Source organism: Saccopteryx leptura, chromosome 5 (genome assembly GCF_036850995.1).
Source record: "Saccopteryx leptura isolate mSacLep1 chromosome 5, mSacLep1_pri_phased_curated, whole genome shotgun sequence".
In the NCBI taxonomy this organism is placed as follows: domain Eukaryota; kingdom Metazoa; phylum Chordata; class Mammalia; order Chiroptera; family Emballonuridae; genus Saccopteryx; species Saccopteryx leptura.
Window position 1 is genome coordinate 137,602,745 of NC_089507.1, and position 72,089 is coordinate 137,674,833.

At 40.1% G+C, this 72,089-nt stretch overlaps 1 protein-coding gene across 1 annotated transcript; it reads left to right on the forward strand.

The window, feature by feature from the left end:
• Positions 1–7,597: 7,597 nt before the first annotated feature.
• On the forward strand, positions 7,598–26,617 carry PHYH (phytanoyl-CoA 2-hydroxylase). Its single transcript, XM_066385138.1, has 9 exons — positions 7,598–7,772; positions 10,360–10,418; positions 12,517–12,627; positions 13,260–13,428; positions 16,331–16,412; positions 17,974–18,155; positions 19,986–20,135; positions 23,630–23,761; positions 26,299–26,617. Exons 1-9 carry the CDS (start codon positions 7,635–7,637, stop codon positions 26,350–26,352), a joined length of 1,077 nt encoding a protein of 358 aa, XP_066241235.1. The 5' UTR covers positions 7,598–7,634; the 3' UTR covers positions 26,353–26,617.
• Positions 26,618–72,089: the final 45,472 nt, after the last annotated feature.

Genomic DNA, 72,089 nt, shown 5'->3' on the forward strand with positions numbered 1-72,089 from the left:
ATTAAGTGATAAAAATAGAGAAGCACACATGCGCCAAATAAACATGTGCTTATGTGTCAAAATTTGTGATAGAAATGGACAGAACTTTCCGGTAGACCTTATATATATGTATATTTCAACTATATATCAATTGAGAAAAATACCTGAAAATTTAAAAGTGGTTTCTTCTTAGACAGCACGAGCATGAGTGAATTTGTTTTTTTAAAATTCTTTCTAGTCTGATCTGTGGTGGCGCAGTGGATAAAGCATTGACCTAAAATGCTGAGGTCTTCAGTTCAAAACCTCAGGCTTGCCTGGTCAAGGCTCATATTGGAATTGATGCTTCCTGCTCCTCCTCCCTTCTCATTCTCTCTATATAAAAATAAATAAATAAAATCTTAAAATTCTTTCTCTATTTCCTTTTTTGCCTGACCAGGCGGTGGCACAGTGGATAGAGCATTGGACTGGGATGCAGAGAACCCAGGTTCGAGACCCCGAGGTCGCCAGCTTGAGCGTGGGTTCATCTGGTTTGAGCAAAAAGCCCACCAGCTTGAACCCAAGGTCGCTGGCTCCAGCAAGGGGTTACTGAGTCTGCTGAAGGCCCGCGGTCAAGGCACATATGAGAAAGCAATCAATGAACAACTAAGGTGTTGCAACGCGCAATGAAAAACTAATGATTGATGCTTCTCATCTCTCTCTGTTCCTGTCTGTCCCTGTCTATCCCTCTCTCTGACTCACTCTCTGTCTCTGTAAAAAATAAATAAAAATTAAAAAATTTTTAAATTCTTTCTCTATTTCCTTTTTTAAAAATTGTTTTATTTTAGTTTATTGTGTTGACATGGTTTCAAGTGTCCCACTTAATATAACATCCTCTTCACACTGTATCATGCTCCCCATGCCCCGTGCAAAGTGTCGTACAACCCCCACGTCCCCCTTTGTTTCTCCTCCCCTACCGCCATCCTCAACCCCCTTTCCCTCTGGCTAGTGTTACCCTGTTGTCTGTATGTATGTGTTATGTATATATGATTTTGGCTATTTTTTTTCACCTTCTTTGGTCCCGTCTCCTCTTCCCCCTTCCCTCTGACAGCTGTCCATCTGTTCCCTTGGATACTGCCTCTGTTTCTATTTTGTTTCTCAGATTATTGTGTTCATTAGATTCCACATATAGGTGAGATCATAAGGTATTTCTCTTTCTATGCCTGGCTTACTTCACTTAGCATAATCATCTCCAGGTCCATCCATGCTGTTGCAAAACGTAAGATTTCCTTCTTTTTTACAGCTGTATAACGTTCCGTTGTGTAAATATACCACAGCTTTTTTATGTAGTCGTCCACTGGTGGACACTTGGGTTGTTTCCAGATTTTGGCTATTGCAAATGACTCTGCAATGAACATGGGGGTGCGTATCTTTTTTTAAATTAGTGATTTGGGATTCTTAGGATATATTCTTAGAAGTGGTATAGCTGGGTCATAAGGCAGTTCCATTTTTAAATTTTTAATGAAATGCCATACTGTTTTCCACAGTGGCTGCACAATTCTGCATTTCCACCAGCAGTGCAGGAGGGTTTCTCTTTTCTCCACATACTCGCCAGCACTTATTGTGTGTTGTTTGTTAATGAGCACCATTCTGACAGGTGTGAGGTGGTATCTCGTGGTTTTAATTTTCATTTCTCTGGTGATTAGTGACGGTTGATCATTTTTTCATATGCCTATTGGCCATCTCTATGTCGTCTTTGGAGAAGAGTCTATTCAGGTCTTTTGCCCATTGTTTAATTGGCTGTTTTGCCTTCTTAGTGTTAAGTTTTATAAGTTCTTTATAAATCTCAGTTATTAACCCCTTATCAGACACCTCTGTCTCCTGCCTCTGGCCAGAGACACTGCCTGTGAAGAAACTCCTTGTGCAGATTAAACCCATGCCAGGTGCTTACTGCCTTTCTCTCTGGCTAGATGCCAGCACTCTGTCCCCCCGAATGGTTACCTACAACCCTTTCTGTTTTCCTTGTGCTTTGTAGACAGCCCTGCACTAATTAGGTCCTCAAGAAGTGTCTAAGGTTTGTTGGTTGATTTCATGTTGTGCTAGATAACTTACTTACCCAAGTTCTCTTGACATTTCTCATTCAAGACAGTTTCATGAGTGATCATTTACCCTGTCATCCTCTCTCAGATTCATGCATACCTATCTGTTAGTGTCTGGCTCAGACTGAAAGATTACAAATCTCTTTGCACCATATATCATCTTAGTTCTTCACACTTGTTTTAATTAAGGCTGATATCACATATGGGCTTGGAAAAAATAAGCTTACATCTCTTCATCTGGAAATGATTTTTAGAAAGTTTATCTTATAGCTACAACATACAGCTTAATTATGTGTCCTTATACTGATTTTTCTTAAATGATTTTCCTAAGAGACTATGATCTTTAGGGGACAGATTCTGAGATTATAATTTGGATTTAAAGAAATGGTATTGAGTAGAGTGAGAGTGTGTGTGTGTGTGTGTGATATTTTTTTCTTGTTCTTTTTCACCCCCAAATGCCAGAGATGGGTGGTTCTCAGCAGGATGTGTTGCAAATGGGGTCAGTGATATGTCAAAGTCACCTGGAGAGAATTTTCACTGGGGTTAGGTCTCACCCAAGTAATGCAGGATGAGTTCATCAGGAGATCCTTAACTTAATCATATCTACCAAGACCCTTTTTCCAAACAAGGTCACATTCACCTTGTCCAGGGGTTAGGAAGTGGAGATATATATATATATTTTAGGGGAGGGCACGATCTTTAGGAGGAAGATAAAAAAATTTCGTTTTGAGATGTCTGTTAGAAGTTCTAGTGACAATGTGAGGTAGGCAGCTGGATGCACAGTCTGGAGTTTACTGGATACTACAGGACAGATAGAGATTAGGGGATCATCAGTTTACAGAAAGAAATTAAAGACATGAGACTGAAGGAGATTACTAGGCAAGTAGTGTCTATAGAAAGAGATGTAAGGACTGAATTAGGAGCCCAGCTAGTGAGGAAGAACCAGCAAATGAGGCCCAGAGGCAGGGAGTGAAGTCCTTCAGTGCTTCACCGGCTCCACTAAGCTGTGAGGGGAGAATCGGCCAAGGTGAGCACTTGTGAACCTGATGAGAGCAGTTTCAGTGAAATGAAATAATGAGTGTAAAATATTGACCGACTTCCAAAAAAAGGACAGCAGGAAAAAAAATGGAGACAGTGGATTTATACAATTTTTTTTCAAGTTTTGCTGCTAAAGGATGGGGAAATGTATGAGTGATAATGAGAAGAAGTGGGATCAGTAGGGGGCTTTTTATAATATAGCAGAAATAACGGTATGCTTGTATGTTGATTGGGGAGGGAATATCCAACAGAGGGAAAGAAGAATCGCTGGAACAAGGTTTTAGAACAGTCCAGACAGGGGATGAGAGTTAATGCACAAGGGAAGGACTGGCTTCCTTAGGAGTGCTGAACAATCTGATAGCTGAAGAGAAAGCCGAGCATGGGCAGAATTGTAGGAAGATGGTATGTATGCTTGCTTCCATTCGGTGCATGAATGAATTAACTGAACTTTTTTTTTTTTCAACAACAGAAAACAGAGAGAAACAGAGAGGGGGACAAATAGGGATAGACAGGTAGGAAGGGAGAGAGATGAGAAGCATCATTTCTTTGTTGCATCATTTCCTCAGTTGTTCATTGATTGCTTTCTCATATGTGCCTTGACAGGGGCAGGGGGCTCCAGCAAAGCAAGTGACCCCTTGCTCAAGTGCGACCTTGGGTCAAGCCAGCGACCATGGGGTCATGTCTATGATCCCATGCTCAAGCCAATGGCCCAGAGCTCAAGCCGGTGACCTCAGGGTTTTCAATCTGGATCCTCTGCATCCCAGTCCAATGCTCTATCCACTGTGCCACCGCCTGGTCAGGTCGAATTAACTGAACTTTAAAATGTGCTACCAATTTACCTGACCAACAGTCATATCTATTCTTCTCAGAAGGGAATGAATGGCATTTGGGGAAGAGGTAGGGGGAGAGTGTGGAATGGTATTTTTGAATCTGGAATTGATTACAAGTTCTCATTCATATGATGCCATTTTCTTAAGTGTGACCAACACTTGGACAATTCCTTCCACATTTTCCTTAGGTCATACTCCTTTTTCTTACCTGCTCAGATATGGCTATTAAAAAATCATTTTCTTTAACTTTTTACACATTTGGGGAAAACTATTTCTTAAATGATTTTGAAAATTGTGTTTCAATGTTTGTCTTCAAGCTTTCACTATTTAGGTAAGCTAAGCACAATACTTGAAGGAAGGAGGTAAATCTGAAATAATATTCAAAATTCCAACTTAAATAAGAAATGAATAAAAACAAACTCTGAAGGAGAAATTATCATTCTTGTGATAATGTTTATTTTTCATTAATGTTCTGTTTCAATAGTAACTAAAAAATATTTTTAACACTATTACTAAAGATGCCTACTTACGGAATTTCCAAATAACCCAAATTGCTATTTAAAAAACTAGTAAAATCCGGCCTGACCTGTGGTGGCGCAGTGGATAAAGTGTCAACGTGGAGCACTGAGTTCACCAGTTCAAAACCCTGGGCTTGCCTGGTCAAGGCGCATATGTGAGTTGATGCTTCCTGTTCCTCCCCCAACTTCTCTCTCTCTTCTCTCTCTCTCTCTCATTCTCTCTCTCTAAAAAAAAATGAATAAATTTTAAAAAATCTAAAAAGACAACAACAAAAAACCCCCTAGCAAAATCCATCAAATTACTTCTTTACTTAAGGAAAAATTACAGTTTTAAGTCCCTATGGAACCTTAAATGAGAAATCTTAAACCCAAGATCCTTCCAATTTAAAAAATGCCGGTAACAGTTGGAAGTGTGTGAGGATTTCCTTCATCTCTTGTGATAATTATAAACTTAAATATGTCCTTTGTATAAATAAATGCCTTGTGGTAGGGAGGGCAGGGATTTTCACACACTAGTAAAAAGGGGGGGTATTTTAAAGGAGCATTAAAATTACAGTTTAGATAGCTTCATCTCACTCATATGTCTCATTGGTCAAGAAGACCAAAACTTTCAGGGCCTCTGAGGGTAAAAATCTCAACCTTTAAATAACTCAGCTAGGTGTGAATTGAATTTCCACTTTTAGCTTTATTTCTCTCCATCCAGTAGTTCCAACTTTTCATCAGGTGAGGGCAGCAAGGAGACACCTATTTGTCTGGTCTCAGTATCTTTAGGATTTTTCTCAGAGGCAGAAAGATGCAGATTCTGTTTCCTGTACTTGCCAAAGGTACTTCATTTTAATCTAGGATAAACCTAAGTGTTTTTCCTTATCCAATCGGCAAATTCAAGGTCAGGATCAGTTTGGGGGTATGAGGTTAAGAGCTAATGAGAGAAGGCCCAGGGCACTTCTGTTAACCTAAAGGAGTCTGGGAGTCTGGGTAAGGAGGAATCACGGAAAAGGAATAAAAAAATCCAGACGGGAAGGCCAAAGGGCAGGACTTGTTCTAATGCAGACTTTCTCCTTTCTGCCTTGGAGAAACAGGCAGTAGCTAATAATTCTGAGTCCTGGACTGCTTCTCTCCTTGACTGTGGCAGTTTTATCACACTGTATAATATCATCATTTAACAAACAATTACATGTTTATGAGGAAGGACATTTTTAAAGTAACTCTTTAAGCTAAATAAACAATGAAAAAATGAGAGAAAAGAGAAATAATGAGATACTGAGTCCATCATTTGTAGATATTGCAGGAAAAGAGATCTTACAGAGAGAATTTTTAGTTCTTACAGCTATTACGGAAGACAGTACGAAGGTTCCTCAAAATATTAAAAGTAGAACTGAGAGGGGAGAAACCAGAAGAATGCAGGAGAAGGAGAAGAAGCATGCAGGAATGACTGACTCAGCTAGTTAAAGATTATCCGCGTCCTATAGATCTCTAACTGATCTCCTGGAAACTTTTACAATACAGTACTCACAAGAAAAACAGGATCTGTAAATAAATAGGACCAGAGGTCCGGAAACCCTTTCCCCTTGCTGCCCCGCTGGAACTCCCCCGCCCCACCTTGAGTCATGAGGTGCATGTCGGGCCAAGGACAAAGGAGTCACGTGCCCCTTGCATGGACACTGTAAAAGGTATATAAGATGTAAAAACAGAGGCGGATTTAACGGTGGGCGCCCCGACTTCTGAAGGGCCCTGCAAAACCTCCAGTTTACACTTTTTTCTAATGTAAAGGGCCCAATATTTTCTTCTGCACCTGGGGCCTCAATCGATCTTAAATCGCCTCTGTGTAAAATGATCTAACTTCGGGGAGCTTGTGCTTTAGTGCTACTAGCGTCACATGCTCTGCTGGCTACTAATACATTCTTCCTCTATTAAGTTGTCTGGGCATCTATTATCCTCTGTTTGTATGTCATTTCCTGAAACAGAACTACTATATGATCCAGCAATCCCACTTCTGGGTATTTATCCAAAAAAATTGAAATAAGAACCTCCAAGAGATATCTGCACTCCCAAGTTCATTATGACATTATTACAATAGCCAAAATATGGAAATAACCTTACCATCTATTGACAGATTAATGAGTCAAGAAAATGTGGTATATACATACAATGGAATATTATTTGGTTTTAATAAAGAGGGAAATCCTGCAACTGCGACAACATGGATGGTCCTTGAGGACCTTATGCTAAGTGAGAAAAACTAGTCATAGAAATACTGCCCAGTACCACTTATATGTGGAATCTAAGAGTCAAACTCATGGAAGCGGAGAGTGGAATGCTGGTTGCCAGGGACTGTGGAGGAGGGGAAAATAGTGAGGCGTTGGTCCAAAGGTACAAAGTTTCAGTTATGCAAGATAAATAGTTTTGGAGATCTACAATACAGCTTAGTGCTTATAGCTAACAGTGCTGCATTATATACCAAAAATTTGCTAAAAGAGTAGATTTTATGTGTTTTTACCATAAACTGAAAAAAATGATAAAGCCTGTGAGGGGAAAACTTAGAGAGTATGACCTTGATGGTAGTGATAGTTTCAGCTGTGCATAGATACTTATCACCAAATCATGGAATTGTAAAAACAGAACAAAACTAGTTCTTTAGGAAATTTAATTTTTTTATTGAGTGATTTCAGAGAGAGAGAAGAGAGAGAGAGAAACATCGATTTGTCCCACTTATTTGTGCATTCACAGGTTGATTCCTGTATATGCCCTGACTGGAGATCAAACCTGCGGCTTTGGCTATCAGGACAATGCTCTGAGTTACCCAGTCAGGGTTATAGGACATTTAAAAATATACTAGATTCTGTGGACCATACATTTCAGAGAGTCATTTATTTCACGTGCTTCTTTTTTAAGGGCCAAACTGTTTCTAATATTGCGGACTGGACTCCTAAATTAAATCCCTCTTGAACAGCACATGCTACTTGTAGAGCTGAACATTTAAATTTTTTTCTTCTAGCAGCTTAGTGGAAGGAAGGGTCGTGTGGAATAAAATATCCGAAACTATGCAGTTAAGAAGTGTGGGGCACGTTCCGTTCAATCTTACTGGGTGACCTTCACGCATTAGCCCCGGAAGGACGTCGGCACCGGAGGGCGTCTCCGCGCGTTGCCGTGGCCCCGCCCGCTCGGGCCGGAGGCGGGGCGGCCTGAGGAGTCAAATGGCGTCGAGGTTCGGGCGCCCAGTGGACCCTCCACCTGGTTTCCCCGGCACCACCACCACCATGGATAAGGCGCAAACTGCCGCTCGCCTGCGCGTCATGCTGGCCCACCTCTGTCCCCCTTCCGTCGAGGCCGTCGTATCCTTTGGTCTGCACGGGACAGTTTTCGGGCTGGGAGAGTGGGGATCTCCAGGGTCGATCGCGCAGCCGCCGACCTTTCCGTTCTTGGCGCCGCGGACCCCGTGACACTCACGGCCCTTCCGGGCGCCCGGCGCGAGGGGCTAGGGGAGAAGGGCGCATCCCCAGGCGCTGGTGCTGGCCGCACTGGGCGATGCGGCATCCTGCCTCCTTTGTTACCGAACTGGCCTGCCCTCGGAGGCCTGGTCAGTTTCTGGACTGGGCTGTGCGTGACCTCTGCGGCTGCGGGGAGAACTAGAAACGTCACAGCGCAGCCGCCCCGAGAGCGGGAGCGCAGGGCGGCCTGGAGGAGCCAGGGGAGGGCAGCAGGGGAGTGGGCTCTGCCGGGGACGCGCCCGCAGCTCTGCGAGAAACTCAGGGCTGCGACACCAATGAGTTTACAATTGTCTCCCGGAAAAGAACTTGGTGCCCGGGTCTGCCTCCGGATTCGGCATCAGAAGTTAATTCTGGAGGGATTGAGTGCGTTGCGATGTTGGGTCCAGAGAGCTGTCGATACAGCACATGACCCGTAAATCAAATTGTTCTATTTGATTTGTTCTTGCTGCCTAGATTAAGTGTTCTCTTTCAGGACACACTTCTGGAAGCTCCCGACAAAATTCTGGCTAGGATTGCTCCTTAAACGACGTGATATTAGCCTCTGTCCGGCTGTGTATACTATACACTGTATAGAATCATAAAATCTCTCATAAAATGATTATACTGGCCTTTCTTTTACTTTCACTACTGCTCTCCCGGCCCTGTTCCAAGCAGCGATGTATCAGAACCATAGACTGATGGAGGGAATCCAGGAGATCACATAATCTCATTTTATACATGAGAAAACGGGCTAGGAAGAGGATAAAACTCTGGACCAAGGTCATTTAATTAAAGTAGCAGTTGTAAAAGTGTGCTCCCTAGACCATCCACATCACGTGGGAACTTGTTAGAAATGCAGATTTTCAAGCTCATCTTAGACCTAGAGAATCAAAATACCTGGGGATTGGTCCTCTTGCTGTTTCTGACACATGCTCAATTGAGAGAACCACTACTGTATTGTGCTAGATATAACTGAAACTGCAATTAAGGTTCCTCTCCAGTCTGTTACTGCTTTTAAAATTTGATATTCTGATCCTGCTGGTTCTTGTTATAAGTGTCAAAGTAAGAGCTTAATATTTTCATCTGTATTTACTTTTTTTTTTTTTTTTTTTTGCGCTGGAATGCTGACATTTGAACTGTCCTGGCAATCACATTTTTCTGAGAATAGGTGGCAAAGGTCACTCATTAACTTCTCTGCCACATGGAAAACAGACAGTAGCTGGTAATTCTGACTTCTGGCCTGCTTTTCTTTTTTTGGACTGTAACATTGTTCCCAGTTATATAAAGATAACAATGTTTAGTATGACCGGTGGTGGTGCAGTGGATTGAGCGGCTGCCCAGGACACCAAGATCGCTGGTTCAAAACCCTCAGGTCACAAGCTAGAGCACTAGCTTGTGGGTTTGAGCCCCAGGGCTTTCCAGCTTGAGCGCAGGGTCTCCGGCTTGAACGTGGGCTCACTGACATGATCCCAAGTCGCTGGCTTGAGCCCAAGTTTGCTGGCTTGGCTGGAGTCTCCCCCAACTCCCTTTTGTCAAGGCATGTATGAGAAACAATAAACAACTAAAGTGACGCAACTACAAGTTGATGCTTTTCATCTCTGTCTTCCCCTTCTTTCCTGTCGCTCTAAAAAATAATATGTTTACAAGAGGTGACATTCTGCAAATAAATCTTTAAAGGTACGAAGAAAATGATATTTGACTGTGTGAATCATATTTTCCTTGGAGTCATTGTTTATTTTATAGATTCTTTTAAAGTGTGTGTTTTTTAAATTTTCTTTTTATTTATTGACTTGAAGGGAGAGAGAGAAAGAGAGAGAGGGAAACATTTGTGTTCCACTTATTTATGCAGTCCTTTGTTGATTCTCATATGTGCCCTGACTAGGGATCAAACATTCAACTTTGTATCTGGACGTTGCTCTATCCAACTGAGCTACCTGGCCAGGGCTTATTTTATAGGATTTTTTAAAATGACCTGCCAAACTGCTTCTAATATTTTGAACTGGACTCCAACTAAATTAAATAACTCTTCTGAATCTCCTTCTAGAATTGAACCTTTCAATTTTTATTTGTTCATTAGTTTAGTGGAAGGAATAGTCATGTGGAATAAAATAGATAGAAGCTATAAAGTCAAGAATGTGAATCAAGTCTTGGCTCAGCCATGTTCTATTGGGTGACCTTGAACCAGTTACTGAGTCCTCCAAGCCTAGGTTTCCTGCTCTGAGTGGCAGGACCAATGAATTACAAAGCTCTTGGGCTTCCAGGCACCTCCTCAGGCAACTGTGGAAATGATTTTACCAGCCTGTATAACTGTCAGAGGCTATGTATGTAACCAGTTTGCTTGATATCCCTTTAGGACTAGTCTTCTCTTGTGAGAGCTAATCCAGGCTCTAAAAAAGGATATTTCTACAAAAGTTAACTCTTACATTTTTATTTGCCTTAATTCACCTCCTAGATAGCTCACCCCACTTCAGAGGCTATTTCTCCTGCCAGTTTCCTTTCTCAACAATTCCAGTAAGTATATCTAATTTTAATTTTTTTAAATTATTATTAAGTGAGAGACAAGGAGGCAGAGAGACAGACTTCCACATGCACCCCAACCAGGATCCACTTGGCAAATCCCCTACCAGGCAATGCTCTGCCCATCTGGGGCCCCTGCTCCGTTGCTCAACAACTGAGCTATTTTAGCACCTAAGGCAAAGGCCATGGAACCATCCTCAGCAACTGAGGTCAACTTGCTTGAACCAGTCGAGCCATGGCTGTAAGAGGAGGAGAGAGAGAGAGAAGAGGGAGGGGTGGAGAAGCAGATGGTTGCTTCTCCTGTGCCCCCTGACCGGGAATCAAACCTGAGACTTCCACATGCTGAGACAATGCTCTACCACTGAGCCAACTGGCCAGGGCTCTGATTTGAATTTTTAACCATACAATGTATATAAAGGCTTTTCTAGTGGTAACTAGGTTATAAAACACAATATATCGTGTTTCCTGGTAAGATTTCATTATGCAAAGCCTCCATTTCCAGGATTTGTTCTAATTAGAATAATTGTGGAAGTTTTTGAATAGTTAACTTTAATTTTCTATTTGTATTTTAAAATTCAGAAAGAAGGGAAAATGTCAGAAAGGGTGAAATCTGGTTTTTAAAATTTAGGCATGGTATATCTCATTTAAACTCACCTGTCATATGGTCTTAGCATATATCAGCTGTCATCCTTGGTTTGTTTGTTTGTTTGTTTATTTATTTATTGTATTTTTCTGAAGCTAGAAACAGGGAGGCAGTCAGACAGACTCCTGCATGTGCCCGACCGGGGATCCACCCGGCACACCCACCAGGGGGCGATGCTCTGCCCATTCGGGGCGTCGCTCTGTTGCAACCAGAGCCACTCTAGCACCTGGGGCAGAGGCCATGGAGCCATCCTCAGCGCCCGGGCCATCTTTTGCTCCAATGGAGCCTCAGCTGCGGGAGGGGAAGAGAGAGACAGAGAGGAAGGAGAGGAGGAGGGGTGGAGAAGCAGATGGGCGCCTCTCCTGTGTGCCCTGGCCAGGAATCAAACCCGAGACTTCCACACACCAGGCCGACGCTCTACCACTGAGCCAACCGGCCAGGGCCATCCTAGGTTTATTTTAAATTACCTTTGAAGAGGAAGTCATTTCAACTCCATGAAATATTCTCACACAGCCACAATTCCAACTAGAGGAATGGACTGGGTGACTTGAGTTTGTGTGTATGATGTACTCTTGTTTGGATTTTGTTACTTTGATTTCTTTGGAGAATGCATGAACTAGACAATTAAAAATATAAAGTCTATTGCCTGACCAGGCAGTGGCGCAGTGGATAGAGTGTCAGACTGGGATGCGAAGGACCCAGTTTCGAGACCCCAAGGTCATGAGCTTGAGCGCGGGCTTATCTGGTTTGAGCAAAGCTCACCAGCTTGAGCCCAAGGTCGCTGGCTTGAGCAAAGGATTACTCAGTCTGCTGTAGCCCCACGGTCAAGGCACATATGAGAAAGCAATCAATGAACAACTAAGGTGTCGCAACGAAAAACTGATGATTGATGCTTCTCATCTCTCTCCGTTCCTGTCTGTCCCTGTCTATCCCTCTCTCTGATTCTCTGTGTCTCTGTAAAAATATAAAGTCTATTGAATCTGTTGCTGATTTGAAAAACCATGACTGTTCATTACAAAACAAAATTTAAAATCAGAGAAATAAAAGGAATCATTAAAAAGATATATTTTCATTACCTAGTGACACTTACTGTTAAATTGTTTTTTTTCTTTGCAGCCTTTTTTTATAGTGTCTTAGTTTGTGAACTATAATCATATTTTATTATAATAAGTTTTGTCCCTATTATTATATGCTGTTCATTTTTAATGTCTGAGTCATATCCCATTGAGTGGAGATGATATAATTAATTAATTATTCCTCCAGTTCTCGGTGACAGTAGTTAATGCTTTGGATTTAAAGCTTTAAATATTTTTTTTCTGATTATTTCCTTAAAGTCTTCAAAATAGAAATGTTGGATGGAAGAGAATCACCATTTCTTAGGTTCTTGATACATCTTCTTAGGTTTTATCTGTAAATTAGACTTACTTGAGATTTTTTTTTCTCCTTTAGGTATACTCGGGACAATAACGTTCTAAGCCTAGAACAGAGAAAATTTTATGAAGAAAATGGGTTTCTTGTCATTAAAAATTTGGTATCTGATGCTGATATTGACCGCTTCAGGTATGGTAACTATTTGTTATTGTTTTATGTATGTGATGGGAATATGGCAAGATAGCTTGTACACGTTTAGACATCCTTCAGTGACATGATTTCTTAGGAAGTGGTCAGGAACAGGGGCTCTGGAGCCAGGCTGGCCAGCTTTCATTTTAGCTCCACCATTTTACGTTGTGTGTCCTGGCGCAGTTTATTTAATTTTTCCATGCCTCTGTTCCCACATCTGTAAAATTGGAATAATAATAGTACTTATGTCCTAAAGTTATTGTTAGGGCTAAATAAGGTAAAAATACTGAGAGAAGACTTTGAAGAGGGCCTAGCACATGGTAAGTGCTATGGACGTGTTTGCTATTATTCTTCAGATGTAACCAAACCATGTATATTTCCCCAGATGGTCTGCTAGGCTAAGGAATACTTGAATTCTGCTAGTGAATTCCAACCTCACAGTTAGGAGGCAGGGACTTCTGAGTTGACCATGTTCTCCTCCTTTCCATCAGAATTATTCAACCTGGGGCTAGAGGCCAACTTAGTGCAGAAAAACACACTCTTACCCCAAATCTATGACTCTTTCCAGAACAGAGCCAGGCAGGTACTTGGATCCAGCAGTAACGACATTATTTGCCAATTTAATTTTCTAGGAATGAGTTTGAAAGAATCTGCAGACAGGAAGTAAAACCATTTGGATTAATGTTAATGAAAGATGTGACCATTGCAAAATCAGAATATTCTCCAAGTGAGAAAGTGATTACCAAGGTCCAAGATTTCCAAGAAGATGAGGAACTCTTCAGATACTGCAGTCTCCCTGAGGTTCAAGACGTTCCTGCTTTTTTTTCCTGTTTAAGCTAATAATCCCTCTGCATGCTTGCCTCTGAGATCTGTTCTTTTTACTTACCTAGTGCCTTTCTACTGTGGCCCTAGAGCAGTGGTTCTCAATGGGAGATGGTATTTTCAGGGTCTGGAGACATGCATGGTTTTCACACACGGACAAGAAGGATGGTGTGCTACTGGCTTCTGAGGCATAGAAGCCAGGGATGTTGCTGATGGGGCCTAGGGATCCTGTGATGCACAGAATAGCCTCCTCCCCAAAACAAATGATTATTCAGGACCAAATGTCAGTAGTGCCCAGACGGAGAAACCCCACTGTAGAGTTTGCTAATTATCTTTGGTCGAGAAGGACAGGAATTCTGCGTTAAAGGGAGAGTCTTTCTTACACTCTCTATAGGCATATCACAGGGGTGAAATTGCTGAGGCCATTCACAGTAAATCCATTATGTTGTCCTTTTGTTTTATGAATCGGGTCAGCAGAGCTGTAGATTTGTTTTCAAATTTAAACTAGTTTTTAAAAAAATTATTCTTCAAAAGCAATTCATACTTATGAAAATATCCAATTACTCCAGAAGGGTATAAAATGAAAAGTAAAGCCTTCCACCCATAGCCTTTTTATGTGTTCCACTAGAATATTTTGTGTATATGCAAGCATATCTGTATACCCCCACTTTGTAACATGGGAACATACTGGACATCACCTTGTTTTTTCCATTTCTGGTAGATCTTAAACATCTTTCCATTAGTATCTATGGACCTACTTATACTTTTAAAACTACTGCATAGTATTCCCTTGCACACATGTACCATAGTTCATGAACCATTTATTTAGAATAGTCTTAAAGGAAATGTTACATGTATTACTTATTAGAAAGTATAACCCGGCCCTGGCCGGTTGGCTCAGTGGTGGAACGTTGGCCTGGCGTGCAAGAGTCCCGGGTTTGATTCCCGGCCAGGGCACACAGGAGAAGCGCCCATCTGCTTCTCCACTCCTCCCCCTCTTCTTCCTCTCTGTCTCTCTCTTCCCCTCCTGCAGCCAAGGCTCCATTGAAGCAAAGTTGGCCCGGGCGCTGGGAATGGCTCTGTGGCCTCTGCCTCAGGTGCTAGAATGGCTCTGGTTGCAACAGAGCAATGCCCCAGATGGGCAGAGCATCGCCCCCTGGTGGGCATGCCGGGTGGATCCCGGTCAGGCGCATGCGGGAGTCTGTCTGACTGCCTCCCTGTTTCCAACTTCAGGAAAATACCAAAAAAAAAAAAAAAAAGAAAGAAAGAAAGTATAACCCCACAGGCTCTTAGAGAATTTGACTCACAAAGAAAGACTATATTGGTCCATGATGTCCAGCCCCCTGTGTGGGTGGCCAGAGGAAAAGTGGCCCTTCTGGACCATCCACTCATCTCAACCTCAAGTTGTGTTATGGAAATGGAAGCTTTGTGGTAGGTCAAGAATGAAAATATCGAGATTATATCCAACTTGTGGTAAATGAAGCATTACCAGGATTTTCAGATTTTCTACATCTCTAAAGTATGAACCATATATCTGGTAATTCCTGCAATAATTTTTAAGAGGTGTACTGTATTTTAGTAGTTATCTATTTTAATGTGTGTTCAAAAAATAGCCAGTACATCTAACCCATGATTTCAAAAATATTAAATCAAGATAAGACTAAGTAAAAGGAGTTAAAGAAATTATTAGCTAATTATATTGGGAAATTCTGTGAAGTGTGGCAGAAATAGTAAGGATGGCTCTTGAATGACTGAAGTTTAGAAAATACCTAAATGAAAAATGAACAAACAAAAAAATTATAGGCTTTATAAAAAATAAGTATTGGACCTGATGCCTAGGATTTTTGTAACATTTTATAGTGTTTTGTATACATATTACCAATACTCCTTAAGGTCAACAGAGAGAAAGCAGAAAGATGTGTTTCATTTTTTGGAGTCAGGCAGAACTGAGCTTGAATATTAACTTTTTCATGTAACTGGCTCTGCCAACTTGAGCAACTTATTAGCCACAGGCTTATTTGTGTGGGATGTTCATTTTCAAGGATTATTAAATGACAGGGACATTACTTTTCAATGATTACTGGAGCTGAATGGGGCTGATGTGTACAACCTCTGGCAGGTAGCAGGCATTCAGAGTTAAGTGCTTTCTGCTTTTCACCCCTTCCAAAATGATTAAGTACTGGAGGCAGCACCCAGCTGCCGGAGCCTGGGGACGTTTCAGCATCCCTGTCACATGCTCTCATTGCAGCATCTTCTTCATGGCCTGTACTTCAACCACAATCTCCCATGTCATTATCTGTTTAACGTCTTTCTTTCTACTAGACTAGAATATAAACTCCATGAGGCAGTGATCTGCCTATCTTGTTCACTGTTGTGTCCCCATTTCCTGTTACCCTGCGTGGTTCACAGACCACAGTAAAGAGTTGTTCAGTGAACAGCTACACTGATTGTAAAGTGTCCTCTGCAGTTCTCCTCCCTGGGCTACTCATGATAGCTGCAAGTGTGTAGGGTCCTCTCCTGGTCCCTTCCTATAAACAGTGTCCACAAAGGAAGAGGAAGCTGGCTTCTCACTGGGAAACTGTTGTCAGCTTTGATTGAAAGAAGGGTATACCTGTCTTTTCCACTTGAAATTTCTATGAGAGCATAGAAATTTCTACCTCTCTTGTAGAAAAAGTGGTTCTAACAGGCTCCAAAAAGCTTGCTGATTCAGAGTGTTATAAATTTACAAGTGGTGACTTTTTCATGCTTTGTTTGCAGTGTTGTGAAATACCAATTGTTTTTTTTTAAGCTACTGTCATCTTAGTTCTCATAAAGATAATTGTACTTTGTGCCATTTGCCTGTGTATCTGATCTCCCATGAATTATTCCCCCTTTCCCTTAGATTCTGAAATATGTGGAGTGCTTCACTGGACCCAATATTATGGCCATGCATACAATGCTGATAAACAAACCTCCAGATTCTGGTAAAAGGCTTTTTTATTTGTTAAGGACAAGCAAAAAAAAACAAACACGTTCAATTGAAATTCATATTGTTGATGTTTTAACTATAGACATGTGTATAAGTGCTAAATTTTGCATAGTATATGTATAGTATTAAAAAAGAGAGATGAAAGAGAGACAGAGACAACAGGCCTAAAATGAAGTCACTTGTGCTAGACCATGTCAGTAAACTGAGACGTAACACCTAACCTGATCGCAGTTTCTGTTGTGCTCTGCCTTCCCCTAAAAGAAAGTGACCTTTCCTGAAACAATTCTCTTTTCTAGTAACTTCCTTATCCCTCCACCTTCCGCCTACCAAAGCCTTCCACTTTGTACAGCTTCTAGGAGTTCCTTAGTTGTAAATCATTGACTAAAACCAGTTAGATCTTTACATTTACTCAGTTGAATTTTGTTTTTTATAGTACTTTAATTCAAAATAGCTTTCATCCTAATAATATTGAAATATAATAGTGATGTCAGATATTAACTGTAGAGTTCTTGCTGGACTTTCAGATGACTAAATTATTAAAAATATAGGTTAAAAAACAACTATTTATATAGCATAAGCTCCTGTTATTCAACATCTCTAAGCTTTCTTAACCGTTTTCACCCGCGACAGAGTGGATTCTGCTTTCCTGATCTGAAGACATTATTATTATGAACAGAATTAAAACTACTTTTATAAACCACATACTACAGTTGATTTTCAAATGTCTTATGCTTGCTAAAATGTAGCTTCTAAAACCTCACTTCCCAAGAAACTTATTCGGAAGGTAGAACCCAGGAATCTGCATTTTATTAACCATTCTCCAGAGAGTCTCATGCAACTGGCTGTTGGGCCATGCTGACAAACCTACACTAGCAGTAATAAAGTGATCAGTAGAGATCCTTTCATCTTCTCTATGTTTTCTTTCTCCTGATGGCTGGGAGAGTTTATGACACAGGCCTATAGTTTAATATCCCCACATCTCTCCCTCTCTGGCCACCTTTTCTGGAGAGATCAGGTGGCCTGGGAAATTGAAGTCAGAGAGCAAAACCAGGGAAAAATGTAAATGTGGTCAAGGCATCTCTGGATCCACACAGTGATTGTACACCAAATGCTTCTGGTGAAAACTCTTAGAGGCCTTTTAATTTAATTATAATTATTTTTCTTTGCACTAGCTACCTTGCACACTATCAGGGGGCCTCAAAATTGCTCACTCTCTTCAATATAAGTAGTCAAACTTTTTAAATTAATACTAGGACCTGTGCCCAAAGCAGAGTTAGAAAGGAATAAAGCACAACAGAAATGATGACATATGTACGACTTGCTAGAAAATAGTGTGTGTAAGTACTCAGCTATCAGAAACCCAGAAAAGAATAGAGGATCTGGAGTCCCTGTGTTGATTTGATATTTCAACTTGGTGCTTATCTCTCAAGGCTGATTTTCTAGAATATTGTTTCATTTGTTTGGCTTTTGCAAGGATAGGTCATTTTTCTGATTTTTCAGGCAAAGGGAAAGAATTATGAGACTTGAGCATCTTTTAACAGCAGCTTCCATTTCAGGCAAGAAGACATCCCGCCATCCCATGCACCAGGATCTGCACTATTTCCCATTCAGGCCCAGCAATAGCATTGTTTGTGCTTGGACGGCCATGGAGCACATTGACCGGAACAATGGCTGTCTGGTCGTGCTCCCAGGTACACACAAAGGTATCCTGAAGCCTCATGATTATCCCCAGTGGGAGGTAGGTTTTCCTAGCAGTGAGTCTTGATCAGAATCTTTTATTGTTTTGATTTTCTAGAAGTATAACATAAAGAGCTTTATCAATGACATGGCATTACCTTTCATAGAAGAACATTGGACTAAGATTTGGAATTCAGATCAGGGAAAATTCAAGAATGTTAGATAAAATACTCATTTTTGAACTTTCAGTAAGGGTTTGAAAGCCAGTCAACATGGGGAACTTTGATAGGTGTTGTGTGTAGGATCCAAGATTATAGGGCCTAATTGTAAAGGTAAGTCATAAATACTGCAAGACCAGATACATGTGCCAAGTGCCAAGTAGGTCTTACACACTGATTAATGGCTCTCAGAGTGAAAAAGAGGGAGAATTCATCTCCTTCTGGATGAAGAGACCAGCAGAGGCTCTGGGGAGGAGAGCAGTATTCCACTGCAGAGCTGTTCCATGGTTTATCAAGTCAACTGTTGATGCTGAAGGACATTAAATGCTTTGAGCTCAAGAGTGATGAGATCAAATTGGTTCTTCAAGAATGACAGTCTTAGGGTATGGCACCACTGAGGCAGAGGAACCAGAAAGGAGGCTAATAGTCTTTAGTGCAATAATGTCTTGAAATCCCCTAATGATGATTAAAGTGGGAAAGGCACCTGTTCTTAAGACAGGAAGAATGAATGTGGTTCTGTAGAAAGAAAAGAGAATATGGCTTTAAGGACTTCTGTCTCAGAATTCATGTGCTGATGATTAGTACTAAGTAAAAGAATTTGAAGCTGGATTCTGATATAAAATCTGAACTTGTGAAATTTATCAATTTAGGTGAGGTTTATGGAAGGTTTCGTGCAAGCAAAAGGGAGTATTTTGGAGAGCCACAGGGTCATGCTGAGTCTGTGGAAGGCTGGCTAGCTCTGGTGGGCAGGAAAGTGGGCACTGTTGTTTGGTGGGAAGAGTGGAGGTGGAGCATCTGTTATAGGTAGTTGAACCCTGACTATGTCTGGTCTCATCCATCCTCTGCTCTGATTTGAATCTGAGTGTCCTTAGTGGGAGGTCAGATTGGCTTAGCTTGGGTCACATAATCACCCTGGCCAGGAGAGAAATGTACTGGATCACAGTCCTAACACAGTCCAATAGGGAAGCAGTCATTCCTCAAAAGAGATAGTCTTAAGAAGGGGAATGGGATGCTGCCTTCCTCTACCCTAGAAGAACAACTCCTCCATTTCCTCATAAAGGCTTGTAAAATTCAAATCACTTCTCACTGTAGTTTTTAATGGAGACATAACCATTACCTAAAGCAATGACTAACTTTGGAAATAGTTATAAACAAACACAATGTTTTAATATTCCTTCTTTGCTCTGGATGTAATATGAGTGGTTTCTAAGCTTAGAAAAATTGAGCATTTTCTCTTCCCTGGTCTGGGAGAAAAGCATTTCAGAGATACTCTGGAGTAATAGAAGAATAAATTATGCAAAGTTCCAGGTGAGAAGAGTATCATGCTGGGAAAGAATGATCATGGATTCAGGCTGGAAAGGAGTACTCCTGTGTTAACTGAAAAATGCAAAGCTGAACTAGGTCTTCATTTATTATTCAGTAATGAAGGTTAGGTGGAAATTCCAGAGTTTTCATTTGGTTCAAAAAATCTGTGATTTTAATATTAACATGTGGCTTTTTAAAATCAGACACCTAGAAGCTTTTTTGTATATTTACATTGTTTTAAAGAATCTAATTTATTTATTTCTTTCTCTTAGAAGAACTTAGAGGACCTTTGCTTTTCCAGATGAGTCGTAAAGTTTGTAATTACTGGCTTCCTCAAATACAGACTTGGCTTCTTTTCTGTGTTCTAGGGAGGAGTTAACATAATGTTTCATGGGATCCAAGAATATGATAAAAACACCCCCCGGGTTCACCTTGTAATGGAGAAGGGAGACACTGTTTTCTTTCATCCTTTGCTCATCCATGGATCTGGTCAGAACAAAACTCAAGGATTCCGGAAGGTATGCATTAACATTACTGTACTTTCCAAAGATGAATGGTTAAACACGAAAATGTCAAGATACGTTGAAATTTAAAAGATTTGTGACTTTTAACTAAACTTGCTTGCAGTCCAGTTTATTTGCCAGGAAAGATATATGCCTGCTTCATGCTTTTTTTGCTCATATTGGTAAGAAGCCAGGTGATCTCAGGGTCCCAACCTTATTGATACTGAATCATGATCATTCATGATTTGCTTCAGAGCAAGAGCTTACTCGGTAGCTGACAGCCTGTGCTTCAGAAGCAAAAACTATTGCTGACATACTGAAATAATAAAATTTTGAATGGGAATGTATATACCTCATAGTCACCATATAAGAGGAAGGTTTATAATACCATTGCTATTGAGAAAAATATTATTCATCCAAAAGAAATGTTCTGAGTTGGCTGCCTAGTAGTTCGTTTTAGCAGGCCATATTTTTCACCCCTCAGTGTTGAGTATTTTAACTTAATGATTTTATTGCTTATATTAAAAATTGACAGATTTTTTATAAATTCCCAGATTTCTTATTTCTCTAAAATTCAGAACATTGGGCAGTACTGTGGACTCAGATTTTCCTCATGACAATATGACTATCAATACTAAATACTGGAGGCTTCCTTGGGACTGAGTGGAGCTGTTTGTTTATTACATTGACCCTTGTTGTCTCCCTGTCACAAAGGGTTAGTTTTCAGATTTCATCTTTCATTCATTCATATTTTCACCAGGCTCAACAGGGCCAAAATAAGGCTGAGATGAGAAGGCATTCTCTTCGGGGGCAAAGTTAAACTGTGGGGGTTGACTAAAAAAACTAAAAAAAACCAGTTAAATAATAGTCTTAACAATAATAGTGTGGTTTTGGGGTTTTTTTTGTTACAAAGACAGAGAAAGAGAGAGGAACACATAGGGACAAACAGGAAGGGAGAGAGATGAGAAGCATCAATTCTTTGTTGCAGCTCCTTAGTTGTTCATTGATTGCATTTTCATATGTGCCTTGACTGGGGAGCTACAGCAGAGTGATTGACCCTTTGCTCAAGCCAGCGACCATGGGGTCATGTTTATGATCCCATGCTCAAGCCAGCAACTCTGCACGCAAGCTGGTAAGCTAGTACTCAAGCGGATGAGCCTGCGCTCAAGTGGCGACTCAAGGTTTTGAACCTGAATCCTCTGCATCCCAGTCCGATGCTCTATCCACTGTGCCACTGCCTGCTCAGGTCCCTATCTGTCCCTCTTTCTGTCTCTCTCTCTGTCTCTGTCAAAAAAAATTACTGCAAAACAATCCACTATGAGCACAATGCTAAAATTTTAAATAAAGACAGTATTGGGCTCTTTACTAGTATGACCCTTGGCACTATGCAGTGGGGATGGGGTGGGGTACAGGCACCACGATATAGAGATTGAGAATTTTAATATACTGACTTTACAATTTTTCAATATTTTTTCAACTACTTTAATGTTTGGAAAAGCATTAACCATTAAGAAAAACACACACAATGTCATAAAGGAGGCACATTTCCCCTTTTGCCTCAGGCTTCATTCACTATTGCTTGGCATGGCACTGGGGCTCACACAAGAGCTTATGGCTCCATTGCCTAGAAACGGGATGTTTTGGGCAAAGTGGGAGGTCCTGACAGCTGTGCCTTGCAGCATATCTGTTTATAACTTTTTCAAAAATGGGAAGAGCCAAGTAATTTCTGTCTTACCTTCATTAGGAAACAAGACTGGTATCTTACATGAATGGTGTCAGATTTTAAATGTAAATGTCCTTTTGATTTTAGAGGAGTGTATGTGTGTATTATTTTTCTTTGCAAGGTTTTTTTGTGTTTTTTTTTTTTTTTGTAATCTGTGGCCCTTGAATAACAACCCATCACAGACTTGATTAACTTCTGTGACTTGGAAGATGCTGAAAACCCCTGGAAATACATTCCTTTTTAGCACTTGGGGATATCCATCAAATGTTAAGAAGTTAAAGCTCTTATTTATGTAATTATGTTCCCTGTCCTATAAATGACTTTTGAAAAGAAATTTGACAGCTAGTTAAAAATTTCTTGTAATTTCTCAAATAACCTTCAGCTGTGGGGAGTGGGAGAAGCCACTGAACACAGAGACTGATTTAAGATACAATGGAACAGCTTTCTTTTTTTTTTTTTTTTAATAATTTTATTTTTAATGAGGCGACATCAATAAATCAGGATGCATATATTCAAAGATAACAAGTCCAGGTTATCTTGTCGTTCATTTATGTTGCATACCCATCACCCAAAGTCAGATTGTCCTCTGTCACCTTCTATCTTGTTTTCTTTGTGCCCCTCCCCCTCCCCCTTTCCCTCTCCCTCTCCCCCCTCCCCCTGTAACCACCACACTCTTATCAATGTCTCTTAGTTTCACTTTTATGTCCCACCTACGTATGGAATAATGCAGTTCCTGGTTTTTTCTGATTTACTTATTTCACTTCGTATAATGTTATCAAGATCCCACCATTTTGCTGTAAATGATCCGATGTCATCATTTCTTATGGCTGAGTAGTATTCCATAGTGTATATGTGCCACATCTTCTTTACCCAGTCATCTATTGACGGGCTTTTTGGTTGTTTCCATGTCCTGGCCACTGTGAACAATGCTGCAATGAACATGGGGCTGCATGTGTCTTTACGTATCAATGTTTCTGAGTTTTGGGGGTATATACCCAGTAGAGGGATTGCTGGGTCATAAGGTAATTCTATTTTCAGTTTTTTGAGGAACCACCATACGTTCTTCCATAATGGTTATACTACTTTACATTCCCACCAACAGTGTATGAGGGTTCCTTTTTCTCCACAGCCTCTCCATCATTTGCTATTACCTGTCTTGTTAATAATAGCTAATCTAACAGGTGTGAGGTGGTATCTCATTGCAGTTTTGATTTGCATTTCTCTAATAACTAACGAAGATGAGCATCTTTTCATATATCTGTTGGCCATTTGTATTTCTTCCTGGGAGAAGTGTCTGTTCATGTCCTCTTCCCACAATCTAGAAAACAAACACTGTGTAAAATAACTGATATTCTAAATTAAAAAAAAAAATTTTTTTTTCTTCTACAGAGACAGAGAGAGAGACTCAGAGAGAGGGATAGACAGGCAGGAATGGAGAGATGAGAAGCATCAATCATTAGTTTTTCATTGCAACACCTTAGTTGTTCATTGATTGCTTTCTCATATGTGCCTTGACTGCGGGCCTTCAGCAGACCGAGGAACCCTTTGCTTGAGCCAGCGACCTTGGGCTCAAGCTGGTGAGCTTTTTTCTCAAACCAGATGAGCCCGCGCTCAAGCTGGCGACCTCGGGGTCTCGAACCTGGGTCTTCCGCATCCCAGTCCAACGCTCTACACACTGCACCACCGCCTGGTCAGGCATAACTGATATTCTAAAAGAAATCTTGCTTGGTTGCTGGTGTTAGTAGGATTTTTCTTTCCCTAATATTAATTGATTCACTTTGCCCAGGCAATTTCCTGCCATTTTGCCAGTTCCAACTGCTACTACATCAATGTGAAGGACACCAGTCAAGAAAACATTGAGAAGGAAATTGTGGCGCTGGCAGAGAAAATGTTTGGAGTTAAAGATGTCGCCCTGAAGGTATGTTTATGAAATGACAAAGTAATGATCTTGGTTTTTTTCTTTTCTTCACATGCTCAATAATTCTCAGACTTGATTTAATTTGAAAGTATAAAGTGCTTGGGTTGAAAGTTCATTGCAGAAATGTGGCTGAGGCCCAAGAAGGACCACGAAATTTCAGCTTGTACTGCTTCCCCAGTGTGGGGAGCTGAGAACGTGTTTGGGTTGTCCTGAGGCATGCAGGCTACTTTGTTCCAGGACAGACAGGTGGGAAAGAAAATAGAAAACAGATTTAGTTAGAGAACAGGAAATGAAGAACGTATACAAGGGAAGTGACAGGTTTGGAGTGTCAATCATAGTCCTCATTTATTCCCACAGAATAGGATATTTACACATTTGGCAGTGCATTAAGACTTCCAGGAAGCAGTTCTCAGGGCAAGTTTTTGTTTGGGTCACTTTGCACCTGCAGTTTAATGACAGGCACAGCTTGCCTGTAGCAGAGATTAAAGATCATTAATGCTTATCAGTAAGGGGTGTGAGATGATATTTCATATGCTTTTCTAATTCATACACAACAGTTATAAAGTATTTGTTTTTAATTAGTGGACATTCAATGCTTTTGAGGACCAATGGAAAAATTATCAGTCAAGGCAAATAAGTGAACATATTTGATTTGTTGACTATATACATTTTAGCCTCTGAACCAAGAAGCTGATCCTATTTTTTAAATTTATGTTAATCATAAATGCATGCATTTCCTATGGGTACGACATGATCCTCACAGAGACTGAGTACAGAAGGCCACAGTGATGGTAACTGTGGGCCTTTCAGTACTGTGAAGAGCATTGCACACCAATGGCAGGCTACCAGTCTGTGGGGAATCATTTTCTGAATACCTTCCTAGCTCAAGAATCTTATTTTGGCCTGACTAGGTGGTGGCGCAGTGGATAGAACATTGGCCTGGGATACAGAGGATCCTGAGGTTTTCGGCTTCAGCATGGGCTCATCTGGCTTGAGTGCAGGCTTAGTAGTTTGAGTGTGGGGTTGCTGGCTTGAGCGTGGGATCATAGACATGACCTTGTGGTTTCTGGCTTGAAGCCTAAGGTCACTGGCTTGGATGGAGCCCCCCAGTCAAGGCACATATGAGAAAGCAATCAATGAACTAAGGTGCCACAGCAAAGAATTGATGCTTTTCATCTCTCTCTCTTCCTGTCTGTCCCTCTCTTTCTCTCACTAAAAAGAAAAAGTTACTTCACCCTTTAGAATCTATGAATGTACTCCGTATCTGAAAATGCTCTGATTTCACATTTGCAAAACCTAGAAAACATTTTCATATCCCTTTTCTTATTTTCTTCAAAATTCAATGGAGCAGTAATTATAGCTTCAAACTCTTTTTTTTCTTTTTAAGTGAGAGAGAGATAGAGAGGAAGAGAGAGAGAGAGAAAAATTAGAAGCATCAACTCTTAGTTGTATCACTTTAGTTGTTCATTGATTGTTTTCTCATTGTGCCTTGACAGGGTGGGGGTAGGGGCTCCAGCCAAGCCAGTGACCTTTGGGCTCAAGCCAGCTACAATGGGGTCACATCTATGATCCCATGCTCAAGCTGGTAATGGGGATTCAAACCTGGGTTCTTAGCATCCCAGGTCAATGCTTTATCCACTGTACCACCACCAGGTCAGGCTATAGCTTCATACTCTTAATGAGAAAATAAAGAGTCCTAGAGGTTGGTCTGTTAGGTAAGTGACACAGCTAGACTTCAGAGTCAGGCCAAATTCCAAAATTGCTCTTTCCACCATACCTTGTTGGTTGCACCATACCTTGTTGGTTGCTCAAAAATAAACTATAAGAAATTCATTATAAAGTCTGAATTGGGCCTGACCTGTGGTGGCGCAGTGGATCAAACGTCGACCTGGAATGCTGAGGTCACTGGTTCAGAACCCTGCACTTGTCTGGTCAAGGCACATATGGGAGTTGATGCTTCCTGCTCTTCCCTCCCTTCCCTCTTTCTCTCTCTCTCTCTCTCTCTCTCTCTCTCTCTCTCTCTCTCTCACACACACACACACACACACACACACACTCCTTTCTAAAATGAATAAAAAAAATTTGTAAAGTCTGAATTGTTTAAGAACAAAGAAAAATAATAATAAACCAGTAACCTATAATACCATTTTCATGATTATGATCTAGTCAGTAGGAGGTCATTCAAGATGAATCAGGCAAATAACCTAAATAAAAGCAAGAAGAGGAGTAGTGAACTCTTTGTACTGTGATCAAGCATAACACTCAGCCAGTCACAGTACCTGTGATCAACAACTACCAAATACAACAGGGCTGACAGTTTGGGGACTGCCTGTCTTAGATTATTTAACAGGATATTAGATGTTGGCAAGTAAATTAATCAGTCTCAGAATATGGTTATTTTCTAACTGTTAGGACTGTTGTGGAAGCTTTTTAACCCTTATTTAACCATTTATAAATGCTAGAAATTTACTTTCTTTTATGATGAAGAGACAAATTGAAATGTTCCATAAATTTATTTTGTTTGGCATTATTTCCAGGATATTTGGAGAATTCGAGGACGGCTTGTGAGAGGACAAAGACTCAACCTTTGAAACAGCCCTTTGTTATAACTTTATTAAAGAAAACCAAAATTAAACAAGGTATCTAGGGAAAATATTTTCTTAATGAGTTGACAATCTTTTCTATCACTTGTTAAACAACATCAAAATGCATGTATCAGGTATTTAGTTGCAAGTGAGTAATTTTGCAGTGCAGTGGTGTTGCTTTAATGAATGTAAAGACAGTAAAAGTGACATATTACTGTTTTAAGGAAAATGAAGTTAGGATTACAACTGAATAAAGGTGATTGTTCTATAATGTAAGTGTGTTAAATCTATTTCTTTCATTCAGTTAGGTCTTTACCCAAGCAGAAATGAATGCTTTTAAACCCAGGGGGTGTTGAGCTTTGCATCACTGCCCTTGAAAACACACTGTCTGGTTATTTCATGTCATGGCAGACTTCTTGTCAAATATAGAACAATAGGTGTATACTATATTAACCCATGTATAGATACACCCATTTTTGAAAAATTTGAGGTCTAAAATCTGGGTGCATCTTATACATGGGGAAATACGGTAATACAGGGCCGGTTACTGAATGGCATAGGAAGAGAATCATGGAATAAAAACAAGGGTGGCTCTTCACACTCTTGATACAGGGTTCCTTCCATGACTTCACCAACCCAGCCACCCCTCCCTATGAAAGTAGACTGAACTGTCCAAATCTTTCTAAAAAATGAAAACAAGTGTAACATCTTTTATTTCTTATTGCGTAGGGCAGCTGGAAACCTTCAGTATTTACGAATGATACAAAACCTCTTTTAAGGTACAGGGAAATTTTAAATAGTTTTGGTTTGGATTTTGAATGAGCAAGAACTGGAAGGATTTATTGTGACAGCATCTTTCTCTACCAGCTGAGGGCAGCAAGACGACACAATCCTTTTCATTTTCTTTTCTCTTTTTTTAAATTGCAGTTTAGTAAGAAAGAAATAAAGTGTCTTTCTTGTCATTCTGCTAAGCACAAGTTTTCCTAAATCTAGCTTCACGGTTTTTCTGTTTTATTTTTTTGTCAGTTTCTCTTGGAAGGACACCCAGGTAAACTCTGTTCCATCTGAAACCGGAAGGACAAGATTATTACTGACAGGGTCTAAGGATGTTAGATTATGGAATAATTGAAAATAAAACATACATAAGGAGTGCCAGTGTGAACAGCATGTAGAGAGCATTGCTCAGCATTGTTTGAGTTTCTTTGCCATGGAACCAGGAAAAGCTCATCTTTAAGATTGCTGAATTCGACATACCTTTGGCTTGGGACATTAGACTGAGAGTCTCCTGGGGCTCATCTCTCCCCAAAGAAATAAAGTGAAGGGCGTTTACTCTACTGCTCGGGGCAGCAACTAGAGAAGAGCCCTTAGTCCCACCATCCAGCCTCCAGGTCCGGGCACGCTGTGAGCTCTGACCATGACCTACTTGCTTCCCCTCCAGCCTCCTGCCTTCTTACCCCAGAGACTAGCCCACTGCCCATCTGCTGAGCTGCCCCAGGCTTTGGGAGTGGCACCTTGGTGCCCAGGGTTGTTGGTGCACCACGGCTTTAACTTCCACTGCTTGGAAACTGACCTGGCAGGGATGTGGAGAGCACCCCGGTCAGGGTGGCCCCAAGCCCCTCTCCTGAGGATGACCCTTGAGGGTGAGAAGCCTGTGCCTAAGGAGTCAGTGCTGTGGGAGATGATGACAGCTTAGCAGTGGCAGCCACCCGAGGAACTAAAGTCTTGACCTTGCTGCTGACCTGAACACAAGTCACCAAGGCCGGGTTCTGGCGTAAACCCCAATCTCACCAGGCCATTGCCTCAAGAACAACCTCCCAAGGTGCAGATTGTATTACTGGGACACAAGATACTTAGCATACAGCCAGAGAGAGACTGAACTGGACTCTGCTATTGCTATCAGATGGGGGGACTTGAATGTCCTCCCTCTAACTATAGATGGAGGTGCCTACCTTTCTTTATAGGGTCCAGGGATATTGTTCTCAGACCTGACTACACATTCCAATCTTCCTGGTGCTTTAAAAACACCAATGCATGGACCTTGAATGCTAAAAGTCTATGTATGTGTGTGTGCAATTTGGAAAAATTCATGTCTTTTTATAAGCAAGTGTTCATCAAAAAAAAAAAAATCCCTGAATCATTCAATTTTTTTTCTGCTTTACTGAGGCATAATGGACAAATAGAAATTGTATATATTTAAGGAGCATAACATGGGCCCTTCCATTTCTGTGCTCAAGGGTGTCATCACCTCCCCCTACTGGATAGACTGAGATTGCCCCAAACCACATTCAGGTTGCTGACACTTGTATCATACCTTACTATGTGCCAAGTGTTATTGTAAGCACTTAACTTGTATCAATGTTTTTACTCTCATAACAACTTGACAGAGTAAGTACAACTATTCCAATTTTATATATGAAACAACTCATGCCTAGAAAGCTTCAGTAACTTGCCTAAGGTCACACAGCTAGCAAGTAGTGAAGCCAGGATTTGAACCCCAGCAGTAGGGGTCTTTGCCACTTTGTCATTGGGATAATGCATTAGAAGTTTACATACAATATCATTTATATGTTTTTTAGCTAACAACTTTCTTATATAATGTTTAAGAACTAAATTTTTCCAAAACTTTAGCCCCACTACAATTTAACTTAAATTTCTTAAAATGTAACAACAGACAGAATAATCTTGCCTGACCAGGGAGTGGCACAGTGGATAGAGCATTGGACTTGGATATGGAGGACCTAGATTCAAAACCCCGAGGTTTCCAGCTTTAGTGCAGGCTCATCCGGCTTGAGCGTGGGCTCACCAGCTTGAGTGTGGGATCATAGACATGAGCCCATGGTCACTCGCTTGAGCCCAAAAGTTGCTGGCCTGAGCCTAAGGTCGCTGGCTTGAGCAAGGGATCCCTGACTCGGCTGGAGCCCCTGGATCAAGGCACATAAGAGAAAACAAGGAACTAAGGCGTCACAATGAAGACTTGATGCTTCTCATCTCTCTCTTTTCCTGTCTCTCTGTCCCTATCCCTGTCTTTGTCTCTGTCACACACACACACACGCGCGCGCGCGCACACACACACACACACACACACACAGAAAAAGAAAAACGGAATAATCTCTAGTAGAGACTTTAGTTGTTAATAGAAGCCAGTGTCATAAAGGGATTCTACTGTGTATAGAAACTATGTTCAGCAATCTGCTGATAAACAGCTGTCAGGAAATGGACAGGTTACAGAATACACAGAACAAAAGAGCTGGAGAGGATCCTTTCATTCATTCATTCATTCATTCATTCAATTACCAACACTCACTAATCACTTTCTTTTGCCAGGCATATGCTGGGTATGAAGCACTCTTTCTGACTGCAAGGAATGCAGCCCTGCGCTCGGAGAGCCTTGAGCTCAAAGAAAACCCTGGGCTGAAACATGTACCAACAATTTACTAATTGCTAATCAGGGAAGGAGAAAAAACAACCCCCAGCAATACTTTACCTTAAAACAGCTATGATCTTTTCATTTGATTAAAAAGAATGTATTCATATATGTATTACTGTATTTAAAAATTAATTTTGAAAAGTTCATGCCTATTAGTCTTGTTAGTAAAAACACAGTGTAGTTCATTAGGCCAAGCAGAGAGTTTTGAAAGTTTTTTTGTTTTGTTTTACTTTGAAAATAGTAGATAATATTACTGAAACAAATCATTAAGTGCAAAGTCTAAGTTGGACATGCCTATTTGAGTTGAGTTGGCTAGGACCTTGGGTATATGTCGCAGACCAGCGCAGCTAGAAATTCTGGATCTTGAAGGAGAACAGTGCGGAATTAAGAAAATAGACTCACTGAGAAAAGAGGATGGGATCAGGAGCCCTCTTCAATGCTGATGGCAATATCTGAGAGCCAATTACCCCCAGTTTGTTTTATTATATAGCCATATTCAAATAAGGAAGTCTTTGATACAAAGTCACACATCTGAGGCAAAAACAGAAACTCTTAAGGCATAAAGGGGAATTCCCCTACCATGCAAAAGTGAAATCAACCAGCATCTGAACAAACAAAGGGTGAGAGGAAGGGCATGTAAATTGCTTCCAGCAACTTAAGCAAGCAAGTGAAGTGGGTGCAAATACTCAGCTTCATAGCCAATATGGAGGTGTTTTGGGGGGAGAACTTAGCCTTTTGCTAAGCCTCAAATTTACAAAGGCTTTTTACCACTTGCAGTCTACCACAGGTATAGGAACCAGCTTGAGCACAGTAGGCCCTTTACCTCAAGGATACTGGGCCAGTTCATGGCATCTAAGAGAGAAGGACTGCAGGACAGCTGGCCAGGGACACAAGGGCTTCAGGGAATCCAGGACTCCCCTCTCCAGTTCCCAACTCTGCTCCTCTCTGTATAGCTGCTTTGTTCTCTCTCCTCACAGCTTCTCCTGACTCCCAAATGACAGTGGAAATAGGCTTCTGCAAACAGTTCTGAATTTATATATCCCCTTTCCCACAGAATGGTCAGACTGTAGAACCTCTTAGTTTTATTACAGATTCCTAGAGAAGGGGCTAACTGGCTCATTTTAGATCAGGTGCCCTTCCCTGATCTGATTATTTTTTAACATTGTAAGCTTCTCTCTTACATAATGCTAGCAATAGCAAGTAGTCTCAATCAAGTGTGTGCGTCAGGGGATGGGGAGGAAGGTCAGAGGACAAAAGGTGTCAGGTGATATAGGAACTGGAAAGAGGCTGATCAGATAAAGTACAGGACAGTCAATATATTAGGCAATGTATCTCTATTAAAGTACACTGATCCAATCGGCAATTCCACTTCTGCGCAGTTACTTAAAAGAATTGAGCACAGAGTACACTGTGTTCCTAGTGTAACATCCACCGGGTACAAGAACAAACGTCGGAGACTTTCAGGAGTATAGATGTAACTTTATTGGCCAGTTTTACCTGCGCAGGGGCAAATTCCCGAGGTGTCCAGAGACACTGTGCTCACAAGGAGCTGCAGATGGGAATCGCACCTAGCGCTCACAGCTAAATCTTTTTATAAGCTAAGCAAGCAAGCCTAATACAGAAGCAGATGTGGCGGTAACCTATTGGCTAAGGGGGCTGCACATAGCATAGCAACAGGGGCTGGGGTCTAGCTCATTGGCGAATTCCAAACCTAAACTTCTGATAAGGGTCTTTTAACCAATAGAATGCAAATGTTTGTCTCTTTTTCTTTTTCTTTTTCCTTCTCTCTCAGCCTCCCAGAGTCCCTATCTGTCTCTGCTTCTTGAACGACCTTGGCCATGTTATTCCTAACAGAACAGGAGCAGGACCTGCCTGTAACCCTTAAGTTCCCTGTTCCATTAGTGCCCTGCTTATTTTCTGATCTTCTCTTGGTCCTTACACCTAGCAGCACTTCTTAGAGCAGCCAAAAGGTGGAAATGACTCCAGAGTTCATCGGAGGATAAATGGATAAACAAAAGTGCTCTATACATACAATGGAATATTATTCAATCTTAAAGAGGAAGAAAATGCCAATTCATGCTACAGCAGGATGAACAGTGAAGACATTATGCTAATACTGCCATCATAAAATGACAGGTATTGTATGTCTCTACCTATCTATATGAGGTACCCAGAGCAGTCAAATTTATAGGGACAGGAGCAGGAAGCATCAACTCTCATATGTGCCTTGACAGGGCAAGACCACAGTTTCAAACCAGTGACTTAGCATTCCAGGTCAACACTTTATCCACTGCACCACCACAGGTCAGGCTAAAAAAATCTTTGATAAAGAGTCTGGGCCCTGGCCGGTTGGCTCAGCGGTAGAGCGTCGGCCTGGCGTGTGGGGGACCCGGGTTCGATTCCCGGCCAGGGCACATAGGAGAAGCGCACATTTGCTTCTCCACCCCCCCCTCCTTCCTCTCTGTCTTTCTCTTCCCCTCCCGCAGCCAAGGCTCCATTGGAGCAAAGATGGCCCGGGTGCTGGGGATGGCTCCTTGGCCTCTGCCCCAGGCGCTAGAGTGGCTCTGGTCGTGGCAGAGCAACGCCCCGGAGGGGCAGAGCATCGCCCCCTGGTGGGCAGAGCATCGCCCCTGGTGGGCGTGCCGGGTGGATCCCGGTCGGGTGCATGCTGGAGTCTGTCTGACTATCTCTCCCCGTTTCCAGCTTCAGAAAAATACAAAAAAAAAAAAAAAAAAGTCTGACTGGTGGTAGCACAGTAGATAGAACATTGACCCAGAATGCTGAGGTTCTGGATTTAAAACCCTGAGGCCACCAGCTTGAGCACACGATCAACATCATGATCCCAAGGTAACCTTCTTGAGCCCAAAGGTTGCAGCTTGAGCAAGGGGTCAGTGGCTTGGCTGTGTCCTCTGGTCATGGCACATATGAGAAGCAATCAATGAACAACTAAAGTGAAGCAACTATGAGTTGATGCTTCTTATCTCTCTTTTTCTCTCCTTCCCCTCTCTCCCTTCCTGGCTCTCTTTCAAAATAAAAAAGTCTTTGATAAAACACATCCAAATTTCATAAAAAGCTAGGAAGAAAGAAAGATACACTCAACTTTGGCAATCTTATGGAAAGGACTATTTCCCACTTGTAAAGACTTAGAAAGGGGCACCCAGAAGGAGTCCAACCCCTCTTTGGCTGGGCCTCTGTGTTAGCTCCACAGCTGCTCGAGTTAGCCCCCAGCAGAGGTTTAGGATAATCCTTCCTGCACAGTTCAGCACTGACTCCAGGGGCTTGGTGACTTGACCCTGTGGGTCTGGTCACTGAGACCTGGCTCAGCTCTGAGGAAACCACTTTCTCCCCACCAGATACTGTTATAAAGTATGTTACTTTAATCCGCGGGTTACATAGAGACACCAGGCAGGTCACAGAAGAAATTTGAGGAGTTTATTAATTAGCTGCTAGCCACATGGGGCACAATCCCAAATCATGTAGGTCCTCTTACCATTCTAGACCTTCTTTTATACAAAATAAAGTACTGGTGGGGCCTGACCTATGGTGGCGCAGTGGATAAGCGTCGACCTGGCCCTGGCTGGTTGGCTCAGTGGTAGAGCGTCAGCCTGGTGTGCAGAAGTCCCGGGTTCGATTCCCGGCCAGGGCACACAGGGGAAGTGCCCATCTGCTTCTCCACCCCTCCCCCTTTCCTTCCTCTCTGTCTCTCTCTTCCCCTCCCGCAGCTGAGGTTCCACTGGAGCAAAGATGGCCCGGGTGCTGGGGATGGCTCCTCGGCCTCTGCCCCAGGTGCTAGAGTGGCTCTGGTCGCAACAGAGCGACGGCCCGGAGGGGCAGAGCATCGCCCCCTGGTGGGCGTGCCGTGTGGATCCCGGTCGGGCGCATGCGGGAGTCTGTCTGACTGTCTCTCCCCGTTTCTGGCTTCAGAAAAATACAGAAAAAAAAAAAAGAAAAAAAAAGCATCGACCTGGAACACTAAGATTGCCGGTTCGAAACCCTGCACTTGTCTGGTCAAGGCACATATGGGAGTTGATGCTTCCTGCTCCTCCCCCCTTCTCTCTCTGTCTCTCTCTCTCTCACTCTCTCTCCTATCTAAAATGAATAAATTAAAAAAAATAAAGTACTGGCGGGTAAGGAGGGAGCATGGTATAATAGTCAGTTACTAACAAGCTTACCACATCAATCTATAGGATCTATTAAAAGGAAAAAAAACATTCCTACACATTAACTACAAGATAACAATAGTGATAAATGTCGTTTTACATATTAACATAGTAGGGATAAATATTGTTTTACACATCAAAGATATTCCCAAATCTTCTAGTGTCTACCCCCCATCCCTGTCGCCACAGTGAAATGGTTAGCTTAGGATAAGGAGAGAGTGTAAGATATTTTTCCCCACCAAGAAGGAAGAGGAAGGGGCCGGAGTCACAAAGTGTGGAATAACAAAAGGCTTTATTGAGTACAGAGCACGCATCCTGCCTGGCAAGGTTCCCTGGCCCCGAGGAAAGATAGAGGCCAGGGAAGTCGCAAGAATTAAACCACGTGGGAGATATTTAAAGGGTCCCTCTAGGGAAGTCGAGCTAATATGATGTGGTGAAATCTCACTGGCTGGCAGACGGTCACTTTTTTCCAAAGGGTTCCTGCGAAGCTTCTTTTGGTGCGCTTGGTTGTGGGCAGTCCTAGCCAAAGTTCACGGGCCTGGGTTCCCCACGTGACCATCCCCCATTATCCACCGACCTTACATTCTGACCTTTTGTGTTAAATAGAAAAAGGGGCACCGTTTACTCGTCTGGCTACTTCCTGCTGATTAGGGGCGTCGTGGGGAAGGCGAGATCAGAAGGTGGTGACTTGGAGGAGTGTCAGGAGGAACATCTGTGTGGCCGTGAGTTGAGAAACTTCGTGGATGCGATCCTGTAAGGATTTAAAAAAAAAAGAGGAGTAATAGGGAGATTTATAGGGTGTAGCCTTTTGGTGAGCTGGAGATGGATGGAGTCCAGTGGTTCCGACTGCTAGTGGTCCTGTAAGGAGGCAAGCTTGAGGCAAAACTGCATGTCAGGAGTGGTGTAAAAGGGGAAAGGAAAGGGTCCCATCCATTCCCATAACCGAGACCTGTGAGGGAACTAGAGGTCCAGAGTGTGATGGCAAAACAGAGAAGGTAGCCCCCATGTCCACAAGAAATGAGATGGACTTACCCACTTGTTGCAGCATACCCTGGGTTCTCCGAGTCCAGGCCGTGTCCTAGGAGTTTGAGCAATGCACCCACCTGGCTGGATTGGCCTCCCATTTGGGCAGCTTGTCCTTCACGTAGAGGCGCTGAGGAAAAGCCTGTTGCCCAAAGGGGCAATTGCTCCGCCAGTGATTGGGCTGTTTGCAGTCAGGGCAGGGCTCAGTGGGCAGCCGCGGGCAGGGGCCCTGCCAGGACCAGTGGTCCTGCTTGCCACACTTAAAGGAAGCTGCTGGTGGAGTTTCTCTTTGTGGCTTGGATTTGGTTTGGGAACTTCCTGTGCCTTGCCTCTGTTGTTCTACAGGCCTCAGGGCTGCCACAAGAGCCAGGGTTTAAAAACTTTAAATGCCATGTTCACAGGTCCAGGATAGGGGTTTGAGGGGGTTGAGAATAAGAGGAGGGGGGCTTGTGCGGAGCCTGGCACCCAGATTCTGCAGGAAACGCTGAAGCCAAAGGCAGGACAGGGCCTGAACTTCCTGCAAGAAAATTGGGGTTGGGCATCGGGGTCCTGCAAACCAGTGTAAAAGCCAATAGTAGGTGGAGAAAGGCCTGATGGAGGAGGGACTTAAGAACACAGTGGAGAAGGGAGGGGCCCCTGGCCAGCAGGGGAGGAGAAAGTGAGATAGTAGTGGTGAATAAGAAACAAGTTTTTTGCGAAGGGAGGGGAGGGGGCTCTCAGGGGGAAGAGACCCGAACACAAAAGAGGTCCACAGAGGGACCAGAGAAAAGTCCCGAGAGAGGGGCGCCCCCAGGGGTCAGACAGGAGGGAGAGAGAGTTGGGAGTCCACGGAGAAGGAAAGATCAGGAGTGGAGGTTTTAGGGGAGGTTTCTCTGGCCAGAAAAAGGCCTGTGTGGTGGAATAGGCAGCACAGAGATTAAGGACAGGTGCACAAATAATTAGAAGCTGTGAATGTAAGAGATCTCCAGTCAGTTCCCAGCTTTTTGGGCGATAGTTAAATTGGTGAGGGTGTTAAAACCGAAAGTCTCTTCAGGAGGCTAATTCAGTGGGTTCTGTGGCCTGGCCACAGTGGAGAAGAAGAACAGTTTCTTCTTCTTTAGGGAGGGAGATTCCTGTGTTCCCATGGCTGCCCTCAGTCCTCGGAGTGATCAGAGTTGAGTATTAGTGTCCTAAATCTCAAGGTCTGGCCACAAACGGAAAAGGTAAAGTGGATATGCTTGGGACGTCTCTGCAAGCACACACTCACTCAGAATGGAAAAGACTTCCCTGACATAGCTACGGTTTCGGACAGGGAGTCTCGGAGGAAAGAACTCAAAGGTGGCTGGAGGCAGAGGACTTACTGCACCGTGCGCCGAAGTGGGTGGAAGGTCGGAGATCCTGGTTCTTTCTCGGAGGGGATGAGGAAGAGGAGCGGTCCTTGCAGACTTCTAACTCCTTCTGGGTTTTCGGCACCCAAATGTAAGATATTTTTCCCCGCTGAGAAAGAAGGAAGGGGGCTAGAGCCACCAAGTGTGGAATAACAAAAGGCTTTATTGAGTACAGCGCATCCCGTCCGGAGAGGTTCCCTGGCCCTGAAGAAAGAAAGATGGAGGAGATGGAGGCCAGGAAAGTTGCAACGATTAAACCGTGTGGGAGATATTTAAAGGGTCCCTCTAGGGAAGTCGAGCTAATATGATGTGGTGAAAGCTCACTGACTGGCAGACGGTCACTTTTTTCCAAAGGGTTCCTGCGAAGCTTCTTTTGGCGTGCTTGGTTGTGGACGGTCCTAGCCAAAGTTCACGGGCCTGGGTTCCCCACGTGACCATCCCCCATTATCCACCAACCTTTCAGAGAGGCCAAATGAAAACACCCTTGGAAACCTAACAAGGTAGTCGCACTTGTTTAGTTTACAAGTTTTTATACATATAAAGGTTTTCAAGAAGGATGATTATTAGAAAGCATATAAAATGTTACAGAATGCAGGTTTTTCAAGCAAGGGGAGTGAGCTCATGATCCCCTTGTCTAGAACAGTGGTTCTCAACCTTAAAAATGTATTGTATAATAAATATGTATTTTCCGATGGCTTTAGGCGACCCCTGTGTTTTGGTCATTCTACCCCCGCCGGTGTCGCGACCCACAGGTTGAGAACCGCTGGTCTAGAGGTATATGTCATTCTCAGGACTCAAGGAGGGGAGGAAGAGTTAGAATTCGTGTAGGATATGTAAATGTTGTCTCCTAAAGGATCTTATTGAAGGGGAAGAGGAAATTTTCAGATACTAACTTTTGCCCCTTTAATCTCTTTCTCTGGGTTTTTTTTTTTTCTTCAGAAAAGAAGGGTAAAGGGGCCTGACTCTTCCTTTTAAAATACTAATGTTAACAATTTTTTAAAATTCTTTGGCACCTTATCACAATACCTTGAACAATATCTTTGGTCTTACACCTGCCTCTCCTGGTCTGAAGGCATTTCCAGGACCAATGACAGAGCCAAAGAAATAAAACAGTCCCCACCTCTCCTCAGGGGCTCCCTCAGGAATGCCCCTCATGCTCTATAATTTGCTATTGTGCAAGTCATTTAGCATCTCTAGACCTCAGTTTTTCATTTATAAAATGGGGCTTTGTGAGATGGCCTTAAAGATTAAATAGGAATGTTGGGTATATTTCTTTCCTGTTCTTATTGTTTAGGGAGGAGCCTATTCAAACTTCACCTGTTAAAGAAGATCTTAAAAATAAGGTCCACATTACCAATAAAAACAAAGAAAACCACTCCTCCAGTAACAACTATGCCTAAGATGTTGCCAGCACCTTGCAAGGAATGTGGTAGGTTAGACCAGCTTAAGTCAGGGAGACCCATGGGATGTAATTTCATGTCAAATCCTCATTGCTCTGATGAAATCATGATCTTCCTCCAAAACCAAACCAACAAAAACAAAAGCATCCACATTTCTTCCATTATCTGATGGTCTGGAGGTCTTCAGATTGTTCCCATTCACTTCTCGTAATTAAAAATAAACAAATCAACACCTGGGTGTTGTGTGTGTATGTGTGTGTGTGTCTAATAGGTGATAATCTGCTCAATATGAAGACATTTGTCTCATCAAATCCAGATTACTTGAAGGGGATGTAGAAAAACTCGAGCAGGGTGAGTGGGAATAAAAATAAGTAGAGGGTTGGAAATGAGGACTTAATAAACGGCAAAGACAGCTAAAAAATCTTAGGTTGACAAAAATTTTGAGGAAACCAAAATTTTTTTTTAAATTTATTTATTAAATTTAATGCAGTGACATTGATAAATCAGGGTACATATGTTGAGAGAAAACATCTTTAGATTATTTTGACATTTGATTGTGCTGTATACCCCTCCCCCAAAGTTAAATTGTCTTCTGTCACCTTCTATCTGGTTTTCTTTGTGCCCCTCCCCCCCAACCCCTCTCTGGAGAATGATTGAGCAATATAAAAAATTAACACCTCCCATCTATCAGAAAATAATATTAGCAAAATAAAAGAAAATGTACCTGTTAAATATTTAAATTGTATGAATATTAGAGAAAAAGTCTATGTTCCTGCTGCAGAGAAGTCTTTGAAATCAACAAGAAAAAACTAATTTGGGCCCTGGCTGGTTGGCTCAGCGGTAGAGCGTCGGCCTGGCGTGCGGGGGACCCGGGTTCAATTCCCGGCCAGGGCACATAGGAGAAGCGCCCATTTGCTTCTTCACCCCCACTCCTTCCTCTCTGTCTCTCTCTTCCCCTCCCGCAGCCAAGGCTCCATTGGAGCAAAGATGGCCCAGGCGCTGGGGATGGCTCCTTGACCTCTGCCCCAGGTGTTAGAGTGGCTCTGGTCGCGGCAGAGCGACGGTCTGGATGGGCAGAGCATCGCCCCCTGGTGGGCAGAGCGTCGTCCCTGGTGGGTGTGCCAGGTGGATCCCGGTCGGGCGCATGCGGGAGTCTGTCTGACTGTCTCTCCCCGTTTCCAGCTTCAGAAAAATACAAAAAAAAAAAAAAAACTAATTTGAAAGTTGACAAAGTATTTTCCCATATTTACAGGTGAATACATATCTACATACTAAAATACTTTGATGAAATAATTTGATAAATTACATACAATTTTTTTTCTTAGCATAGCTTAACATTGCAATGTATTAACAAAAAGATCAGTTTGATTATACATACACACGAACAGACTATGATCTCACATTAGCTGAAAATATTTGGGAAATGGGATCAAATTTATTTATGGGCATTTGTATTACCAGTGAAAATTTCCTTTTTAAAAATTCTTATTTATGCAATAAACAGGTACAGACATTCCTGTAAATGAAGTATTAGTATCAATGAAGTAATCCTAGGGAAGAGCAGTCATATGAAACTTGCACATATAAAAGTAATTTCTTTCTGCATTTTATTATTTTTATTTTTGAGGATTGGTATCTTCCTACAACTCTTAGCTTCTTCAGAAATAATGGGAATCTTTATCTGTGCTTGTAGAGTATGTGTAAATATCTAATTATACACATATGCTTTTTACTTTATGCACCTTTATTCCATAAATATGTTAACACTGAAAAATCAATTCTTTTAGTTATATGCTTATGAAAATAAATAGTAGTAAAAAGTGATGCTTATTACTATTGCAGAAGTATTGCTTTACTTTATAAAAGTTTTTTTTAAAAAAATACTGAAGTCCCATCTATGTTTATCCATTCTTTTAATCCCTTTATCCATGAAATATAACCGAAATGCCTGCTATGTGCCTGACATACTCTATTCATGACTCTTCCAATTTCTCCCTCGGGTCTTTTTCTTCCTTAAAATCTCCTTGTTGCCCAGAAGACAAAATGAGAAATTTGAAGTTAAACTATTAGGACCTACTCACAGTTGAAGCTTTTTCTCAATTATTTCAAACAAACATATATCTGAAGGTAGAAAATTGTACAAGGTAACCTTTCCCTGCCCTTTGAAAATGTGAATAGCATTATGGTAAATACTAATATTGATCATTGGAAATATGATTTTCATACAATATAGAAACCTAAATATTGAACAAATGAGCCAACCCTATTCATTTGAGTCCTGAGTTTCCTTTGACTCAAAGTTTCTTGAAAATCAAAGTAAGAATTGCTTTTTTCAAATAATTCTTGTTCTGCTCTTCTCTTTCACCCATAAGTCTTTTAAGAACTAAAGTTTAAATGGCAACCGTATGACTGGAACTGCAAAGGGTCTGTTATATTTCTCATTATTTCTCTTAATGTGAGGTAGGATGTATGATTCCTGGTGTTTTATGTGCCAGTAAGATTTTTTTTTAAAATGCTGCCAATTATAGTTGTAAGACATTCTGAATTAGGAATTGCATTCCAATGTCAGAGATGTTAAAGTGTGACAAATTAAGCATGTTACAATAATTGAAATACTGTGTTCTTTTTGATTATTAAAACATCTGCAAAGTAGATATAATAATATAGTTTTACTTAATTGAAATGTCTCTAAACACACAGTAATAGTAGTGATAACATCTTAACAATTAGTGAGCTGTTTTTTTGTGCTAGGAACTGTAGTACACACTTTGCATAGATTCTCCTTTAAGCACACAATGGTGTTCTGTGAGATAAGTTTTTGTCCCCACTTTGCTGATGAGGAAGTTGAGGCACAGAAAGGCTAAGTGAGAGCTAATGCATGACAGAGTTAAAATAGGATCAGACCCAAGTTGAGCTGAATTTTCAGATCATGCTCTCTCTAGTCAGATAGGCTCTTCCTTCATTGATGCAGTGAGTAACAAGAAATAATAGTGTACTCTCTCCAGAAGAAAACTAGTTACTTGTTTTGAAGGCATAGGGATAACATTTAATGTTTACAATTAGGTGAATAATTGTCTGTTTTGAGGTAGTGCACTGCAAGTTTCTAAAGAGTCCTCTCACCTTGTAGGACTGCTCTATATCTGGCCTGTGCCAATGGCCACTCAAGAGTGGTAAAGCTCCTAGCATGCAGAAGGTGCTGCTTGGACCTCCGTAACAACAAACACAGAGCAGCTTTGATTAAGGTATGTGGTAGCCAACCATGTCAACGTGAGATGGATTTGATTTAATTATTTTGTATAAAATGGCATTTATCTCATTTAACTCTGAGTAATTGGTGAAACCTGTGGAATGTTTACTTTGAATTCCCAGAATTTACAATCTATTTCTTGGCATAACACTGACAGGCCATGCAATGCCAGGAAGAGGAATGTGCAACTCTTCTTCTACAGCGTGGTGCTGATCCAACAGTAATGGACATTTATGACAACACTGCTCTCCACTGTGCTGCCCTTGGGGAAAATCAAGCCCCCGTAGACAAGGTGCTTGCATACGAGGCAAATATCGAATTGACAAACAAGGTATATATAGATCAACTAACTTTATTTACAATATATTTGAAACACCTGTGCTTATTTTAGCCACAAGCCATTTCTTCGTCACACACATATACTCCAATCTATCAGGCCCCGTCACCTTGGAATCACCTGCAAAGCCAGGGCTGGAGAACATGGTGTCCCCAGAAAAGGCTAGGCTCTGTCTCCCAGCTACCCTTCTGCCCCAGGAGGAAGAACTTCCTGTTAGGGCCTGGGGGTGGGTGATGGGCTCAGATCCTGCAGGCCACTGAAGGGCTGGGGAATTGGAGTGATGGTGAGGCAGCTGGTTGGTGGGAGGAGACCTAGCACCCAGCAGGGGAAGCTGGGTCCGTGCAAGAGGGAGGGAAGCAGCAGTACACAGGCAGTGTAATAAGGGCAGTGTGCCAGGTAGGTACTGGGACAGGAGCAAAGCTTCTTGGAACCTGTGCTGTGAATGTTTGAAGTGAGGTTTGGAGAATGATGTTGCAGTTAACCTGCTGAAGAGGGAGAGGAGGACATTTTAAAGAGAAGGAGCAGCAGCCTGTCTTGTGGTGGCGCAGTGGATAAAGTGTCGACCTGGAACCCTGAGGTCACCAGTTTGAAACCCTGGGCTTGCTTGGTCAAGGCACATATGGGAGTTGATGTTTACTGCTCCTTCCCCTTCTCTCTTTCTCTCTCAAAATAAATAAATAATATCTAAAAAAATGTTAAAGAGGAGCAGCAGGTGGCAGCACAGGGGTGAGGAGGAAGGAGCTCATTTTTAGTCACTTTTTATATTACATGTCTAAGTTCAGAGGATCTTTTATAAGTTTTAAAATCCAGTTTGGATATATGAAACTTTACAAACTATAAATTGTTTTTGCTGGTTATAGGATGACCTTACACCACTTTCACTTACGAAAAGAGAAAACAAGGAGGAAATGGTGAAACTTTTATTGAATAGAGGGGCAAGAGTTGATCAGATGGAAAGGTACAGTTGTTTGTTCTTGGGGTTCAGGGGTTTATCCTGGCCCATTGCTTCCTGGTTCCAAGTTAGTGGGGTCCCTTAGAGTTTTGGAGATGCATGTCGATTGGGGAAGGAGCAGGGGAAGGGAAAGGTGAGGGGGCGTGCTCCTGGGAGGAAGAGTACCCCCTCCCTTTTCTTTTAATTCTAGGCTTGTCCTAGAGTAATAACAATAACTCAAGTCAGGAAGATATAGTTAATCAGAAGAGAATTAACAATTGTGAAAAATAACACATTGGCACACTGCCAGATTAGTCTTTATTTGCCATATTGAATGGTGTCATTTGCAATCTGATCTTTTTGGTCATATCTTATATTAGCTAGAGAAGTTTTATATTTGTTTTAGTTTGATATTATGTGGACTCTACTACTTTTCTTTATGATACAGTAGTGGGCTTAGTCTCCTTGCTGCTCTTTAAACTTTACTTTATGTATAGCTTTCCTTAAAGGCTCATGTGAAATATAAGTAGCAGGTGCTCTTGTCTTTTGGATGACTCTTTGCTTTAAATTGCTTTCTGTGTTGAATACTGATGTTACTAGATTATCCCTAAGTGACTGTGAATATAACTGCTACCAGATAGTATGGGCTCGTCAATTTACATTCTTTTTCATTTCTAGTATATTTTGACGTTTTAATTTTTAATTGGTATGGTGGGAGGAAAAAGGGTAACTTTAATTGAACAAACTTCTCCATTAATAAAGACAAGTAATAGGTGGGCGATAAAGAAAAAAGAGATGGACTTTTTTTTTCTTTTTTAGTTTTATCTTAGTATTTGCAGGACTCTTTATTTTTATTTTTCGACTGATAAATATATATATATTTTAATAAATAAATTTTTATTTTAATGAGGTGACATCAATAAATCAGGGTACATATATTCAAAGAAAACATGTCCAGGTTATCTTGTCATTCAATTAAGTTGCATACCCATCACCCAAAGTCAGATTGTCCTCCGTCACCTTCTATCTAGTTTTCTTTGTGCCCCTCCCCCTCCTCCTCCCCCTCCCCCTCTCCCTCCATTCCCCACCCCTGTAACCACCACATTCTTGTCCATGTCTCTTAGTATAGTTTTCATGTCCCACCAATGTATGGAATCATGAAGTTCTTGTTTTTTTCTGATTTACTTATTTCACTCCGTATAATGTTATCAAGATCCCACCATTTTGTTGTAAATGATCTGATGTCATCATTTCTTATGTCTGAGTAGTATACCATAGTGTATATGTGCCACATCTTCTTTATACAGTCTTCTACTTTTTTTTTTTACAGTGATTAAAACCTTTAAGCAAACTCTTGGCCAATATAGCAAGAATCCATAAAAGAGTAGTGTTCTTAACATGTTCACCAAGTCCAAGTTGGCACCAACACCATTCCAAATCCCTGCAAATGCAACCCAACCCCAGTTCAGTCCTTTAAGGAGCTCACAAGGAGCAGGAGTCTAGGAAAAGTCCACATCCAGGAAAAGTTTGCATGGCACTGGAATTGTTGTCACAATTAGCTGGATCAAATAAAAGAAGGTAGAAATTTGCAGGAGAAAAAGATTTGGCGTCTCCTGTTCATCAGCATTCAAAAGAAATTTAAAAATTTTTAAGTAAAAAGCATGATATGGTAGACCCGTAGGAGCTCACGTCCAGGTCCCAATGACCGCTGCTTCTAGCTGGTAATGATTCAGGTAGACTGGAAAAGCCATCTAGAGCATGTGTGGACATGGAGCTTCTGTTCTCCTCTGCCTGGAGAGATGAGACCAAGTTGCTTTTCCCTGGAGCTCTGTGACTGTGGCATGGTAAAGGGAACCTTGGGATACACTAAGCTGGGTGACAAAGGTAGATTCACAATAGAAGTTGGCAAAAGGGGGAAAGAGAGCGCTAAATTAGGAGTAGGTCCCAGCCTGAAATATGAGTGGGGCATTGAGGTAGGAAGAATAAAGAAAACACTATATATTAAACAAAGCAGCAGAAAATAAGACAATCAACACTCACACAGAGATCTTCAAGGGAAGAATAAAAAACCTGACTATTCAGGCAAGACATAGTTAAGTGGCCCTTGTGCAAATGAGATCAGTTTACCTGCTTCTTGGAAGAAATGCCTTAGGCTTGTCCACAGTGCCGTAGATGGGGCCGATGGCCCTGGGCACATTCAGCCTTCAGTGGCAAACCCCAGCATTCTGGGCAAGGTTAGGTCATAGGTGGCTGGAGCAGGGCTGGAAGAGACTGAACCCTCCCTTAGAGGAGCAAGGGGGAAGCCTACCTTCCAGTGTCCCTGTTTCCTCACAGCAGAGGCATGTAAGTCTGGCAGTCTTTTCTCAATGACCTTCCTTTCCACTATTGAAGCAGGACCCAGATGGCATCCTATGAGACCCCTTTGGGGCATTGGAGCCTTTAAGGACATATCCTAAAAGCTAGTAGTTTCCCTGATCCCTATTGGGCTTTTCTGCCTCTTGGTATCTTAAAAGCCATGCTCAGAAGATCTTGCTGAGGAGTTTGAGGATCCCCATCCGCCTATATAAATCTTTTCCACATATCTGGAGCTATTTGGAAAAAGACAAAACAGTGTTATTAGCTGGATCAAATAAAGAAGGTAGTAGTTTGCAGGAGAAAAAGATTTGTTCATCAGCATTCAAAAGAAATTTAAAAATTTTTAAGTAAAAAGCATGATATGGTAGACCCATAGGAGTTCCAGGATATGACTCCCCCCTTTAAAATTTTTTTAAATTGACCTTAAAATATTTGCTAGGTACACTTTAACAATACCTTGACTTTAAAGATTGTAAGAAATACATATAATTCGAAAGGTTTGACAAAATACAGTAAATGCTTTTGCTTCATATACAGGAGCATTGTCAGTTTAACCAGTTTAGGAAATCTAATAATAGAACAATGCATACAGACAATGAGCTATAACATGCTTAGCAGCCTCTCCTGTTCTGAAAGAGGTTACTATAACTCCAGAATATGTATCCACTGTAACGTGGACATAGGACTGTTTGCCAAATGAAGGTATATGAGTAACATCCATTTGCCAAAGTTGTCCTGGTAGGGGTCCGTGAGGGTTAACTCCAAATGAAGGGGCAGATTGTAGTATAGGACCCCTTGGACAGAATTTCCCAATTTGCCATGCTGCTTCCCGAGAAAGTTGAAACTGTTTACACAGGGCTACAACATTCTGGTGATGAATAGTATGAGGCTGAATTGCTCAATCTGTCATGGTTGCTCCAAATAATTTTCTTCTGGGTAGCTTGATCAACAAGGGCATTCCTAGGCCCTGGCCAGTTGGCTCAGTGGTAGAGCGTTGGCCTGGCATGCAGGGGTCCCGGGTTCAATTCCCAGCCAGGGCACACAAGAGAAGCACCCATCTGCTTCTCCACCCCTCCCCTTCTCCTTCCTCTCTGTCTCTCTCCCCCACTCCTGCAGCCAAGGCTCCATTGGAGCAAAGTTGGCCCGGGCAATGAGGATGGCTCTGTGGCCTCTGCCTCAGGCACTAGAATGGCTCTGGTTGCAACAGAGCAACACCCCAGTTGGGCAGAGCATCCCCCCCTGTAGCCGTGCCAGGTGGATCCCAGTTGGGCGCATGTGGGAGTCTGTCTGACTGCCTCCCCATTTCCAACTTCAGGAAAAAAAAAGAAATAGAAGAAAAAAGAAAAAAAAGGGCATTCCCTTGTGCTAAAGCTCCAGGGAGCATGGAGTGAGCTCAAGTATGTCCTATAAAACATGGAGCTCTATGCTGACATACGAGTCTTTGAAGAAGGAGGAACTGCTGAAATAGTTCATCAGCATTTGTCCCTAAGACAGCAGTTTTTATAGTGGAAACACCATAAGTAAATATTTGCTGTCTGTATATAGATTAAAGGGAGAATATGGAAAATGATGAAAAGCCATGCTAATCGCATATAATTATAGACTTTGAGCTGATTTTAAGTTGACAGTTTTAGTATAAAGTTGTCTATTGATTTGCAAGAGCGATTTGCAATTTAGTAGAAGTTTCCCAGAGCCATTGTAGTTGATCCTTTGAAAAAAGGAACAACAATAATTTTGAGGCTCAAAACCTATAAGCTGTAAGGGTTGCCTATGCCCCTTGATAATCCAGGAGGCAACAAGATCAAAATATGGAAGTGTATTCCATGGGCTGTTAGATGGTTCAATGTGCCCAAGCTATAGCTGCTCTTGTACCCGTTGAGCAGCTGCCCTATGTTTCTTCTGAGAAAGGGGCCATTGGTCTACCCATACAGGATTATCTGATTTCCAAGTAATTGGGTCTGCACAATGCATTATTGAGGTAGCAGGAGCTACCAAGGCCCCTATGCTAAATTTTGATATCCTAATCCACACCTTCTGGTATTGGGTGCCACTTCTATGGGGGTGAGAGTTCCTCGCTGTTATTTCCCTAGTCCCTTGGTGGGCAAAAATCCCCAATCAAGCATCTAAGTACTGACTAAACCATTAGGACTGACAAGCAACACTCCCATATTTTTCAAAACATCTCTACCTCATAAATTAACTGGCCATCCAGGGAGCACATAAGGCTTAAAAAATCCAGAAAGACCTTCTTAATCTCAATGTAGAAAAGTAGAACTTTGTTGAGGGGATTTACTCTGCCCTATACCTTGTAATTCTGTGGCTGCTGCATGAGTGGGCCAGGAAGGAAGCCAGTGTAGCTTAGCAGTAACAGATACATCAGCTCCAGTATCTAAAAGTCCTTAAAATTTATGCTTATGTATTGTTAGTTCCATTTCAGGGCGTTCATGACCTATTTTTTTAAATCCAATTGGCAAAATCAGAGAAGGCAAATCACCAATTTTCTTGGGGCCCCTTTTGCAGGATGTGGCCTTAGAAGCAGAATTAGCATCCTTATACTATTCTTCTAACTGCCTGAATTGGCCATGAGACCCATTTTTTTTTTTTTATTAATTTTGATGGGGTGGCATTGATAAAATTGTCTTCCGTCACCTTCTAACTGCTTTTCTTTGTACCCCTCCCCTCTCCCGACCCCCTCCTTCTCCTCCCCCCAACCCTGTAACCCCAACACTATTGTCCATGTCTCTGAGTCTCATTTTTATGTTTCACCTATGTATAGAATCATATAGTACTTAGTTTTTTCTGATTTACTTATTTCGCTCAGAATAATGTTATCAAGGTCCATCCATGTTGTTGTAAAAGATCCTATGTCATCATTTCTTATGGCTGAGTAGTATTCCATAGTATATATGTATCAAAGCTTTTTAATCCACTCGTCCTCTGATGGACACTTGGGCTGTTTCCAGATCTTTGCTATTGTAAACAATGCTGCCATAAACATGGGGGTGCATTTCTTCTTCTCAAACAGTGCTATGGTGTTCTTGGGGTATATGCCTAACAGTGGGATAGCTGGGTCAAAAGGCAGTTCGATTTTTAATTTCTTGAGGAATCTCCATACTGTTTTCCACAGTGGCTGCACCAGTCTGCATTCCCACCAGCAGTGCAGGAGGGTTCCCTTTTCTCCACATCCTCGCCAGCACTTATTCTGTGTTGTTTTATTGATGAGCGCCATTCTGACTGCTGTGAGGTGATAATCTCATTGTGGTTTTAATTTGCATTTCTCTAATGATTAGTGATGTTGAGCATTTTTTCATATGCCTGTTGGCCATCTGTATGTCCTCTTTGGAGAAGTGTCTATTCATTTCTTTTGGCCATTTTTGGATTGGATTGTTTGTCTTTCTAGTATTAAGTTTTACAAGTTCTTTATAAATTTTGGTCATTAACCCCTTATCAGACGCATTGTCAAATATATTCTCCCATTGTGTAGTTTGTCTTTTTATTCTGTTCTTATTGTCATTAGCTGTGCAGAAGCTTTTTAGTTTGATATAATCCCATTTGTTTATCCTGTCTTTTATTTCACTTGCCTGTGGAGACAAATCGGCAAATATATTGCTGCGAGAGATGTCAGAGAGCTTACTGCCTATGTTTTCTTCTAAGATCCTTATGGTTTTACAGCTTACATTTAAGTTTTTTTTTTTTTATCTATTTTGAGTTTATTTTTGTGAATGGTGTAAGTTGGTGGCCTAGTTTCATTTTTTCGCAGGTAGCTGTCCAATTTTCCCAACACCATTTGTTGAAGAGGCTGTCTTTACTCCAATGTATGCTCTTACCTCCTTTGTCAAATATCAGTTGTCCATAAAAGTGTGGGTTTATTTCTGGGTTCTCAGTTCTGTTGCATTGATCTATATGCCTGTTCTTATGCCAGTACCAGGCTGTTTTGAGTACAATGGCCTTATAATATAACTTGATATCCAGAAGTGTGATACCTCCCACTTTATTCTTCCTTTTCAAGATTGCTGAGGCTATTCATGTTCTCTTTTGGTTCCATATAAATTTTTGGAATATGTGTTTTATATCTTTGAAGTAAGTCATTGGTAATTTAATCGGTATTGCATTGAATTTATAAATTGCTTTGGGTAATATAGACATTTTAATGATGTTTATTTTTCCTAACCATGAGCCCGGTATATGCCTCCACTTGTTTGTATCTTCCCTGATTTCTCTTATCAATGTTTTATAATTTTCTGAGTAGAAGTCTTTAATCTCCCTGGTTAAATTTATTCCTAGGTACTTTATTTTTTAGGTTGCAATAGTAAAGGGGATTGATTCCTTAATTTCTCTTTCTGACAGTTCATTGTTAGTGTATAAAAATGCCTCTGATTTCTGAGTATTGATTTTATATACTGCCACCTTGATGAATTCATTTATCAGGTCTAGTAGTTTTTTGACTGCGACTATAGGGTTTTCTATATACAATATCATATCATCTGCAAAAAATGATAGTTTCACTTCTTTTCCAATTTGGATGCCTTTTATTTTTTTTCTTGTCTGATTGCTTTGGCTAGGACTTCCAGAATTATGTTGAATAAGAGTGGTGAAAGGGGGGACCCCTGCCTTGTTCCTGATCTTAAGGGGATTGCTTTTAATTTTTGCCCATTGAGTATGATATTGGCTGTGGGTTTGTCATAGATGGCCTTAATCATGTTAAGGTATGTTTCCTGTATTCCCACTTTGCTGAGCGTTTTGATCATGAATGGGTGCTGGATTTTATCAAATGCTTTTTATGCATCTATGAAATTATCATGTGGTTTTTCTCCTTCCTTTTGTTTATGTGATGAATCACATTGATTGATTTGTGACTGTTGTACCAGCCTTGCCTCCCAAAAATAAATCCCACTTGATCATAGTGTATTATTTTTTTCATGTATAGTGCTAGATCCAGTTTGCTAATATTTTTTTTTATAATAAATTTTTATTAATGGTAATGGGATGACATTAATAAATCAGGGTACATATATTCAAAGAAAACATGTCTAGGTTATTTTGTCATTAAATTATGTTGCAAACCCCTCGCCCAAAGTCAGACTGTCCTCCGCCACCCTCTATCTAGTTCTCTGTGCACCTCCCCCTCCCCCTAACTCTCTCCCTCCCTCCCTCCCATGTCCTCCCTCCCCCCACCTTTGGTAACCACCACACTCTTGTCCATGTCTCTTAGTCTCATTTTTATGTTCCACCAATGTATGGAATCATGTAGTTCTTGTTTTTTTCTGATTTACTTATTTCACTCCTTATAATGTTATCAAGATCCCACCATTTTGCTGTAAATGATCTGATGTCATCATTTCTTATGGCTGAGTAGTATTCCATAGTGTATATGTGCCACATCTTCTTTATCCAGTCTTCTATTGAAGGGCTTTTTGGTTGTTTCCATGTCTTGGCCACTGTGAACAGTGCTGCAATGAACATGGGGCTACATGTGTCTTCACGTATCAATGTTTCTGAGGTTTTGGGGTATATACCCAGTAGAGGGATTGCTGGGTCATATGGTAGTTCTATTTGCAGTTTTTTGAGGAACCACCATACTTTCCTCCATAATGGTTGTACTACTTTACAGTCCCACCAACAGTGAATGAGGGTTCCTTTTTCTCCACAGCCTCTCCAACATTTGCTATTACCCGTCTTGTTGATAATAGCTAATCTAACAGGTGTGAGGTGGTATCTCATTGTAGTTTTGATTTGCAATTCTCTAATAACTAATGAAGCTGAGCATCTTTTCATATATCTGTTGGCCATTTGTATCTCTTCCTGGGAGAAGTGTCTGTTCATGTCCTCTTCCCATTTTTTTATTGGATTGTTTCTTTGTTTGTTGTTGAGTTTTATGAGTTCTTTGTAAATTTTGGATATTAGGCCCTTATCTGAGCTGTTGTTTGAAAATATCATTTCCCATTTAGTTGGCTGTCTGTTTATTTTTATATCAGTTTCTCTTGCTGAGCAAAAACTTTTTATTCCGATGTAGTCCCATTCATTTATCTTTGCCTTCACTTCTCTTGCCATTGGAGTCAAGTTCATAAAATGTTCTTTAAAACCTAGGTCCATGATTTTAGTACCTATGTCTTCTTCTATGTACTTTATTGTTTCAGGTCTTATATTTAGGTCTTTGATCCATTTTGAATAAATTTTAGTACACGGGGACAGGCTGTAGTCGAGTTTCATTCTTTTGCATGTGGCTTTCCAGTTTTCCCAACACCATTTGTTGAAGAGGCTTTCTTTTCTCCATTGTGTGTTGTTGGCCCCTTTATCAAAGATTATTTGACCATATATATGTGGTTTTATTTCTGGGCTTTCTATTCTGTTCCATTGGTCTGAGTGTCTATTTTTCTGCCAATACCATGCTGTTTTGATTATCGTGGCCCTATAATATAGTTTAAAGTCAGGTATTGTAATGCCCCCAGCTTCATTCTTTTTCCTTAGGATTGTTTTGGCTATTCGGGGTTTTTTATAGTTCCATATAAATCTGATGATTTTTTGTTCCATTTCTTTAAAAAATCTCATAGGGATTTTGATGGGAATTGCATTAAATTTGTATATTGCTTTGGGTAATATGGCCATTTTGATTATATTTATTCTTCCTATCCAAGAACAAGGAATATTTTTCCATCTCATTGTATCTTTTTCGATTTCTCTTAACAATGCTTTGTAATTTTCATTATATAGGTCCTTTACGTTCTTTGTTATGTTTATTCCTAGGTATTTTATTTTTTTTGTTGCAATCGTGAAGGGGATTGTTTTTTTGAGTTCGTTTTCTAATATTTCATTGTTGGCATATAGAAAGGCTATGGACTTTTGTATGTTAATTTTGTATCCTGCGACCTTACTGTATTGGTTTATTGTTTCTAATAATCTTTTTGTGGAGTCCTTCGGGTTTTCGATGTATAGGATCATATCATCAGCAAAAAGTGATACCTTTACTTCTTCTTTTCCGATATGGATGCCTTTTATTTCTTTGTCTTGTCTGATTGCTCTGGCCAGAACTTCTAGCACCACGTTAAATAAGAGTGGAGAGAGTGGACAACCCTGTCTTGTTCCTGATTTAAGGTAGAAAGTCCTCAGTTTTATGCCGTTTAATAGGATGTTGGCTGATGGTTTATCATATATGGCCTTTATCATGTTGAGATATTTTCCTTCTATACCCATTTTGTTGAGAGTCTTAAACATAAAATTGTGTTGTATTTTATCAAAAGCCTTTTCTGCATCTATTGATAAGATCATGTGGTTTTTGTTCTTTGTTTTGTTGATATGGTGTATTACATTAACCGTTTTGCGTATGTTGAACCATCCTTGAGATTCTGGGATGAATCCCACTTGATCATGATGTATTATTTTTTTAATATGTTGTTGTATTCGGTTTGCCAGTATTTTGTTTAGTATTTTAGCATCTGTATTCATTAGAGATATTGGTCTGTAGTTTTCTTTCTTTGTGCCATCCTTGCCAGGTTTTGGTATGAGGGTTATGTTGGCCTCATAAAATGTGTTTGGAAGTATTGCTTCTTCTTCAATTTTTTGGAAGACTTTGAGTAGAATAGGAACCAAGTCTTCTTTGAATGTTTGATAGAATTCACTAGTATAACCGTCTGGGCCTGGACTTTTATTTTTGGGGAGGTTTTTAATGGTTTTTTCTATTTCCTCCCTGCTGATTGGTCTGTTTAGGCTTTCTGCTTCTTCATGACTCAGTCTAGGAAGGTTGTATTGTTTTAGGAATTTATCCATTTCTTCTAGATTGTTGTATTTGGTGGCATATAATTTTTCATAGTATTCTACAATAATTCTTTGTATATCTATGATGTCTGTGGTGATCTCTCCTCTTTCATTTTGGATTTTATTTATTTGAGTCCTGTGCCTTTTTTCCTTGGTGAGTCTTGCCAAGGGTTTGTCAATTTTGTTGATCTTTTCAAAGAACCAGCTCCTTGTTTTATTGATTTTTTCTATAGTTTTTCTGTTCTCTATTTCATTTATTTCTGCTCTGATTTTTATTATCTCCTTTCTTCGGCTGGTTTTGGGTTGTCTTTGTTCTTCTTTTTCTAGTTCCTTAAGGTGTGAAGTTAAGTGGTTTACTTCGGCTCTCTCTTGTTTGTTCATATAGGCCTGAAGTGATATGAACTTTCCTCTTATTACTGCTTTTGCTGCATCCCATAGATTCTGATATGTCGTATTTTCATTTTCATTTGTCTGTATATATCTTTTGATCTCTGCGCTTATTTCTTCTTTGACCCATTCATTTTTTAGAAGTATGTTGTTTAGTTTCCACATTTTTGTGGGTTTTTCCCCCTCTTTTTTGCAGTTGATTTCTAGTTTCAAGGCTTTATGATCAGAAAATATGCTTGGTACAATTTCAATTTTTCTAAATTTGCTGATATTGTCTTTGTGGCCCAACATATGGTCAATTCTTGAGAATGATCCATGTACACTGGAGAAAAATGTATACTCAGTCACTTTGGGATGAAATGTCCTGTAGATGTCTATCATATCCAGGTGCTCTAGTGTTTTGTTTAAGGCCACTATGTCTTTGTTGATTCTCTGTTTGGATGACTGATCTAGAGCCATCAGCGGTGTATTGAGGTCTCCAAGTATGATTGTATTTTTGTCAGTTTTTGTTTTAAGGTCAATAAGTAGCTGTCTTATATATTTTGGTGCTCCTTGGTTTGGTGCATATATATTAAGGATTGTTATGTCTTCTTGATTCAACTTCCCCTTAATCATTATGAAATGACCATTTTTGTCTCTGAGTACTTTTTCTGTCTTGTAGTCAGCATTATTAGATATGAGTATTGCTACACCTGCTTTTTTTGGGTGTTGTTTGCTTGTAGTATTGTTTTCCAGCCTTTCACTTTGAATTTGTTTTTATCCTTCTTGCTTAGATGTGTTTCTTGTAGGCAGCATATAGTTGGATTTTCTTTTTTAATCCATTCTGGTACTCTGTGTCTTTTTATTGGTAAGTTTAATCCATTTACATTTAGTGTAATTATTGACACTTGTGGGTTCCCTACTGCCATTTTATAAATTGCTTTCTGTTAGTTTTGTATCTAGTTTGATTCTTCTCTTTTGTTTTTCTATCATTTGTTTCTGTTTGTTTGTGTTCCATACTTCTTTCCTCTGTTGCTACCTTTTTTAAGTCAAGTGTTTTTGTGGTGGTTTTTTCAAGGGTGGTTACCATTAAGTAATGAAAAAGGTACCTACCATATTCATTGTAGTACCCTATCTTATAAGTATTTCTGCACTTCATCGTCCTTTGCTACTGTTAATCTCCATCCTCTCCCCCCTTTTTTTCCTTTGTTGTCACAGTTTAAGTTTGGTTTTATTATGTTCTTGGTGGAGCTGTTACTTGTGGTGTTGTTTTCTTTTGTTCTTTGAATCTGGTTGGAAAACCCCCTTTAGTATTTCCTGGAGTGGGGGCTTTCTGTTGATAAATTCTCTCATCTTTTCTGTATTTGTGAATGTTTTTATATCTCCTTCATACTTGAAGGATAGCTTTGATGGGTATAGTATTCTTGGCTGAAAGTTCCTCTCTTTCAGGGCTTTAAATATTGGGGTCCACTCTCTTCTAGCTTGTAGAGTTTCTGCTGAGAAATCTGATGATAATCTAATAGGCCTTCCTTTATATGTTGTACTCTTCTTTTCCCTGGCAGCCTTGAGAATTTTTTCTTTGTCATTGGTTTGTGTCATCTTTATTATGATGTGCCTTGGAGTGGGTTTGTTGGGGTTAAGAAAACTCGGTGTTCTGTTTGCTTCTTGAATTTGAGGCTTTAGTTCTTTCCACAGGCTTGGGAAGTTCTTGTCTATTATTTGTTTGAGTATATTCTCCATTCCATTATCTTTCTCTTCTCCCTCTGATATACCTATTATTCTTATGTTATTCTTTCTGATGGAGTCAGACAATTCCTGTAGGGCTTTCTCGTTTTTTATTATTTTTGAGTCTCTTTCTTCTTCTCTCTGTTGTGCCTCAAGTTGTTTGTCTTCTATTTCACTAATCCTATCTTCAATCTGGGCTGTTCTGTTAGCTAAGCTTGTTACCTCGTTTTTCAGCTCGTGAATTGAGTTTTTCATTTCTGTTTGATTTGTTTTTATAGTTTCAATTTCCTTGGTAATATATTCTTTGTGTTCATTGAGTTGTTTTCTGATCTCCCTATATTGCCTTTCTGTGTTTTCTTGTATATCTCTGAGTATTTTTAAGATTTCTATTTTAAATTCTCTGTCATTTAGCTCCAAGTCTTCCAATATGTTAAGTCTTTTCTCCATAGATTTTTCCACATCTATTTGTGTTACCTCTCTTTCTTTTGTATCCATAATATTCGATTTCCTCTTTCTTATCGGCATCTGAGGGTGGTCTTGTTGATAGCACACAGGCGCACTTCCTCACGGCTTGAATGAACGTCCCTGCGGTAGCTTCCTCCACACAGTCCTTTCGCTATCAGTTTGTGTGGAATTCCGGAATGCTCCGAGGATAAATTTTTCTGTTTCTAGTTGATAAATTTGTTGTGATTTAGGGGAGAGCTGTCAGACGCGCTCCTCACGGCGCCATTTCCGTGACGTCCCAGTTTGCTAATATTTTGTTGAGGATTTTTGCATCTAAATTCATCAGGGATATTGGCCTATAATTTTCTTTCTTTGTGTTGTCTTTGCCTGGTTTTGGAATCAGAATTATGCTCGCCTCATAAAAGGAGCTTGGAAGTCTTCCTTCCTCTTGAATTTTTTGAAATAGCTTGAGAAGGATAGGAGTTAGTTCTTCTTTGAATATTTGGTAGTATTCACTTGTGAAGCCATCAGGCCCCGGACTTTTCTTTGTTGGGAGTTTTTTGATAACTGTTTCAATCTCATTTGTTGTAATCGGTCTGTTTAAGTTTTCTGATTCTTCCAGATTAATTTTTGGAAGATTGTATGTTTCAAGGAATTTGTCCATTTCATCTAGGTTGTCTAGTTTTTTGGCATACAGTTCTTCATAGTATTTTCTTACAATATTTTGTATTTCTGTTGTGTCAGTTGTTATTTCTCCACTTTTGTTTCTAATTTTATTTATTTGAGTCCTCTCTCTTTTTTCCCTGGTGAGTCTGTTTAAAGGTCCATCAATCTTGTTTACCCTTTTAAAGAACCAGCTCCTGGTTTCATTTATCCTCTGTATTGTTTCTTTAGCCTCTATGTCATTTAATTCTGCTCTGATCTTTATTATTTCCTTTCTTCTACTAGCTCTGGGCTTTACTTGCTGTTTTTTGTTGTTGTTTTTGTTGTAGTTCTTTTAGATGTAGGGTCAAGTTGTTTATTTGAGCTTTTTCTAGCTTCTTGAAGTATGCCTGTAATGCTATAAACTTCCCTCTCAGGACTGCATTTGCTGTGCCCTATAAATTTTGAGTTGATGTATGCTCATTATCATTTGTATTTAGAAATTTTTAATTTCTTCTTTGATCTCATTCTTTACCCATTCATTATTTAGTAACATGCTATTTAATTTCCAAGTGTTTAAATATTTTTCAGTTTTTCTGTTGTGGTTGATTTCTAGTTTCATGCCATTGTGATCAGAGAAAGTGCTCGATATGATTTCAATCTTCTTAAATTGTTGAGACCACTTTTGTGCTCTCACATGTGATCTATTCTAGAGAATGTACCATGAGCACTTGAAAAGAATGCATATTCTGCTGTTTTAGGGTGAAAGGTTCTAAAGATATCTATTAAATTGAGTTGATCTAATATATCCTTTAAGTCTGCTGTTTCTTTGTTAATTTTCTGTCTTGAGGATCTATCTAATGATGTTAATAGGGTATTGAAATTCCCTACTATTATAGTATTGCTATTGATCTCGCCCTTTAAATCCATCAAAGTCTCCTTTATATATTTAGGTGCTCCTATATTAGGTGCATAGATATTTTTAACGGTTATATCTTCCTGTTGGATTGCTCCCTTTATCATTATGTAGTGACCTTCTTTATCTCTAATTATAGTTTTTGTTTTAAAGTCCATTTTGTCTGATATAAGTATTGCTACCCCAGCTTTTTTTTTCATTTCCATTTGCATGAAATATTTTTTTTCCATCCTTTTGTCTTCATTCTATGTGCATCTTTTTTTTTTTATTATATATATATATATTTATTAAATTTAATGCAGTGACATTGATAAATCAGGGTACATATGTTGAGAGAAAATATCTCTAGATTATTTTGACATTTGATTGTGCTGTATACCCCTCCCGCAAAGTTAAATTGTCTTCTGTCACCTTCTATCTGGTTTTCTTTGTGCCCCTCCCCTCCCCTAACCCCTCTCTCCTTCTTCACCCCATCCCCCCTCCCCCAACCCCCCGCCCCTGTTGCCATCACATTCTTGTTCATGTCTCTGAGTCTCATTTTCATGTCCCTTCTATGTATGGGTTCATCTCAGTTTTTTTTCTGATTTACTTATTTCACTCCGTATAATGTTATCAAGGTCCATCCATGTTATTGTAAATGATCCGATGTCATCATTTCTTATGGCTGAGTAGTATTCCATAGTATATATGTACCAAAGTTTTTTAATCCACTCGTCCTCTGACGGACACTTGGGCTGTTTCCAGATCTTCGCTATTGTGAACAATGCTGCCACAAACATGCGGGTGCATTTCTCCTTTTCGAGCCGTTCTATGGTGTCCTTGGGGTATATTCCTAAAAGTGGGATAGCTGGGTCAAAAGGTAGTTCGATTTTCAGTTTTTTGAGGAATCTCCATACTGTTTTCCACAGTGGCTGCACCAGTCTGCATTCCCACCAGCAGTGCAGGAGGGTTCCCTTTTCTCCACATCCTCGCCAGCACTTATTCTGTGTTGTTTTGTTGATAAGCGCCATTCTGACTGGTGTAAGGTGATATCTCATTGTGGTTTTAATTTGCATTTCTCTAATGACTAGTGATGTTGAGCATTTTTTCATATGCCTATTGGCCATCTGTATGTCCTCTTTGGAGAAGTGTCTATTCATCTCTTTTGCCCATTTTTGGATAGGGTTGTTTGTCTTCCTGGTGTTGAGTTTTACAAGTTCTTTATAAATTTTGGTTATTAACCCCTTATCAGACGTATTGTCAAATATGTTCTCCCATTGTGTAGTTTGTCTTTTTATTCTGTTCTTGTTGTCTTTAGCTGTGCAAAAGCTTTTTAGTTTGATATAATCCCATTTGTTTATCCTGTCTTTTATTTCACTTCCCCGTGGAGATAAATCAGCAAATATATTGCTCCGAGAGATGTCCGAGAGCTTACTGCCTATGTTTTCTTCTAAGATGCTTATGGTTTCACAGCCTACATTCAAGTCTTTTATCCATTTTGAGTTTACTTTTGTGAGTGGTGTAAGCTGGTGATCTAGTTTCATTTTTTTGCAGGTAGCTGTCCAATTTTCCCAACACCATTTGTTAAAGAGGCTGTCTTTACTCCATTGTATTTCCTTACCTCCTTTGTCAAATATCAGTTGTCCATAGAACTGTGGGTTTATTTCTGGGTTCTCTGTTCTGTTCCATTGATTTATATGTCTGTTCTTATGCCAGTACCAGGCTGTTTTGAGTACAACGGCCTTGTAGTATAACTTGATATCAGGAAGTGTGATACCTCCCACTTTATTCTTCTTTTTTAAGATTGCTGAGGCTATTCGTGTCCTTTTTTGGTTCCATATAAATTTTTGGAATATGTGTTCTATATCTTTGAAGTATGTCATTGGTATTTTAATTGGTATTGCATTGAATTTATAAATTACTTTGGGTAATATAGACATTTTAATGATGTTTATTCTTCCTAACCATGAGCACGGTATATGCTTCCACTTGTTTGTATCTTCCTTGATTTCTTTTATCAATGTTTTGTAATTTTCCGAGTACAAGTCTTTAGTCTCCTTGGTTAAGTTTACTCCTAGGTACTTTATTTTTTTGGTTGTAATTGTGAAGGGGATTGTTTCCTTAATTTCTCTTTCTGACTGTTCATTGTTGGTGTATAAAAATGCTTGTGATTTCTGAGTATTGATTTTATATCCTGCCACTTTGCTGAATTTATTTATCAGGTCCAGTAGTTTTTTGACTGAGACTTTAGGGTTTTCTATATACAATATCATATCATCTGCAAATAATGATAGTTTTACTTCTTCTTTTCCAACTTGAATGCCTTTTATTTTTTCTTCTTGTCTGATTGCTGTGGCTAGGACTTCCAGGACTGTGTTAAATAAGAGTGGTGAAAGGGGGCACCCCTGCCTTGTTCCTGATCTTAAGGGTATTGCTTTTAATTTTTTCCCATTGAGTATGATGTTGGCTGTGGGTTTGTCATAGATGGCTTTTATCATGTTGAGGTATGTTCCCTGTATTCCCACTTTGCTGAGAGTTTTGATCATGAATGGGTGCTGGATTTTATCAAATGCTTTTTCTGCATCTATTGAAATTATCATATGGTTTTTCTCCTTCTTTTTGTTTATGTGATGAATCACATTGATTGATTTACGAATATTGTACCAGCCTTGCCTCCCCAGAATAAATCCCACTTGATCATGGTGTATGATTTTTTCCATATATTGTTGGATCCGGTTTGCTAATATTTTGTTGAGGATTTTAGCATCTATATTCATCAGAGATATTGGCCTAAAATTTTCTTTCTTTGTGTTGTCTTTGCCTGGTTTTGGAATCAGAATTATGCTCGCCTCATAAAAGGAGTTTGGAAGTCTTCCTTCCTCTTGAATTTTTTGAAATAGTTTGAGGAGGATAGGAGTTAGTTCTTCTTTGAATATTTGGTAGAATTCCATTGTGAAGCCATCGGGCCCCGGACTTTTCTTTGTTGGGAGTTTTTTGATAACTGTTTCGATCTCCTTTGGTGTAATCGGTCTGTTTAAGTTTTCTGATTCTTCCAGATTGATTTTTGGAAGATTGTATGTTTCAAGGAATTTGTCCATTTCATCTAGGTTGTCTAGTTTTTTGGCATACAGTTCTTCATAGTATTTTCTTACAATATTTTGTATTTCTGTTGTGTCAGTTGTTATTTCTCCTCTCTCATTTCTAATTTTATTTATTTGAGTCCTCTCTCTCTTTTTCTTGGTGAGTCTACTTAAAGGTTCATCAATCTTGTTTACCTTTTCAAAGAACCAGCTCCTAGTTTCATTGATCCTCTGTATTGTTTCTTTAGTCTCTATGTCATTTATTTCTGCTCTGATCTTTATTATTTCCTTCCTTCTACTACATTTGGGCTTTACTTGCTGTTCTTTTTCTAATTCTTTTAGATGCAGGGTTAAGTTGTTTATTTGAGCTTTTTCTAGCTTCTGAAAGTGTGCCTGTAGTGCTATGAACTTCCCTCTCAGCACTGCTTTCGCTGTGTCCCATAAATTTTGAGTTGTTGTATGCTCATTGTCATTCGTTTCTAGGAATTTCTTTATTTTTTCTTTGATCTCATTCTTAATCCATTCATTATTTAACACCCTGCTATTTAGTTTCCATGTGTTTGAGAATTTTTGAGCTTTTCTGCTGTGATTCATTTCTAGTTTTATGCCGTTGTGATCGGAGAAAGTGCTTGATATGATTTCAGTCTTCTTAAATTTGTTGAGAGTCTTTTGTGCCCTAACATGTGGTCTATCCTAGAGAATGTACCATGAGCACTTGAAAAGAATGTATATTCTGCTGCTTTAGGGTGAAAGGATCTGAAGATATCTATTAAATCGAGTTGATCTAGTGTTTCCAATAAGTCTGCTGTTTCTTTGTTAATTTTCTTTCTTGAGGATCTATCTAGTGATGTTAGTGGGGTATTGAAATCCCCTACTATTATAGTATTGCTGTTGATCTCGCCCTTTAAATCCATCAAAGTCTGTTTTATATATTTGGGTGCTCCTATATTAGGTGCATAGATATTTATAATAGTTATATCTTCCTGTTGGATTACTCCCTTTATCATTATGTAGTGGCCTTCTTTATCTCTTACTATATCCTTTGTTTTAAAGTCCAATTTGTCTGATATAAGTATTGCTACCCCAGCTTTTTTTTCATTTCCGTTTGCATGAAACGTTTTTTTTCCATCCTTTTACCTTCAATCTGTGTGTGTCTTTTGTTCTAAGGTGTGTCTCTTGTAGACAACATATGTATGGGTCCTGTTTTCTTATCCACGCAGCTACCCTATGTCTTTTGATTGGATCATTTAATCCATTTACATTTAAGGTTATTATTGATATGTAGTTGTTTTTTGCCATTTTCTTCTTTAAAGGTGTATTCCTTTTCTTTTTTTTTTCTGTATTCTTTTCCCACTTTATCTGTTTACACCAGGCCCCTTAACATTTCCTGCAGCATTGGTTTGGTTGTAATGAATTCCTTGAGTTGTTTTTTGTCTGGGAAGCTTTTTATTTCTCCTTCAATTTTAAACGATAGCCTTGCTGGATAAAGTAGTCTTGGTTGCAGGTTCTTGTTCTGCATTACTTTGAATATTTCTTGTCATTCCCTTCTGGCCTCAAATGTTTCTGTTGAGAAGTCGGATGTCATCCTTATGGGGGCTCCTTTGTAGGTGATAACTTTTTTTTCTCTTGCAGCTTTTAATATTTTTTCTTTATCGCTTAGCTTTGGTATTTTAATTATGATGTGTCTTGGTGTAGGTTTCTTTGGGTTTCTCTTTAATGGAGTCCTCTGTGCTTCTTGGATTTGTGAGAGTTTCTCTTGCATTAATTTAGGGAAGTTTTCAGCTATGATATGATTGAACAAAGTCTCTATCCCTTGTTCTTTTTCTTCTTCTTCAGGAACCCCTATGATGCTGATGTTATTTCTCTTCATGTTGTCACAGAGCTCTCTAAGAGTTTCCTCTGACTTTTTGAGTCTTTTTTCTCTTTTCTTCTCTGCTTTCATGCCTTCATTCCAGTTGTCTTCTAACTCGCTGATTCGATCCTCTGCTCTATCTATCCTGTTTTTAATTCCTTCCATTGTGGTCTTTATTTCTGATATTGTATTTGTCGTCTCCAACTGATTCTTTTTTATACTTGCTATTTCTTTATTTAGGTTTTCAAACTGTCCCTCCATTGTTGTTCTAAGATCCCTAAGCATCCTTACAATCATTATTTTGAACTCCGCATCTGGAAGTTTGATTATTTCCATATCACTCAGTTCATCTCTCGAAGGTGTCTCTTGTGGTTTCATTTGGATTGCACTCCTTTGTCTTCTCATCTTCTTTTTATTTTTTATTTTTTATTTGTAGAGTTGGTTGAGGCTAGGCTTGGTGTTGTCTGCCTCCAGTTTTCAGTTGTGTTATTTTTAGGTCTTCGTGGGTTGGTATCAGCTATTATTTGTAATCCACTTTCGGATTTGGGCAGCTTTGAAGTCTTGATTTGTTTGTTTTCTTAACAGGTGATAGTCTTGTTAACTGATCTCAGCAGGGGGCTTCCTTGAAACTGTATCCAGGAATGCTGTGGGTGTAACCTGAGATGCTGAAGGTCTCTTCCACCAACTAATCTCACTGGGGGCAGGGTTTTTTCTCAGCTTCAGTAGGGGGAGGTGTATCTCAGATCTCCATGGAGACCTGAGTTACTGCCCCTCCTCCCCACTTCTTGTTTTCAGCTGTGTCTTGTTGTGCTGATTGGAGCTGGATAGATGTCCGGAGATCTCTGATCTGGAAGCACTTCAGCTCTGTTTTGTGAAAGGTTCAGTCCCTCCCCCAGCTATGGTCGCCTCCAGCACGAATGAGTCAGCTTTTTTATTTCGTTTCTTGCATACCTTAGCCCCTCACAGTCTGTCCCTCTCCCTGTCTTTTCCACTTGGGAGATAAGCTGGTCTTTTCAACCCACCTTGCTCCCTGGTCGCCAGGTAAGTGGCTGTGAGCAGTAGTTTCTGCTCTTTTTCCTCTGTGAAATCCTCTCTGGGCTCTCAGCCTCACCCCCCTCCTTCCATTCCTGTAAGCAGAGGAGATTCAGGCACTCCTTACCAGGATTATTGTGGCTTCCTCTTTGCTCCTTGGTTTTTGAGAGCTGTTCTTGCAGTTCAGTGTTGGTTTTTCATGCTGATTTTTTCCAAATTGATTTGTATTCCAGTTTGGTGTTGAGAGCTGGGCATCTGTGCATCCGCCTACTCCGCTGCCATCTTCTCTCTCCCTATGTGCATCTTTTGATCCATATGTGTCTCTTGTAGACAGCATATGGATGGGTTCTTTTTCTTATTCATGCAGCTACCCTATGTCTTTTGATTGGATCATTTAATCTATTTACATTTAAGGTTATTATTGATATATAATTGTTTGTTGCCATTTTATTCTTTAAAACTGCATTCCTCTTTTTCTATATTCTTTTTTCTCCTTTGATATGTTTACAACAGGTCCCTTAGCATTTCTTGCAGCCTTGGTTTGGTTGTAGTGAATTCCTTGAGTGTTGTTTTTTTTTGTCTTGAAAGCTTTTTATTTTTCCTTCAATTTTAAATGATAGCCTTGCTGGATAAAGTAGTCTTGGTTGTAGGTTCTTGTTCTGCATTACTCTGAATATTTCTTGCCATTCCCTTCTGGCCTCAAGTGTTTCTGTTGAGAAATCAGAAGTCATCCTATGGGTGCTCCTTTGTAGGTGATAGTCTTTTTTTCTCTAGCAGCTTTTAATATTTTCTCTTTATCACTTAGCTTTGGTATTTTAATTATGATGTGTCTTGGTGTTGATTTCTTTGGGTTTCTCCTTAATGGAGTTCTCTGTGCTTCCTGAACATGTGAGGTGTTTTCCTGCCTTAATTGAGGGAAGTTTTTAACTATGATATGCTTGAACAAAGTCTCTATTTCTTGTTCTTTCTCTTCTTCTTCAGGAAACCCTATGATGCAGATGTTATTTCTCTTCATGTTGTCACAGAGGTCTCTTAGAGTTTCCTCAGACTTTTTGAGTCTCTTTTCTTTTTTCTGCTTCACTTCTGTGCCTTTATTTATTGTGTCCTCTAACTCGCTGATTTGATTCTCTGCTTCATCCACCCTGCTTTTAATTCCTTCCATTGTGTTCTTCATTTCAGATATTTTATTAGTCATTTCTGACTGATTCTTTTTTATTATTTCAATGTCCTTTTTTATATTTGCCATCTCTTTATTTAGGTGTTTGTAATGACCATCTGTTGTTGTTTTAATATCTTTGAACATCCTAACAATCGTTATTTTAAACTCTGCATCTGGTAATTTGGTTATATCTGATTCATTTAGGTCCTTTTCTGGGGATTTCTCTTGTTTCATATGTGTGCATTTCTTTGCCTTCGCATTTTCTCTGTGTAAAGGAAGGTTTTGGTGACTGGAGGGAACTGGGTATGGCCTTTGTTCCCTAGGTATTGTCTGTCTGCAGGCCTGCCACCTCCTCTTCTGTTGCTGCCTAGGGCTTTTGGGTTTGGGCATTGCCAGTGTCTTCCCACTGGGGCTGTTGCTGTGGTTTCCACCTCTCCTTCACATGAGTGGCTGTGATCACGTGCTCGGGTGTACAAGCCTTGGTGGACCTTGCCTTTGCCCCGCCCCCTTGTGTGGCATTATGCTCTGCCCTGAGGTCAGTGGTGAGCACCTTTGCTCAGCTGCAGGTCTCCACCTGTTTCCGGGCTTTCACCCCACCCTTGCATGAGGAGCCTGCTCGTGGGATGGCTGCAAGCCTTGGCTCTACCGGCTGGTAGGACTGCGTGCCCACACTGAGCTCAGTAGCAGAACTCTGCCTGTTCTGGACTTTTGGCTCCACCCTCGTGGGAGGAGCTGGCTCCCAAGTCAGGCCACAAGCCTCAGTTCCATGGGCAGGGCAAGGCTGTGCTCCTGCGCCCTTTCTCAAGGGCTGGTCTCCACCCTTTCCAGGGTTCCTGCCCTTCTCCCGCTGGATGGCTTACAGGCTGCTGGCATAGGGCATGACTGCTTTTGCACGCCTCCTCCTCCCCAGCTGGGTAAGATTGAGTTTACATGTGAGCATAGTGGCGGCCAGCAGGCTTCTCCTCCTGCTGACAGAACTGAGCCTCTGCGTCCCGCCACCACCCACCCTTTAGCAAGCTCTCAGCCATGTGGGTGCGGGCGCTACAGTTCTGACCCTAACACTCACTACTGTAGACCCGAAAGCTCCCTCCTTCTAAGTGACTCTGCTCTGAGTGCTGTGGGAGAGCTTGTTTGGCTGATGTCCTGCTTCCCTTTGCTAGTATTACTGTTTCCAGGGTAAATATTCACTTCATATTTGGGGAGTGACTTGTCCCAGGGGTTAGGGTGGCTGTCTCCCCAAATTTTTCTCCCTGTGCCTCCTAGATTACACTCTCTTCCTGCTACTCTGATATTCTCCTCTCTCCCCATCCCCCGGAGCCCCGGGTGAGTTGTGAGAGAAGTTTTCTGCATGGTCCCTTTAAGAAGGATCCTGGGTCTGAGATATCAGTCTCTTTCTCACAAACAGTATCCTGACTTGTTTCCAGCTAAATAGTGTCCTTATGCCTCTTCTGGGCACTGGGGCTGCAGGCTGAGGCTCAGGACCCTCCCCTGTTTGCTAAACTCACTTCCCACCATGCGAGTCTCTCCTAGCTGCTGTTCACTCCGGGGAGCTGGGCAACCCTCTCTACGTTTCCGCTTTTCCTACAAGTCTCAGTGTGGGTTCTTCAGTGTTCCTTGGTTGAAGAGTCCTCTTAGTTTAGTCCAAAGTTGGTTTTTCCAAATTCTTAAACTTATTCTGTAATCCACTTTTTAATTTCAATTCTTTTTTTTTGTTTGTTTTTTTCTTTTTTTTTAATTTATTTTTATTTTTATTTTTTTAATAATTTTATTTTTTTAATGGGGTGACATCAATAAATCAGGATACATATATTCAAACATGACAAGTCCAGGTTATCTTGTCGTTCAATTGTGTTGCATACCCACCACCCAAAGTCAGATTGTCCTCTGTCACCTTCTATCTTGTTTTCTTTGTGCCCCTCCCCACCCCCTTTTCCTCTCCCATTCCCCCCTCCCCCCCCGTAACCACCACACTCTTATCAATGTCTCTTAGTTTCATTATTATGTCCCACCTACGTATGGAATAATACAGTTCCTGGTTTTTTCTGATTTACTTATTTCGCTTCGTATCATGTTATCAAGATCCCACCATTTTGCTGTAAATGTTCCGATGTCATCATTTCTTATGGCTGAGTAGTATTCCATAGTGTATATGTGCCACATCTTCTTTATCCAGTCATCTATTGATGGGCTTTTTGGTTGTTTCCATGTCCTGGCCACTGTGAACAATGCTGCAATAAACATGGGGCTGCATGTGTCTTTACGTATCAATGTTTCTGAGTTTTTGGGATATATACCCAGTAGAGGAATTGCTGGGTCATAAGGTAGTTCTGTTTTCAGTTTTTTGAGGAACCACCATACTTTCTTCCATAGTGGTTGTACTACTTTACATTCCCACCAACAGTGTATGAGGGTTCCTTTTTCTCCACAGCCTCTCCAACATTTGCTATTACCTGTCTTGCTAATAACAGCTAATCGAACAGGTGTGAGGTGGTATCTCATTGCCGTTTTGATTTGCATTTCTCTAATAGCTAAAGAAGATGAGCATCTTTTCATATATCTGTTGGCCCTTTGTATTTCTTCCTGGGAGAAGTGTCTATTCATATCCTCTTCCCATTTTTTTATTGGATTGTTTGTTTGTTTGTTCTTGAGTTTTATGAGTTCTTTGTATATTTTGGATATTAGGCCCTTATCTGAGCTGTTGTTTGAAAATATCATTTCCCATTTAGTTGGCTTTCTGTTTATTTTGTTATCAGTTTCTCTTGCTGAGCAAAAACTTCTTAGTCTGATGTAGTCCCATTCATTAATTTTTGCCTTCACTTCTCTTGCCTGTGGAGTCAAATTCATAAAATGCTCTTTACAACCCAGGTCCATGAGTTGAGTACCTATGTCTTCTTCTATGTACTTAATTGTTTCAGGTCTTATGTTTAGATCTTTGATCCATTTTGAGTTAATTTTTGTACAGGGGGAGAGACTGTAGTCCAGTTTCATTCTTTTGCATGTGGCTTTCCAGTTTTCCCAGCACCATTTATTGAAGAGGCTTTCTTTTCTCCATTGTGTGTTGTTGGCCCCTTTATCAAAAATTATTTGACTATATATATGTGGTTTTATTTCTGGACTTTCTATTCTGTTCCATTGGTCTGAGTGTCTGTTTTTCTGCCAATACCATGCTGTTTTGATTGTCGTGGCCCTATAATAGAGTTTGAAGTCAGGTATTGTAATGCCCCCAGCTTCATTCTTTTTCTTTAGGATTGCTTTGGCTATTCGGGGTTTTTTATAGTTCCATATAAATCTGATGATTTTTTGCTCCATTTCTTTAAAAAACGTCATTGGAAGTTTGATGGGAATTGCATTAAATTTGTATATTGCTTTGGGTAATATAGCCATCTTGATTATATTTATTCTTCCTAGCCAAGAACAAGGTATATTCTTCCATCTCATTATATCTTTTTCGATTTCCCTTAACAATGGTTTATAGTTTTCATTATATAAGTCCTTTACATTCTTTGTTATGTTTATTCCTAAGTATTTTATTTTTTTTGTTGCAATCGTGAAGGGGATTATTCTTTTGAGTTCCTTCTCAGTTGTGTCATTGTTGGCATATAGAAAGGCTATTGACTTCTGTATGTTAATTTTGTATCCTGCGACCTTACTGTATTGGCTTATTGTTTCTAGTAGTCTTTTTGTGGATTCTTTGGGGTTTTCGATGTATAGGATCATATCATCTGCAAAAAGTGATACCTTTACTTCTTCTTTTCCGATATGGATGCCTTTTATTTCTTTGTCTTTTCTGATTGCTCTTGCTAGAACCTCTAGTACCACATTAAATAAGAGTGGAGAGAGTGGACAACCGTGTCTTGTTCCTGATTTAAGGGGGAAAGCCTTCAGTTTAGTGCCATTCAATATGATGTTAGCTGATGGTTTATCATATATGGCCTTTATCATGTTGAGATATTTTCCTTCTATACCCATTTTGTTGAGAGTCTTAAACATAAAATTGTGTTGTATTTTATCGAAAGCCTTTTCTGCGTCTATTGATAAGATCATGTGGTTTTTGTTCTTTGTTTTGTTGATATGGTGTATTACGTTAACCGTTTTACATATGTTGAACCATCCTTGAGATTCTGGGATGAATCCCACTTGATCATGATGTATTATCTTTTTAATATGTTGTTGTATTCGATTTGCTAGTATTTTGTTTAGTATTTTAGCATCTGTATTCATTAGAGATATTGGTCTGTAGTTTTCTTTTTTTGTGCCATCCTTGCCTGGTTTTGGTATGAGGGTTATGTTGGCCTCATAAAATGTGTTTGGAAGTATTGCTTCTTCTTCAATTTTTTGGAAGACTTTGAGTAGAATAGGAACCAAGTCTTCTTTGAATGTTTGATAAAATTCGCTTGTATAGCCGTCAGGGCCTGGACTTTTATTTTTGGGGAGGTTTTTAATGGTTGTTTTCTATTTCTTCTCTACTGATAGGTCTGTTTAGGCTTTCTGCTTCTTCTTGACTCAGTCTAGGAAGGATGTATTGTTCTAGGAATTTATCCATTTCTTCTAGGTTGTTGAATTTAGTGGCATAAAGTTTTTCATAGTATTCTACAATAATTCTTTGTATATCTACGGTGTCCGTGGTGATTTCTCCTCTTTCATTTTGGATTTTGTGTATATGAGTTCTTTCTCTTTTTTCCTTGGTAAGTCTTGCCAAGGGTTTGTCAATTTTGTTGATCTTTTCAATGAACCAGCTCCTTGTTCTATTAATTTTTTCTATAGTTTTTCTGTTCTCTAATTCATTTATTTCTGCTCTGATTTTTATTATCTCCTTTCTTCGGCTGGTTTTGGGTTGTCTTTGTTCTTCTTTTTCTAGTTCCTTAAGGTGGGAAGTTAAGTGGTTCACTTGGGCTCTCTCTTGTTTGTTCATATATGCCTGAAGTGATATGAACTTCCCTCTTATTACTGATTTTGCTGCATCCCATAGATTCTGATATGTCGTATTGTCATTTTCATTAGTCTGTATATATCTTTTGATCTTTGCACTTATTTCTTCTTTGACCCATTCATTTTTTAAAAGTATGTTGTTTCCACTTTTTTGTGGGATATTTTTCCTCTTTTTTGCAGTTGAATTCTAGTTTCAAGGCTTTATGATCAGAAAATATGCTGGTACAACTTGTATTTTTCTGAATTTGCTGATGTTGTTTTTGTGGCCCAACATATGGTCAATTCTTGAGAATGATCCATGTACACTGGAGAAAAATGTATACTCAGTCACTTTGGGATGAAATGTCCTGTAGATGTCTATCATATCCAGGTGCTCTAGTGTTTTGTTTAAGGCCACTATGTCTTTGTTGATTCTCTGTTTGGATGACCGATCTAGAGCCGTCAGCGGTGTATTGAGGTCTCCAAGTATGATTGTGTTTTTGTCAGCTTTTGTTTTAAGGTCAATAAGTAGCTGTCTTATATATTTTGGTGCTCCTTGGTTTGGTGCATATATATTAAGAATTATTATGTCTTCTTGATTCAGTGTCCCCTTAGCCATTATGAAATGGCCATTTTTGTCTCTGAGTACTTTTCCTGTCTTGTAGTCAGCATTATCCGATATGAGTATTGCTACACCTGCTTGTTTTTGGATGTTATTTGCTTGGAGTATTGTTTTCCAGCCTTTCACTTTGAATTTGTTTTTATCCTTGTTACTTAGATGAGTTTCCTGTAGGCAGCATACAGTTGGATTTTCTTTTTTAATCCATTCTGCTACTCTGTGCCTTTTTATTGGTGAGTTTAATCTGTTTACATTTAGTGTAATTATTGATACTTGTGAGTTCCCTATTGCCATTTTATATCTTGCTTTCTGTTAGTTTTGTGTCTTGTTTCATCCTTCTCTTTCGTTTTTCTATCTTTTGTTTTTATTTGGTTGTATTCCATACATCTTTCCTCTGTTGCTATCTTTTATATCTCATGTGCTTCTGTGGTGGTTTTTTCAATGGTGGTTATCTTTGAGTAATGAAAAGGGTCCCTACCCTGTTCATTGTAGCAAACTATTTTGTGAGTACTTTTCCACTCCATCGTCCTTTGCTACTGTTAATTTCCATCTTCTCCCCCTCTTTCTTTTTGTTGTTGTCACAGTTTAAATTTGGTTTTATTGTGTTCTTCTTGGAGCTTTTACTTGTGGCTCTGTTTTTTTTTTTGTTCTTTGTATCTGATTGGAGAACCCCCTTTAGTAATTCCTGGAGTGGGTGTTTTCTGATGTTAAATTCCCTCATCTTTTCTGTATCTGTGAATGTTTTTATTTCTCCTTCATATTTGATGGATAGCTTTGATGGGTATAGTATTCGTGGTTGAAAGTTCCTCTCTTTCAGGACTTTATATATTGGGGTCCACTCTCTTCTAGCTTGTAGAGTTTCTGCTGAGAAATCTGATGATAATCTAATGGGCCTTCCTTTATATGTTGTATTCTTCTTTTCCCTGGCTGCCTTGAGAATTTTTTCTTTGCTGTTGGTTTGTGTCAATTTCATTATGATATTCCTTGGAGTAGGTTTGTTGGGGTTAAGCAAACTCGGAGTTCTGTTTGCTTGTTGAACTTGAGGCTTTAGTTCTTTCCACAGGCTTGGGAAGTTCTCATCTATTATTTGTTTGAGTATGTTCTCCATTCCATTTTCTCTCTCTTCTCCCTCTGATATACCTATTATTCTTATGTTATTCTTTTTGATGGAGTCAGATAATTCTTGTAGGGCAATCTCATTTTTTTAAATTTTTGAATCTCTTTCTTCTTCTCTTTGTTGAGCCTCAAGTTGCTTGTCTTCTATTTCGCTAATCCTCTCTTCTATCTGACCTGTTCTATTAGCTAAGCTTGTTACTTCGTTTTTCAGCTCGTGAATTGAGTTTTTCATCTCTGTTTGATTTGTTTTTATAGTTTCAATTTCTTTGGACATATATTCTTTGTGTTCATTGATTTGTTTTCTGAGGTCCCTAAATTGCCTTTCTGTGTTTTCTTGTATATCTCGGAGGATTTTTAAGATTTCTATCTTGAATTCTCTGTCATTTAGCTCCAAGGTTTCCAATATATTAAATTTTTTCTCCATAGATTTTTCCTCATCTATCTGTGTTACCTCTCTTTCTTTTGTATCCATGATATTCGATTTTCTCTTTCTTAATGGCATCTGAGGGTGGTTTTGTTGATAGTATTAATGAGATTTAATAAAGAATAAAAAGTTAAAAAGAATAATAAAAAAAATCGAAAAGAGTTGTTTTTTAAAAAAAATTAATAATGAAATAAATAAAAATAAAATAAAATAAAAATTTTTAAAGAAGGAAATTATTCCCCCCCTCCTTTTTTCCTCTCCTCTCCTCTCCCCTCTTTCTTGAGAAAATCTTGTGGTGAACTGTGAATTATAACAAACAATGCCTGTGATCGAGGGCCTGAATTGGGGAAAAGTAATAAAGGGGGTTTGGTTATATATTTAGCCAATTTTTCACTCGACCATACCTTTGGGTGTATTGCGAAGCATCTGGAGGCTTCAATTATAGGTTTTTCTGTTTCTGGTTGAAGATCTTGTTGAGTTTTTGGGGAGATTTATCGGTATCGCTTCCTACCCCGCCATTACTCTCCAAAATAGTGTCAATTTCAATTCTTAAAATTATTTTGTAATCCACTTTGATTCTGGGAGGTGGATGTTGGTACGTCCGCCTACTCCAGCGCCATCTTGTCTTCCTGTAGTGACTTTTTTAAAGCTATTTTTCTCCTTGGATAAAGTAGCTGTCAAGGTGGGTGGGATGTAGGCACTGAGCAGGCTCCATAGCTCAATATCGCTCTTCAATGGGCCCTGAAGGTCCCTCCAAAGAGAGAAAACCTGCTCAAGCCATTACCAGAGAAATTCTCAAGGGCTGTTCTATAGCAGCAGCGGGGAACAAGTTGCTAAAGGAAGTGGACAGGTTTGACGATGCCAGAACATAGAGAGAGAGAGAGGGAGGGAGGGAGAGTGAAGAGGCTGTGAAGGGCAACATTTTACCCATCATGTACCTTCCTTATAGGTTTTTCTTTCCTTACAGAACACTGATGTGGGATCAGGCACACCCAAGTGGAGTTCAAGGTTATCAGAGGTCAGACTGTGGGAGAAGGCCTGGGTTGGGAACACAAAGGGGAACACTGTGGTCTGCGGCTTTGGATGACTCATCTGCTTCTAGCTCATTTTCTTTTTAAGTTTTTGTGTTTCCTCTTCCTTAAAGAATATGTAACGTATTTAATTTCAAAACAGGGATTTAACATTTTTTTAACTTTGAAAAATAACTTGAAACATTACTTAACATCAGCTCTCAAGATAGGTTAACTGCTGCAACACACAGCCTTGATATATGGGTGACTAAACACAACTGAAATGTACTGTATTTTCCCATGTATAAGACACTCCCCTTTTAAAAAAATTTGGGGTCTAAAAACTGGGTGTGGTTTATACAGTGGTTGTAGATTTTTTTAAAGAAGTGTAGCATTTCAAATGCCATAGTTGGAACTGAGGACGAGGCAATACATGAAGACAGTGATTCATCATCAGACACAGATGAGGACA

What these genes read in the sequence shown, in the direction of transcription:
- PHYH (XM_066385138.1), top strand. Translation starts at nt 7,635, where the DNA reads ATGGCGTCGAGGTTCGGGCGCCCAGTGGACCCTCCACCTGGTTTCCCC. An exon ending in CCCCTTCCGTCGAGGCCGTC is followed by an intron (nt 7,773 to 10,359) that starts GTATCCTTTGGT and finishes TTCACCTCCTAG; the next exon opens with ATAGCTCACCCCACTTCAGA. An exon ending in GCTGATATTGACCGCTTCAG is followed by an intron (nt 12,628 to 13,259) that starts GTATGGTAACTA and finishes TTAATTTTCTAG; the next exon opens with GAATGAGTTTGAAAGAATCT.